Source organism: Vidua chalybeata, chromosome 10 (assembly GCF_026979565.1).
Source record: "Vidua chalybeata isolate OUT-0048 chromosome 10, bVidCha1 merged haplotype, whole genome shotgun sequence".
Lineage (NCBI taxonomy): Eukaryota > Metazoa > Chordata > Aves > Passeriformes > Viduidae > Vidua > Vidua chalybeata.
Window position 1 is genome coordinate 2,777,037 of NC_071539.1, and position 71,324 is coordinate 2,848,360.

General features: G+C 46.3%; 2 protein-coding genes across 6 annotated transcripts; one reads left to right on the forward strand and one right to left on the reverse strand.

The window, feature by feature from the left end:
• Positions 1 to 9,248: 9,248 nt before the first annotated feature.
• Positions 9,249 to 25,284, reverse strand: SLITRK3 (SLIT and NTRK like family member 3). 5 transcript variants are annotated; one of them, XR_008432572.1, is made up of 3 exons: positions 18,821 to 22,102; positions 15,343 to 15,365; positions 9,249 to 11,604 (listed from the first exon to the last, which is right to left on the reverse strand). XR_008432572.1 is itself a non-coding variant. In XM_053951647.1 (2 exons), exon 2 carries the CDS (start codon positions 21,861 to 21,863, stop codon positions 19,029 to 19,031), a length of 2,835 nt encoding a protein of 944 aa, XP_053807622.1. In that variant the 5' UTR covers positions 21,864 to 21,881; positions 25,121 to 25,284; the 3' UTR covers positions 15,919 to 19,028. The 5 variants fall into 5 exon arrangements, 3 of the variants coding, with proteins under 3 accessions (XP_053807622.1, XP_053807621.1, XP_053807620.1); XR_008432571.1 differs by lacking the exon at positions 15,343 to 15,365; XM_053951647.1 differs by lacking the exons at positions 9,249 to 11,604; positions 15,343 to 15,365 and adding an exon at positions 25,121 to 25,284 and having other exon boundaries at positions 15,919 to 21,881.
• Positions 22,145 to 57,094, forward strand: LOC128792973 (translation initiation factor IF-2-like). Its single transcript, XM_053951896.1, has 3 exons — positions 22,145 to 22,489; positions 24,446 to 24,771; positions 56,778 to 57,094. The coding sequence occupies exons 1-3, from the start codon at positions 22,145 to 22,147 to the stop codon at positions 56,962 to 56,964; spliced, it is 858 nt and encodes a 285-aa protein (XP_053807871.1). The 3' UTR covers positions 56,965 to 57,094.
• Positions 57,095 to 71,324: the final 14,230 nt, after the last annotated feature.

The window sequence follows — 71,324 nt, forward strand, 5'->3', positions numbered from 1 at the left end:
TTCAAAATAAACCACATTATCCATAATCCCCTCTGGCCTAATTCCATTCCGAGTTTACTGATGATGCAAACTGACATTCCCAGTAACTGAGGACTAAGTTTAGCCTCCAAGCATGCATGTAGCACTCGGCTCGAGCAGTGTTCCCTGCAGACACGGATCTGCCCTGACTCACAGGGATGGAATCTGCTCGCTCCCGGATGGGCAGCAGCTTCCACCACGCTGGGGCAAAGCAGATCCTCCATGGCAGCACCCCCAGGCCATGGGGCACATCCCTGTGTCCATCCTTGTCCCCAAACCCTGGGGCACATTCCCTGTGTCCATCCTTGTCCCCAAACCCTGGGGCACATCCCTATGTCCATCCCTGTCCCCAGACCCTGGGGCACATCCCTGTGTCCATCCCTGTCCCCAAACCCTGGGTCACATCCCTGAGTCCATCCTTGTCCCCAAACCCTGGGGCACATCCCTGTGTCCAGCCTTGGAGCACATCCCTGTGTCCATCCTTGTCCCCAAACCCTGGGGCACATTCCCATGTCCATCCTTGTCCCCAAACCCTGGGGCACATTCCCATGTCCATCCTTGTCCCCAGACCCTGGGGCACATCCCTGTGTCCATCCTTGTCCCCAGACCCTGGGGCACATCCCTGTGTCCAGCCTTGTCCCCAGACCCTGGGGCACATTCCCATGTCCATCCTTGTCCCCAGACCCTGGGGCACATTCCCATGTCCATCCTTGTCCCCAAACCCTGGTCACATCCCTGTGTCCATCCTTGTCCCCAGACCCTGGGGCACATTCCCATGTCCATCCTTGTCCCCAGACCCTGGGGCACATCCCTGTGTCCATCCTTGTCCCCAGACCCTGGGGCACATTCCCATGTCCATCCTTGCCCCCAGGTCATGGGGCACATTCCCATGTCCATCCTTGTCCCCGGACCCTGGGGCACATTCCCATGTCCATCCTTGTCCCCAGACCCTGGGGCACATTCCCATGTCCATCCTTGTCCCCAGACCCTGGGGCACATTCCCATGTCCATCCTTGTCCCCAGACCCTGGGGCACATTCCCATGTCCATCCTTGTCCCCGGACCCTGGGGCACATTCCCATGTCCATCCTTGTCCCCGGACCCTGGGGCACATTCCCATGTCCATCCTTGCCCCCAGGTCATGGGGCACATCCCTGTGTCCATCCTTGTCCCCAGGCCATGGGGCACATCCCTGTGTCCATCCTTGTCCCCAGGCCATGGGGCACATCCCTGTGTCCATCCTTGGAGCACATCCCTGTGTCCATCCTTGTCCCCAAACCCTGGGTCACATCCCTGTGTCCATCCTTGGAGCACATCCCTGTGTCCATCCTTGGAGCACATCCCTGTGTCCATCCTTGTCCCCAGGCCATGGGGCACATCCCTGTGTCCATCCTTGTCCCCATGCCTTGGCTCCGCAGGTGTCTGTACTGGCCCAGCCCTTCACTTTAACAATAAAAACCTGCACAGATTAATCCCATAGGATGGGAAAAGGTGGGAAAGCTGATGCAGAAATATTGGCCCAAATAAAACCTGCACCTGAGGTGGGAGGAAATATTTTCACCTTGGTTTAATTTTAGGCTGGAATTTTTCATGTCTGTCCATTTCACCCCAACACAATGCAAACCCCTAAAGATAGGCAAAAAATTAGATCCAGAACATTGTTCCCTGTTAATTTCCCAGTCCAGCTGGTTTGAATAGAAACCCCCATCCTCTTTCTCACCACCTTCACTGGGGGACATTTCCCTGCATTTCTGCAGAGCCACCATGGCCCTGCTGCCACCAGTCCCTGCTCAGGCTTGTCCCTCTCTGCTCCCCACTGCTGTTCCTGCTCTTTGGCAGCACTCAGGATTCCTGGATCTTGGGGACCAGTGTGTCCCCTTTAGAGAAAATGGGACTAATTCCCAGCTTTCACATTATGCTTTCCTTACATTAATTGGTGCTTTCTTGTGCTAATAGATAAGGAGAGGGAGACATGCAAAAACTACAGAGTTTTCCCAACTGGCTGGTGCAGAGTGAGACCTGGAGCTCCAAAATTCCAGTAACTCGCCCCAGAGGTCAAGCAGCTCTGCTGTCTTTTGTTTTCCTTCTTGCAAAACATCTTTATTCCTATTTGCAGACTAAAAGTGACGAGTTATTGACTGCAAAAAAGCCAGTGGCTGGAATAGTAAATAAATCTTGCCTGCCACAGTGCTGCCTCCGCAGTGAGAAACTCGAGCTGACACGTCTCTCATTACTCTGTGTTGTTTCCTGTATAATTTATGACTCTCCATTGCATGTGTTTGGAGTTGTAAATGTGATCTGCAGCTGCAGCTGACATCAGGCATGCAAAGGACAGCTCCCAATAATGCTGTTAGTCCTTTATGGGCAGAGTTACAGTAAATAACACTTAATGTGAAATATGTAGAGCCATAACAAACATGACAGTGGCTAAGGTTGCCCCTGCTGAGGATGCTGAGATTGCTTGCAAGGAAGGGAAGGAGCTGCATCAAGGACAGGGCCCACAGGTTCTCTGCAGACTCCTCCCTCCTTGTTGCTGAGGTAAAACACTACAAGAAACATGTTTTAATACTTCTGTTACAACAAATTCTAAGAGCTCTGTCTGGATAAAAGAATATCTGGTCTTCTGTCCAGTCAGTCAGCTCCAGGTGATCCAAGGAAATTGATCCCATGGAACGTGGATGTTTCTCATGCACTGCTAAGTATGAACTCAATGTCTCCATCCACGGCAATATTTCACCAGATTTTGAGACTGGCCCCACCATCCTCCCTGTCTGCCTAAAGCCAAACAGGAGCACTAAAAACAGCCTGACTTTTTCTGTTGTGGATGGAATTCTGTGGGGCAGCAGCCACTGTAGGTTTCTGAACTGGAGAAACCACTGTAGAAACAGCTTTGTTATTTCCCTTCTTGTATTGCTGACTGTGATCAATTTTCACTCTTAAAGCAGAACTAAAAGGCTGCTTTTTAATGTCAGGAAACCATTGTAGGTAAATTCTGCTTTAAATTACACTCACCTGATCCTATAGAAACTCAAGGGCTGATCTTGCAGTTTCTCATATTAGGAAGAAATTCTTTATTCAGAGGATGGTGAGGCCCTGGCAGAGTTTCCTAGGAAATGTATTGGCTATCAGCTGCATGGCTCCACAGTTTGGGACTTCCTGAATATTGGAGTTTCCTTTCTTCCTTACAAAGAAGGTGAATTGGAAACCAGCCCGAAACACAAGCAGCTGGAAAGTTTCAGGATCAAATATCAATTCATCTCCAGAAGTTCATCTCCCTGTTTGGGCTCTCTCCAGCCAGCTCACCACAGCACTGGGAAACTTGAAATACACAGAGCATCTTAATTTTAAGTTTTTCTCCTGATCTGATTAAGCTGTGAAAAGAAACGGGCAAATGTAAAGAGATCCACCCACTCCAGGCACATTAATTACAGGGACTGAAAGTCAGCCAATAATGAAGGTAAGACAGAGATTCAGTGCATTAACAACTGAACAATGGCCATTGTTCTCTCGTTTACCCACAGCTGCAGGTGTGTACAGCACAGCCTTTGTTTTCCCGGGGGCTAATTTGAGTGTTCTGACATTGCCAGTGAGAATTCCTTTATCCGTGAACATCGTGCTGCCAGCCCTGTCCTAGGCACACACAGAGCTTCAGCCTCTCTGCACATTTTTTGTTTCACGCACAAATAAACAGATGAAAACCTGTTTGTTTGCCCTCCTTCAAGGACCATCGGGTTATTCAGGACAAGAGTTGTGGCACAAAAGCGAAAATAAATATAAATTAGGCCATTGAGACCGTCCTCCTTCTTATACTGCAGTGACATTTTTCTGTGTAAATAAAATAGGATGTGTAAAAGGGTCAAACTTCAGAGAAACATCTTATTTCTGGTGGTAACCAGTCAAGGGCCTGCCCATACACAGCTGAATGCTGCAGGGCCAGCTAAAGACACACATTTGGCCTCTTTCCCATTCTCTCCATAATTAATAATTCAATTTTACAGTTACTTCATTAATTTGATTATACATAGAACAGCTTTTGGGCGTGGTGTTGCCTGTGCCTAAAAACAAAAAGTAATTGCCATTTTTCTCTGGGTTCTCCTGTTCTCAGTTATTCATCTGCTACAAATATTACTTTTAGTAATGACAAGGTGGCAGCAACAAAGATCATGAACTCAGTCATAGTTTGTGTTTGGATTAATGTAATACCAGAAGTGAGAAAATTATTGGATACTAATTCCAAAGGATTAGGCATTTCCAAGCCCCTGTTGATTACACCCACATTTCTGGCAGTGGAAACCCAGGTTTTTTTTTTAATTTTAAGACCTTTGCCACCAATACTTTAATTATTCTTCCCTTCAATACTTCATTCCTCTGTTTATCCTTAATATCAGAGAATCCCAGGATGGTTTGGGTTGGAAGGGACCATAAAGCTCATCCAGTGCCACCCCTGCCATGGCAGGGACACCTTCCACTGTCCCAGGCTGCTCCAAGCCCTGTCCAGCCTGGCCTTGGACACTTCCAGGGATACAACATTTATTTATCCCTTAAAACAATCAATTACTGAAGTTTAAGATATGCAATATCTTTTAGAAAACATTTTCGAGCCCAAAAGCAAAACCTTTGTGTGCTTGAGAAGGTTTTTTTCCCACAGTACCATTTTTTCCTTACAGACAAAACTGACACAAACCAAAGCACAGAAAAGTTTGGTAATAAAAGAGGAAAAAAAAAAATTGCTCTTTCTATGAGTAGAAAGTTTCGTTAAAAACATACTTTCTTCTAAATTAGTATTATTTTCAGAAAGCTTCTCTAGGCTTCAAAAGAGAGTTTCCTTCAGATGAAAAATGTGGGGTTTTTCTTAAGATGAAAACAACGTTGAAAAGGTTTTGTTTGAAGTTACATTCAAGGAGTTGCATTTTTTTCAGCTACCAAATATTCATACAAAAAGTCAGCCCGAGGATTTTGTTTTCCAATTAAAAGCAGACGTTTTTCAATGGAGAATTTTTGAAGATGAAAAATCTTCAAGAACTTAATCCCAGCCTTAAATGTTCAGAACTTAATCCTAACACATCTCTATCCAGATTTGTCACTGATTTGTTACCATAGTGCACTATTTTGGCATGCTAATAGTTATTTTGATATTAATAATGTAATTTCTTGTCTGTTTAATTTTTACTTAATTATTAAAATCCTTCCTATAGAAAGAAATGCCAGTAACAAACTTTCCCCTTTTTCATCAGTCTGCAAAGTTCCATTAAATAGAGGATCTGGACATTGAATAACACACATTATACTCATAATATTTTTATGAGAAAAGAAATTTTCACTGTCCTCCCCATGGAGACATGAAGTTTAATTCCAGCTCAAGTCTAATTAATTTTAAATATCTTGGTGTTTAGGTACAACACAATCCCCCAGAGCTGCAGGTAGGATAAGTGGGTGGGAGAGGCCTCTTCCTGGGAATGCTTTGCTCTCCTCCAGACACAAATCTCTTAGGATCCCTTTCCTTTCCCATTTTCTACTTTGGGAACAAATTGTATCTCATCAAAGTTGGATGAGTCTGCACTGAAAAGATTCCCAGGGGGAGAAGGAGGAAAATATTTTTTCAGAGGAAAAATTGGCAGTTTTGTCTTATACTCCAGACAAGACCTTGGTGGTCAATACCTGCTGATTTATTAATAAAATGTGTTATATAGAGCTTTATCCTTATTATTACTCTGAAACATCTTTATTTGGTTTAAGAAGGATTTGGTAAAGGGATATTTCCTTAAAGATTTCTTTTTCCAGCACACAAGGCCAGGAGAAGCTTTTAGGTGGGTGTAGAAGCTCGTGCAGAGGTTGAACAGGAGCCTGAAAAACCCCTTGTGAATGAACAGCCTGTCCAGGGGCCTGGGGACACTTGTGCCACCAAAGGCCATCCCACAGCAGTGACTTCTTTACATTCCCACGGGTGAAAGGCAGAAAAATGCCTCTGGCAGAGTGAAGCAGCCCAAGAACTTTGCTGGCTGAAGCTCACGTGAGCTGAGAAGTTGGGCAGATTCATCTTAACTATTTCAAGAAATTCTAATGGCTGTTTGGAAAGCTCCAGCTGCAGGTACCAAACACCTCGTGTCACCTGAGCAGCACAGGGCCAGCAGCACTGCTGTGCTGGGAGCAGTGGGGCCCTGAGGATTTACACCAGGAGCAGTGGGGCCCTGAGGATTTACACCAGGAGCAGTGGGGCTCTGAGGATTTACACCAGGAGCAGTGGGGCTCTGAGGATTTACACCAGGAGCAGTGGGGCCCTGAGGATTTACACCAGGAGCAGTGAGGCTCTGAGGATTTACACCAGGAGCAGTGGGGCTCTGAGGATTTACACCAGGAGCAGTGGGGCTCTGAGGATTTACACCAGGAGCAGTGGGGCTCTGAGGATTTACACCAGGAGCAGTGGGGCTCTGAGGATTTACACCAGGAGCAGTGGGGCCCTGAGGATTTACACCAGGAGCAGTGAGGCTCTGAGGATTTACACCAGGAGCAGTGGGCTCTGAGGATTTACACCAGGAGCAGTGGGGCTCTGAGGATTTACACCAGGAGCAGTGGGGCTCTGAGGATTTACACCAGGAGCAGTGGGGTTCTGAGGATTTACACCAGGAGCAGTGGGGCCCTGAGGATTTACACCAGGAGCAGTGGGCTCTGAAGATTTACACCAGGAGCAGTGAGGCTCAGAGGATTTACACCAGGAGCAATGGAGCTCTGAGGATTTACACCAGGAGCAGTGGGGCTCTGAGGATTTACACCAGGAGCAGTGGGGCTCAGAGGATTTACACCAGGAGCAGTGGGGCTCTGGGGATTTACACCAGGAGCAGTGGGGCTCTGAGGATTTACACCAGGAGCAGTGGGGCTCAGAGGATTTACACCAGGAGCAGTGGGGCTCAGAGGATTTACACCAGGAGCAGTGGGGCTCTGAGGATTTACACCAGGAGCAGTGGGGCTCTGGGGATTTACACCAGGAGCAATGGGGCTCTGAGGATTTACACCAGGAGCAGTGGGGCCCTGAGGATTTACACCAGGAGCAGTGGGGCCCTGAGGATTTACACCAGGAGCAGTGAGGCTCAGAGGATTTGCACCAGGAGCAGTGGGGTTCTGGGGATTTACACCAGGAGCAGTGGGGCCCTGAGGATTTACACCAGGAGCAGTGGGGCTCTGGGGATTTACACCAGGAGCAGTGGGGCTCTGAGGATTTACACCAGGAGCAGTGGGGCTCTGAGGATTTACACCAGGAGCAGTGGGGCCCTGAGGATTTACACCAGGAGCAGTGAGGCTCTGAGGATTTACACCAGGAGCAGTGGGGCTCTGAGGATTTACACCAGGAGCAGTGGGGCTCTGAGGATTTACACCAGGAGCAGTGGGGCTCTGAGGATTTACACCAGGAGCAGTGGGGTTCTGAGGATTTACACCAGGAGCAGTGGGGCCCTGAGGATTTACACCAGGAGCAGTGGGGCTCTGAAGATTTACACCAGGAGCAGTGAGGCTCAGAGGATTTACACCAGGAGCAATGGAGCTCTGAGGATTTACACCAGGAGCAGTGGGGCTCTGAGGATTTACACCAGGAGCAGTGGGGCTCAGAGGATTTACACCAGGAGCAGTGGGGCTCTGGGGATTTACACCAGGAGCAGTGGGGCTCTGAGGATTTACACCAGGAGCAGTGGGGCTCAGAGGATTTACACCAGGAGCAGTGGGGCTCAGAGGATTTACACCAGGAGCAGTGGGGCTCTGAGGATTTACACCAGGAGCAGTGGGCTCTGGGGATTTACACCAGGAGCAGTGGGGCTCTGAGGATTTACACCAGGCACTGCAGGCTTTGGTCACAGCATTTCTTCATCTGTCCATCTCTAGCATCCACTCGGTTTGTAACTCCCATCCTAAAATCCACTGTTCCTTTCCCAAATATAAAGTGGCATGGGAAATTCAACCTTCCAGAGGCAGGGTGGGTTTGTTGTTTCTTTCGAGCAGCAGTGCTCAGGTTCATTTTAGATGAAATTCATCCTGCAAAGAGGAGATTGCTGCAGAGTGCGAGGAGATTTGCAAAGCTCATCGCTCCCCTGCTGCCTTCAGCCTGTGGGTTGCTGTGTGAACGGCTGCTCCCCTGAGGACATGGACATCCAGGCATCTTCTTTAACAGTGACATCACAAAAACTTCTTTCCCCAAGTCTCCAGACTCTGAGCAAAGCAGCAGCTCTCTGAGCTTTGTGGTTCACCCTGCTCAAAAAAAAGAAATTAGCCATTGGAGGATGATATTCCTGCATGTGCCCCAGGGACGCTGCACTCAAGTGCTTAGTCTGACATTAGGCCTGCATGAGTTAATTAAAAAATAATAATTTTTTCTTCTCCTCTTCTGCTTGTCTCCAAATATTTTCAGGCAAATATGCTGAAATCACAAAACTAGCAAAGGGATTGCTTTAACTAGGAGATAGGGGTATGAATTCAGCATATTTTCTGCATAGAAATATGACATTTGTATGGAAATGACCCATTTTCTTGAACAGGCAGCTATACATCACAGAAGTTTCACTGTAACATTTATGCAAAAGAGATTGGGAAGCACTTTTCCATAAAGTGCTGATTTCTCCCAGATGAAATAATAAGGCAAAGCACAATCCAGAAGCTCAGGAGAAACATTTCACTCAATGTCATATGTTCTGGGTGTTTGTTTTGATTTCCACGATGATTTCATGTTTGTCTGTCTTCTCCCTGAAGGAAGTGCAGGGCTTAGGAAGGAATAATCCATTCTCCCTTTTTTCTTTCTTAATCACATCCCAGCTTCCAAACGATGGCAGAAGGGCAGCAGGACATTTCCATCCTGCTCCAAGGACCAGGACAGCCTGGCAATGGTCAGGGTGGAGGCACAAGGAGGTTTCTCTGCAGGATCAGACAAGGGTTCTGCCACAGGGAGCCAAAATCCCCGTGACAAATCCACGCTCCCATGACCTACATCTCTTGGAATATTTGCACAATGCATGTGGCAATTCAGCAATCAGGCAGCACTCCTGGGCACAAGGAATGCTGAGGGATCAGTACTTTGCAGCTTTTCCTTTCAAATGCAGCGTTTTATGGCCTGGTATTCCCGGGGCTGAGCCACTTCTGGCTCTGCTCAGGGCCAAACTCAGAGTAAGGATCAGCAACACAAAATCAAAACCAACACCAACTCCAACACATCCATAGAAAGGTGCCATAACCATAGAATACATAACTAGCAAATCATTTTTGGGCTGCTTTTATTACAAAATTACAATTTGAATTAATAGTTGCACAACTACAAGATTGTTTTTTATGCCAGTGCTGAATGAAACGCTCTGACCTCGTTCAACCCCACCGAAGTCAAGTGCAAAATTCACCCTGATATGAATGGGAAATTCTTTGAGCTTATCATGAATTAAGGTACAGCTTGTTCTGATGATGAATTGAAATTATTTAAAATCAATTAGAACAGAAAAGACACATCCCAAACTAGATGTTCACTGAGCTCAGATTCTTGATTTACAGCCCAACATCCTGACCCTAAATGGAAATCCATACATCACTGAGGCAACATAATCAAACTTCAGATAACTTACTTTAGAGCAGGAATTTTTTTTTTTCCCTGTTCAAGCCAGTTGCTGGGAAATTAACAGCAACCAGAGTAATTAGCAGTGCAGGTATTTCACCATCAGAGTTCTGAGAACATAGCAGAGGTTTCCAGTGCACACTCAACAACCCCTTTCCTTTGCCTATAAAACCAGCCCTGAGACATTTTGGCCACCACTTTATTTCACAAATGTGGAACGGCTCTGGAGCAACTCATGATTTACTGGAAGTCCTCTGGAAGAGTAAAAACCTTCCAGGCTTGTGCTCAGCCACTAAGCACCGCTCCTTTCAAAGCAGAAAAGAAAATTTAAGTCATTTGTGCCAATATGACATTAATGGAAGCAGCTTCTTTTTGGGGGAGTGTTACAGAAAAGGTCACGCCGTGGAAATGTGATTTCCCCTAGTTGCATGACTATTTATATAGAGAAATAGAAATTCATATAAATGTATACATTTCTATAGATACACATTTTGTACACTGTAGGCATATACATACATACATACATATATACACAGGGTGTTATATACACATCCAGATTTGTATGTACATATATATAAATATATATACACACGCAAAGCACACACAGCTTGCTTTGGAGCCAGCTAGAGTTATAAATTCTCCCTCCCCCACAGAGACAAGATGATCCCAGCTGCCTCTGCTCAACACCCCACGGTTGTCTCTCCAGCCCGAATTAAATATAATCCTCATTATTCTGCCTCTCTGGTGCCTGAGAAACTTGGCAACCTCTCTGGGTGACTCGAGATGCAGCAGTTCCTCCTGCCTTGCCTCTCCTAACCTATTCTAGGAGATGCAATATGCTGCTAAGATTAAGTGTCCAAAATGCTAATATGTCTGAGCAGTGCCTCCACTGACCTACATCGGGAATGTAGGTCGGAAAGGAGCTATTTTTAACCAAAATGCCCATATTTTAATTACAGTCCAAAGCAAGCCACATTCCTGAATCTCCCAGAAGTTGGCAAAAGATTGAATTTTACACTTCAATAGTGTAATTATAGGTACATACTTAGATATACACACAGTATACACAGCACATACTCAGCGTTTCCGTGACACACGAGGCACTCGCTCCTGCTTGGGGCTGACAGCAACTAATTTTAGGAACGTCTCCTCCTTCTCCCTGATGCGTACCTGTTAGAGATCCTTCTTATCAGGGCTTTGTGCTCAGACTCTGGTTGGCTCGGAGGGGCTGGCAAAGGCCTGTGGCACCACCACGGCCAACCTGGCGAGGCTGCCAGCAAGCTGAGGGCACTCCAGGCGGGGCAGAGGGAAGCCTCGAGGTGCAATACACCACTCTACAGAAAAACCCAACAGAGAGAACTGTGTTTTCAGTTGGTCTCCGCTCCAGGCACAAACACAGGGGTCAGGGTGTGTCCTCAGCCCAAGGAGGATCTGTGCATGCAGGCAGGTAAAAGCAATTCTGGGAAAGCCAGCGACCTGCGGGCTGGTGAGAGCTTGGGCTAAAGGCAGGAAAAATAGGGTCTGGGAGCTATTTGTTACCTGCTCTAAAACAAGGGTGTGCAACAAGAATTTCATGTAGTTATTGGTTGTCTCAAAGCCAGCGAGAGGCACTTGACTTTCAGGTGCCATTCTCACTGTCAGCCTTGCCAAAATTCCCACTTGTCCCAGCTTAACCATTGCCATTCCTTCCATCAGCCTCCCTGGCTGCAGTGTCACAGCCCCCCACTGCTCACAGGAGGAATGCATATATATATTTATCTACAAAAACTGGATCCATCCACAATTTTTCACTGGTTTAAAACTGAAGGGGACAATTAAGCACGGACTGAACAATTACTCTCTGCCTTAATCGGTGCCTTGACTCCTCCTCAGGACCCCTCAGGGCTGTGACTTGCCCTTTTTTTGAAGAAAACACTGACATCAACTGGATCTAAAAAAGACTTTTTACTTGCCATATTTCTTTGCTTGCCAATACTATCCACTTTCCAAAGCAGCCAGGTTTTTGGGTCACTGCAAGAAAACATAACAGAAGTGATGCCACAGGAAATGTCTCTCTGATTAAGAAGAATGCATTTAGCTACAGATTTATTCCAGCAGTGCTTTGGGGACAACTGATTGGTCCTGTCCTTGCAGGGCATTTTAACAGCACCAGAGAAACCCGGATGTGCTCCCTAAAAAAGACAGACAAACTTAACTGACCAGCACCCATTACCAATGCCTAATTTTTGTAATGCTCATTTTTCACCAAAGCAACACAATGTGAATTTTCTCAGTGCTCCCAGCACACGTCGGGCCGGTGCCTCCAGTGGTGCAAGAGCCCAAGGACTGGATTTGTCAGGTGGAGCAGCTTGGCTGGTCCCATCCAACCCTGAAATCTCACTAGTGGGGATTTCCAGCATCTCCCTTTGAGTCAGGCCGTGCTGGGCCCTCCCAGGGCACAGCAGAGTGAAGAGATTTCAGCTCTGAGCAGCAATTCCTATGCTCTTTGGAGCAGAGCTCCTTCACTCTCCAAAGAAAAGAAGCACAAGAATTGAAGTCCTCTTATGAGACTTTTCACACTGCAATGTTTCCCTCTCTCTGGTCATACCAGTAATAAAATCAAACTGAACAATCACAGAACAAAAAAAAAAAAAAAAAAAAAAAAAAAAAAACAAACCAAAACCAAAGCAAACAAACAAACAAAAAAAACCACAATCCAAAACATCAATTAGCTTTGATTTGCAAAGCCAAAGCCTCCAAAGTTCAAAGACAGATTTGGTTCAAGGGTTATTTAGATAATGGACATTATATATATATTTAAACACATAAAATAATTTAGAGACCAAGTACAAAAGCAAAGGTTTATGTATCCTTCTATAAACCTCAGTTTAGGATAGTTACTGTTGGGACTGACTTAGTTTTAAACAAGTACAGCCTGAAAAAATGATCAACAAATACATTCCTGTAGTTCTTTAAGGTATAATCCACCTGCTGTCTCTGGAACAGCAAAGGAAAGCAAGAAAAAAATGCATAAACCCCTCATAAACAGTATATTAATGCCACTGTAACATTTGGGGAATGCCATTAACTTCAGATAATGTCCCTGTAGGACAAAAAGGCCCAATCTTTTCTTCAGCTTTTTTTGGTTTTGGTTGTTTGGTTGGTTTTCAGAGTAACTGTCACAGGAGTCCCTCCTCAGGAATGGTGCTGGGTGTCACCACCACCAGCAGGGATGGCAGTGCCACCAGAAGCAGCAGCGCAAATGAAGTCTTTCCCATTCCAAAAGTGATTTATCACAATTCAGGAATTCCTGCTTGGAATCATTCAAGCCCTACTGCAAAATCTGATCACTGCAGAGAGCCTCCCTCCCTGGCACCATGCTCCAAGGACAAGCCAAATTGCTGTGCCACATGCCATGGGCAGGATATTCCTCCACAGGCAGTGGCATTTGTTGGAATTCCCAGTACAGAGAGAGTCAGTCCTTGGCCATCCTGAAAAACCTCTTCAGGATTCACAGAATGCATAGGATATTCTTGAGAGATTTAGAAAAATCTAGTGGAAAAATAAAGACGTTAGGAAAAGTAAATGGACATTAAAGATTCAGGACATAGTACATAGGACTTGGCCATGAATATTTCATATTTGCTCTGCCCTCTGCTAGTATCTGTTCTTCTATTTAAGGCACCCTAAAGCTGAGTACTGCATGTCCACACCTCTAAATAATGCCTAAGAATAACCCCACACTTCAGATCCACACCCTTACCATTCAGAAATATCAGGATTGATGCACCACCCACCCTACAGAGACCACCCAGCATGAATGTGGGACAGAGCATTCCTACAGCTCTGCTCTTTGAGCCTTTTCCTCTCATCTTCCCACAAAAATGATCCATCCATGACACTATCCTGAGAAACACCACAATACTGACCAATTTACCAGAGAAAATGCCACCACAGGGAAGTGTTTCCAAATCCACAGGGATCAAAAAATAACCTACAAGTGTCACCCCAGCAGCCTCCTGGGGAACTCTGTGCTTCGCTCTCTGAGCAAAGTCAATGCTTTCATAGAAATCCACCAAACTGCCCCAACAACCTGAACAAAAATGAGATAATGACAGAATTTTACAACTGGGAAACTGTAAGGAACAAGGAAAAGACATTTTAAAGGAGGTCTAGGAAACACAGTTGTCAGTGCCTGTCAATCACAGGAACACAAATGCCCTGGGTTGGAAGGGAACTTCATATTCTTGCTCTCAAAGAAAAAGATAATGCTAATAAAGTATTTCCAAATAATTTGCAATTGTTACATTAGTAATCTTGGCTAGTTGGTCACCAATGACATTAGAGCTAAACAAATTTGTCTTTCAAATCAAAAGCCTTAAAGATTGTTTGGTTAATTTGTGAGTGAGGTCAATCAGAGGATTACAGAATTGATGGCAAACCCATTTTCTCTGTACCTTTACTCATTTTATTCTGAAACAGTCCCATGGAGTACTTGTCTCAAAATACTTGAATCCACTTAATAGATGTTGTAATTTTCTGAGATCGGATTTTGCTCTTCATTCAAGTCTGTTGACTAAAACTGTGCATAATGTGGTGTTTCAACACTGGCTTCCAAGGGAGCAGAATTGGGCCTCCACTCATTCCCACTCAAGGGTTCTTTCCAAGCACATTCCAATTCTTCCACTGCCCAATCAAAACAGAAATATTTCAAGAACTGGAAAAAATATTTCCATTCACGTCAGAATTAAAAAATAGGAATTTTTGTACAAAGAGCTGTTGTGAGCTACATCCTGGGTCGATTTGCATTTCTTCCATGGAGAAAACCTGTGTCGTACTGTGTACAGCATAAATACATAATTGTGTACACACAAATACATACATACATAAATTCACCGAGAACCTCAGCTACAGATTGAAAACCAAGCCTTGGAAAAACTCATAAAATAGGAATATGCAGCACACAGCAGCCTGATTTCCCAGTGTCCATAAATCCACGTTGTAAAATCAAGTGCCTTTGGGTGAATGGCAATCCTGGAACAAGTTCACCCTGGAGTGGCTGGAGTGCTGCCAGGAGTCACACCCGTGGTAAAGTAATGTCCTGAGCAATGAACTCCCACTCTTAGGGCCAAATTCTACATGCTGTTCTTCACGTGAACTTTTCTGTTAAACCTCAACCCGAAGCATCGCATCTTCTTCGTGTGCAGTGGGTACTTGAAGCAAGTGGAAGCAGCACAGAGATCACCAAGTGCTGCTGGCACACCCAAGTGCTTCAGAAGAACAGCCTCACATTTTGGAGAGACCTTTCCCTCCTGGCGCTCTCAAAGTTCTCACAGAGAACACAAGTTGGACAAACCCGCATATTTCTGGCTTAAAACCAAATCAGCTGTGCTGCCACACTCAAAGGTGGCTTTGTCTGGAAAGGTCTCTGACAAAATCTGGAGCTGCCACAGCTTAACTCATGTTCACTGAATCTCCTAAGAAATGAGCTTCTCACTCTCCAATAACACTCTAATCACAGCAGTAGGCAACAGGCTTTCCAAAATTCAGATTATCACTCATACCATAACATTTGACATCTTTCTATCACTGTTGAGACACTCAAGAGATCCATGAAGCCATTTCCAAACAAATTTTTTAACCTAGGGTACAACGTGATAGTGACATCAATGACAACATCCAGAAAATACAAAAAGCACCAATAATTGAGCACCAGGATCATCCTTTCCATTTCCCTGTGTGCAGTTGTTGGCTGGGACTGGGGCTTACCTGGCCTTGCTGTTCTTTTCCACCTGTAGGAAGAATTTCAATGGTCAGTGAGGGAATAAACCAAACACTTGCTGAAGGTTTTGCTACCACAGGCTGAGCTGCTCAGGCTGACACCAGGTACTTGTACAACCATGAAATCAGCTAAAAAAAAAATATTTATTTCACATAGCATCCCATCAAACAGCTCTAATGCAACTGCAGATCATTTGACTTTATTTGATTCTTTCCCAGTCGCATTAATGCTACCAATGCTACTGCTGATAAAGACAGAATTATCACTAATACTCCCTATTAATTAGGGGGAACCTGGGTTGGAGCATGCAAAGTGTCACCCAGTGCAGGTCAGAGAGGATGGATCCACCTTTTTTCCCTCCAGTGGGAAAGGAATGTTGCTACCCACTCAGCCTCAGCTCAACACAATGAAAAAGCAAAATAAAAGTAATCAAAACACCCTTTAGACATCACACTTGGACATCGTCAACACTTCCAGAGCAAATCATCCCCAAATCATCTCAGTTCACAAGGGAAAGGAAGTTTCCTACACAAGGGAAAAAAAAAAAAAAAAAAAACTCAACATAAGCCAAAAATTATCTCTTTTAATACAAAATTCCATTCTCATAGAACAAATTTATTTCCACTGAATAAATAGATCTCCTCACCGTCCACTGGCGAGATTACTGCCTATAATAAGGATGAAATTCTCTTGCCTTTCTGCAGTTTAATTAAAATATAAACATTATTTGCAACCGGCTTTACTCTATTTGGATACAAGTATGAACACTTGGGGCTTTGAGGACATTGCCAAATGTATACAGCACCACTCTCACTGGGGGTTGTACTTTAACCTGATTTATACAGCTCCACGCATCACTTGCATGTAGGCTTATCAATGTAATTATTACAATTATGATAAGAATGATCTGGCCTTTGCACTCGCATGTTTAATACTCTTAGCACGTGCATGCTCTTCCACTATCTATTAAAAACTCAACGAAACAAACAAATGAGCAAACCCCAACGGGTCAGAGCTGAAGGCAGCAGTGAGGAAACACAATCTCAACTCAACAGAGGAAATTGCAATGTGTAATATTTTTACTGATGGCATGGAGGGTGATGCCAGATTTACAGAGGTCCATCTCCAGACACACACGGCTGCTACCAAGGCTGGGGAAACGACACTCCGAGAGAAAAAGCTCACCATGAGCACCCTGCCCGGAGCTGCAAATAGCGACATTGTGGGGAGAACAAGTATTTCTGGGTTTATCTCTGTTAAAACACATTGTGCGAAAAGGAAAGAGGGCAGGTGGTGGGGAGGGTGACCTTGGCAATGTGACACTTTGCCAGGAGGTGACAGAGCCCGGTCCCCTCGGGACAGCGGCAGGAGCGCTCCCAGCAGCACCTTTGGGGGAATAACCTCAATTCGCCTGGAGAAACCACCCTGACGGCTGTTCAGACAAATGATGCTGACGGACACGTTGGGTATTTGTGCACAAGCCCCTCTCTCTGAAGGCCCTCAGGGCAGCGCCCGGGCCACGCGGGCGCCCGGCTCTGGGCGCTGCCCTTGGCGGCCCCGCCCGCCCCGGGATAAGGCGCCCGCGGGTACATTCGGCGGGGCGGACGGGGACAGGGAGCGGCTCCAGGCCGGGATCGGGTCCGGGATGGAATCCAGGATCGGGTCCGGGATCAATCCCGGGGTCAATCCCGGGCTCGAGCCCCGGCGCTCCGGCCCCGCTGCCGCCTCAGCGCTGGGGCTGTGGCGCCACCTGGCGGCCGCGAGGGGCCGCGCTCCGCGCCCGGCCCGGGACCCGCGGGGACACAAGAGCGGCGGGGACAGCGCGGGGACAGAGGGACAGCGCCGGGACAGGGGGACAACGTCGAGACAGGGGGACAGCGCCGGGACAGGGGGACACCTCGGGGACAGGGCGACAGCGCCGGGACAGGGGGACAGCGCCGGGACAGGGGCACAGCGCCGGGGACAAGACACCAACGCGGACAAGATACCAACCGGGACCCGCCCGGGCAGGGAAATCCCATGGTCTTTGGTCTCCCTCCCGTTGCAGCGGGAGGGGGAGAAGGGCGGCTTTGCTTTCCCAGATCGCATCCCCCATTCCAAACTGGAAATGCGGTTTAAATCCCCGCTCCGGGAGGGTGGGAGCTCTCTAAGTGCTCACCCCGCTGCCAGCACCGGCAACATCCCTGCGATGCCTCCCGGTGCCTCCAGCAGGCCGGGAACCAGCGCTCCGGAGGGATGCGCTCCCAATTTTCCCGATATTTTTAACTGTCAGGACAGTGCGGCAGGGATACAGATCGCAAATCGGATTTGTGACAGTCTCGGGTGGTATCTTGGCAAGAGACGCTGTACAGGGTTTTTCCTCTGTTAACATCACAGTGCATTGAACTGTTATTAATAAAATAGCGTTCAAGGTTATGGGGGAGGAAGGAAATCTCTGTGGAGGAAGCTGAAGTTTCAGGTTCAAGCTTTGTATTCCTATATATATATATATATTTGGGGGTGTATATATATATATATATATATATGCAATTTTTTTCAAAACGTTTTATTAGGAAAGCTATACCAGACGCATCACTGTACAATGATTTAACATTACCTTTACAATTTATATTCACTTGAAATTACAGAATAAATATATGCACATCGTTGTACCTTTGTGTGTGTGTGTGCATGTGTGCGTGTATGGGTGGATGAGAGAAAACATTAAAAGTGCTTCCTACAAAGCTGTTAGTGAGAGGTGCCCATTAGCTTTTGGTTTTTTTTTTTCCTTTTTTTTTTTTTTTCCCTCTGCATATTTGCATGTCGCTTTTATTAGGAAAGTGCGGATGTCCTCCAAAAAACCATGGCGTCATGATGAAGTGTCACTGAGCATCCCCTAGGTGTGTGCGCCACGTGGTGACATCCTTTGGGCTGCTCGGCTCCGGGTGGCCTCCCCCAGCCCCCGGGACTGCCCCCGGGATTCCCCCCGCGGCCCCCGAGCCCCCCTGGAGGGGCTGGGCTGGCGAGGGGTGCGCGGAGGGTGAGGGTGAGGAGTGTGCGTGCGAGGGAGGGAGGGAGACAAGAGTGAGACATTCGAGCAAGACCCTCCCCTCCCTTCCCTCTTGCAGTTTCCAGGCATGCAGCAAACTGCGCTCGTTTGCTTCTTTGCATTATTCTTTTTTTTCTCTTTTAAATAAATGTACAGAATCTGTGCCATGATGGGCAAGAAGAAAGCAGGCCAGAAAATGCCATCTTCCCTCCCCCTCCCCTCCAAGGGAAAATATCAAGGAAGTTTACTGCCAACGGAAAAAAAGAAAAAAGGAAAAAGAAAAGTGCCAACGAACAAAACAAACAACAAGAATAAAGAAAATAAAAGAAAAGGGAAAAGAAAAAAAGAGAGAAATAGACACACATAGAATTTACTTAATCAGGATCAGTACAAAGATCCCCGATAATAATAATAATAATAATATAATAATAATATACCTTTAGACATGGCACAGTCAAAGTCTCAGTTTCAGTATAAAAAAATAATGATTGATTAACATCTGCTGGCAAAAGTCTGCGAAGGCACTTCGTCGATTACTGATCTGAGAAGGGCCCTGCCCCGCAGCGCGCACATCTGGCGGGGCAGAGCGCACAGCTGTATCCTCGGCTCGCGGGCGGCGGGGCCGGGCGGGCGGCGGGGCGGCGGTCAGAACCGGTACGTGGTCTTCTCCAGGACTTCGAGGTAATCCGGCTTGGTTTGGAGTTTGGCCCTTAACTCGAGGTATTCGCTTGTGGGGGTTTGGTGGTCCGGGAAGCCCTTGCCGGCCGCGAAGAGCAGCGTCTCCTTCAGCCTGGCGTCCTGCTGCAGGTCCGGGTATTGCATGCCGGGGGGGTGGACGTGCAGTTCCTTCAGCTTGGGCACGGTGCCGTACAGGCAGTCCACGAACCCCACGGCGCAGGGCGGCGGGCGGTCGCGGTCCCGCGGGGCTCCCCCCGCCGCCGCCGCCGCCGCCCCGAGCGCGCCCGCCGCCAGCCCTCCGCCCGCGGGGTGCTGGGGGTGCACGGCCACGATGGTGTTGAGCTGCGAGCTGGACACGGCCAGGCTCCACTCCTGCTCCTTCTCCAGCAAGGTGCGGTAGCTGCTGCCCGGCTCCGGCGCGGCGGCGGGGGCGGCGGGGTGGGCGAAGCCGCGCTCGCCGCCGCCCCGCAGCAGCTCGGCCGCCTCGCCGCCGCCGCCGCCCGCCGCCTCTTCCTCCTCCCGCGGCTTGTAGATGGGGTTGTTGCACATCTGGGTCACCGGGTGCGGGATGTAGTCGTAGACGTGGCCCGCCGGGGGCGCCTTCTCCGGGGACCGCTCCCCGGGGCCCCCCCCGCCGCCGCCCCCGCCGCCGCCGCCGCCGCCGCCCTCGGGGAAGAGCCGCGGGCAGCGCAGCGGCACCGCGCCCAGGTCCGCCGCCTCCGCCCGCGGGCCGCGGAACGGCAGCTTCCGCCGGCGGCGGCGCAGCACGAAGGCGAAGAGCCCGGCGGCCACCAGCACGGCGGAGAAGAAGAGGACGAGGAGGCTGAGGATGAGCACGGAGAGCGGCACGGCCGCGGCCGCGGCGGCCGGGGGCAGCTCGTAGGCGGCCGCGCCGGTGGCGGCCGGCGGCGGCGGGGCGGCGGCGGGGGGCGAGGCGGCGGCGGCGGCGGGGCGCAGGGCGGCGGGGCACAGCGCGGCCAGCTCCAGCGAGCGCAGGTCGCGGCGGGCCAGCGGCTCGGGGCTGGCGCACAGCACCTCGCCCACCACGCTGACGGAGCTGAGCGCCTCCAGCCACTGCTTCAGCGGCACCAGCTCGCAGGTGCAGTCCCAGGGGTTGAGCTTCAGGTCGATCTGCACGATGGCGTGCAGGTGCTCCAGCACCCCGGCCACCGGCAGCGCCAGGAAGTGGTTGTTGCGCAGGTTGAGGCGCGCCAGGGAGGTGCCGGCGAAGGCGTCGGTGGGCAGCGTGCGGAGCAGGTTGTCGTTGAGGAAGAGGAGCTTCAGGTTGGGCATGAGGCTGAAGGCCGCCGGCTGGATTTCCCTGATCAGGTTGTACTCGAAGTACAGGTAATGCAAACTCTGCAGGCCCCGGAACATGCCCGGGGTGAGCCGCTCGATGTCGTTCCCGTTCAGGTACAGGCTCTTGAGGTTCGGCAGGTTGATGAACGCCCCGTCCTGCACGTAGGAGATCCGGTTGTTCCCCAGGTGTAAGAGATCCAAGGAGGAAAAATTCCAGAAATCGGAGCGGTAGATTTTCTGGATCAAATTCCCGCTCAGGTACAGCTTTTTGGCGTTCAAGGGCCTGGGCAGGAGCTCGGAGATGTTGTGGAATCCCCGCTCCTTGCAGTTGACCGTCAGGCCCAGGTCGTTGATGTGCAAACTGCAAGAGCAGCCGGTGGGGCAGATGATGGGGATGGGGGGCCGGGTCTGGTAGGCAGCCACGGGCGGTTGGTTGGGCCCGGGGTACAGGCCACGGGGGGTCGGGGGAGGCCGGGGCGCCCTGGGCTGCTTGGTGGGCTTGGGCTGCTTGTTGGACGTTTTGTACTCAACAGAGGAAGCGGTGAAATGGAAGGAGGACAGCATGGAGGAAGGCTTCGTAGGCCACGCGTTCTCCTTGCTGGAGGACAGCTGAGGGATGCCCAGGCTGGCTTCCACCTCGGAGTCGGACAGCATGGGGCAGAGCTTACTTCTCTTGATTTCCCGCAGGTCCTTCCCGTGGAAGTGGAAGGGGGTCTCGCAGGTGATGTCCCCCACCAGAGCGGTGTAGGGGATGCGCTCCAGCCAACTCTTGAGCTGCACAATCTCGCACGTACAGTTCCACGGGTTCTCCTCCAGCTGGATCTCCATCAGGCTCCTGCCAATGTGGTCCAACATCCCGCGGTACGAAAGGACTTTGAGGCGGTTCCCCCGCAAGTCCAAGTGGGTTAAGGACACAGACTTAAATAAATTGGTGGGAAGCATGGGGATAAGATTGTCATTTAGGATAAGGACCCTCAATTTACTTAGGTTTCGAAATGCCCCGCTTTCAATCCGTTTAATGACATTGTAATCTGCCTGCAGATATTCCAGACTTTCCAAACCCAGGAAAGTGTCGTTCCTGAAAATGTCCAATTTGTTTTCGTGCAAATACAACCTCTTCAGAACTCGGAGCCCGTTAAAAGCCCCGGTCTGAATGTCCTGCAGTGCATTGTTCCCAAGGTTAATAGATACAGCATTGTTCAAGTGAAGAAAACTGTTGGTGTACAATTTCCTCATGGAATTCCTCTGCAGATAAAGTTTAAAAGGTCTCGACCACGACTCTGTTATCTGACTAATATTTATAAATCCCTTGTTGTCACAATGTATATGGAAAAGGCTTTCCTTCACTTCACAGTAACATGGATCAAAGCAAGGCTCATCCAGTTCCTCCGAGTCCTCTATCAAGGGAATAGGTGTAGTCCATGCTAGAGCAATTGTGCTTAGAAGAATTATCCACAACATCCTTCCTTTATGGAGCGTCTCTGCCGTGGAAGGTTTCATCATTTGTTGATGTTTACCAAACTGCAACGGGAAGAGAAACACAGATTTCAGCATTTCTGCCCTGCCCCTCTCCTTTTCCTAAGCCCCTACCTGCTGGACTCATGTCGGGCTCCTGGAAAGTTCAGCAGTTGTTGGGCAGACGTTCCCAACCAACTCCAGGGGTGTCGGCTGGGCGAGCCTTGCCCTGATTTATACTTGAGAGATGTTAGAGGGCTCCATCACGCGATAGCAGCCTGCCTTGCTCCCCTCCCCGTGGTAAATGCCACCTATAAAGAGGACAGCACATGCAGCCCCACACGGCACCACGAGCACACCGAACGTGTTGCGTCTCTCCACGCTTCCCAGGCTTCGGAACTGCCCGGATCTCATCCCCGGGTGCAATTTTAGCCCAGGAGCCATCACAGCCCGCCTCGACTCCGGGGGGGGGGGGGGGGAAACACACCGAGTGTGGGCACATTTCTCCAGTGTCGCACCACATCCTTCATCCATGCAAACTCCCCAAAGTTATTGAACCTCCACCCTCAGATCTCCCTCCCTCCCGGCTCGATAGATTCCACACGCGAGTTCCAGGGAATGTGCGAGCTTTGCTGATGTCCCCGGCAGAACGGTTCCCCTCAGAAATCCCCACAGTATCTTCACTGGAGTAAATGGTTAACGACCCTGATTGGGAAGGAAATCTTCCCCTCGCAAATGCGCCGGTGAATTAATGCAACTGGTATATTATCAGATAAATACACACCACATATTAGTCATTTTAGCTGATTAAAGCATTTAGAGATGATTAATCTTTCTAAAGCACATGCCCATGCGATCAGCAGATCTAAAGGGAAGTGACAGCTGAAGAGGCACCTAGGATTGAAACGCTCAGCCTGCCTTGGATTAGGGCATTTTGTGCCCCCAGGACCAAGCAGGAGACCCGGTTTAAAAGCTGAAAGTGGAATAAAAAAAAATACCTTGACACTTACCAGCCGATAAATTCTCTATCCTACTATACACGATTCCGAATGAAGACACCATTCTTCTCCAATCAGATGAAAATAATACTGCCCTAATGAGATGCAGCTCCTTCAACATATGGTTTCACCCTTCCTTTCACCAGATATTTCAAATGTATGGGCACAGGGAAACGCTAAGGATGGGAATAATAGCAGTGGTGATGCAGCCTTCCTTGAATCCCTGAAATGCCCATTAGAATGATTCGGAGCGATCATTGCTTTTAGTCTCAATCTCCCAATAAAAAGGTCCTTCCTCGTGTAAGGACTAGAAAAAATTGCCCCCCATCCGTAAACTTAAGAGCAGAAAGATGCATTTAGGGGAGAGAAATGCCAGAGGAACAGAAATCCTTAGGATCAACTTGCAAATGAAACCCTCCCCTGTGGGAAAGAGGAGATGGTTGAAAGCACGAAAAGAGAAATACCCTCTGCAATTAAAACCAGCATCTAATTGGGGAGAAGGGAGAGAGACGACAGCTATATTGCATTATCAATCTCTCTGTCTCCTTTGCAAAATATTAGCCACTTAAGTTCTTTCTCTTCTGCAAGGGCTGTAATAAAAATAAAAAAATAAATAAAGAGGATTATTATATCTTCTTTTTGGAAGAGGGGGGTGTCTTTGACCCTAGGCGGAAACAAAAGGATCCAGAAAGGTTGTACTTACCGGTTTGCAGGAGAGATTTTAGCACATCGTTACCAAAAAAAAAAAGAAAAAAAAAAAAAAAAAAAGAAAAAGGCAAAAGAAAGGAAGGGGGGAAAAAAAAAGAAAGCTCGAGTTTAAAGATTGCTGGTTTGTCTCTGCCTCTCCCTCTCTGTGGCTCTCTCTCCCTCTCTCTCTACTCCTGCTGAAGCTGAGGCAAAAGGAAAAAAAAAAGAGGAAAAAAAAAAAAAGGAGAGAGGGAAAAAAAAAAAAAAAAAAGAAGCAAGCCTGAAACGTGCTGGGAATGCAATGAGCCCCTCAATGATCCTTTTTAGGATGCAGAGCTGCTGTTTGGCACACTCAATGGAGGAGGGAGGAGAGGGGCTGCTGCAGGCTCCAGCGCCGCCGCCGCCTTCTCCGGGCAGCAGCGGCAGCGCGGAGCGGGCGCCGGGGCGCGGCGGCGGAGCGCGGGTGCGCTGCGTGCGCGGGTGTGCGCGGGGTGCGGGGCGCTGCGGGGCCGTGCGCGTGTGTGTGAGTGTGTGTGCGTGTGCGTGTGTGCGTGTGTGTGTGTGTCTGTGTGTGTGTGTGCGCTGCCGCTCCTGCCCTGGATCAGGCTCCTCCACGTCATGAAAATCAGCTTCAAGAAGGGGAACAAACGGAGGGGGCGCGCTCGGCTCCAGGTCGGGGGCGCGCATTTGGGAAGCCCTGACTACACAGTTTTTTTTTTCCCTTGCCTTTTTTTTTTCTCCTATCCTTTTTTTTTCTCCTTCTTTTTTTTTTAAAGGGGCTGGTTGGCGGAGAGGAAGGGAAGTGGGAAACGGGCAGAGATGGGGGAGGAAAAAACCTGAGAAGAATCAGAGAGGGGAAAAAAAGACGCCGGGATAGGGCAGAATTTGCACCCACCCCGCACTCCCCTTTCCAAAAAAAAAAAAAAAAAAAAAAAAAAAAAAAAGGAGGGAAAAAAACGGAACAAAAAGCCCAAGTCTGGAGAAAATCAAAGCTGCTCTGACTGCGAGTGCCAGCCGAGGGCTGCGGCGGGGAGCAGCCCGGAGGTCCCGCTCCGGCCGCCCCGCTGCCCCCGCATCCACCGCCTCCTCCGCTCCGCGCTGCCCGCCCGTCCCGGGGCCGCTCCCGCCCCGAGCCTCGCCGGGATCCCGCAGCTTCCCGCAGAGCCAAACACCTCGGGGAGACACCCGGCACCTCCCGCATCCTCCCGGCGTGTGCGCGGAGGCGGAGGGGCCGCGCCCGCGGTGCCCGCCCGCCCCGGGAGCCGCCGCAGGTAACGGGGCTGCGCGGGGCGCGGAGGATCCGCGGAGTGGGGCGCAGCGGGTGAAAGTTGGTGGGTGAGATGCGCAGGGGGGCTCGGGGGGCTGCGGGCTCTGGGCCAGCCGGGAGGGAAGGGCTGCGGGCAGGGCAGGAGGGGAGCCCCGCGCTGCTTCCGCATCCCCGCTGTCCGCACCCGCGCACACCCCTGCGCATCCCTGCGCGCACACCGCGCCCGCCCGGCCCCGCGCACGCATCTGCGCGGATCTCCGCGTAACTCCCGGGGCATCCCGCACCCCCCGCTCCGCGCGGAACGCGGATCCCCCTCCCGCACCCCGCGGTGGCTCGGCCGGCAGAGACTTAACTGGAACCGCGGCTCGGGAGCGAAAAGTTCAGGGGCAGAGCCGCGGGTGCGGGCGGGAGGTGCCGGGGGCTCCGCGGGGTCCCGCCGCCCCGGGGCCGCTCTGCGCGGGCAGGGGCGCAGCCTCCGCGCCCGCGGACACGCACCATCTTCCCCCGGCTGCCGAGCTCTCCTCCACCGGTGCAATATGGACGCACCGCTCCCTCCTAATTAAATTGCTGCATCATTCATTTTCTGACGCGGGAGCGACATGGGGTACGGCAGGCTCCGTGCACTGACACCCCCCGTTCGGAACGGGGGGGAGGCGGGGAAAAAGGGCCAAAGGGGCAATCACAACAGTTTGTTCTTGCAACAAGCTCGCACGGCGGGTTTGGCAGCAACTCAGGAAAGCGACCTAAAGGAGCAAACCCCGCTGGGTTTGGGGGGCAGCCCCCCTTCCCCATGGATGCCGCCCGTGGAGCAGGGTCGGGGTGCGCGGGGGGAGGGAGCCTTGACCTTGCAACTTTCCCAAATGCCCCCGAATATCGCTCGTTTTCCTTGCCAGGGCTCCGGCCGTCGGGTTGTGCAGAGGGGCTGGCAGAGGGCAGGGATGGCCCTGGAATGCGGACCAGGGAGCGCTGCGGGGATGGACGGACGGACATCCCGCCGCGTTCCCCCGCAGGCAGGCCCCGCCCCGGGACACACGGACACCCCTGTGCCCCCTGCCCGGCTGTGACACGGGACAGCCCCGCGGGATGCGCCGGGGGAGGAGGAGGAGGAGGGAGGGGACGGCCCCGCACCTCCCTTTCCATCCTTTATGCCCCCGCAGTTTCGCAGAGAGCTGAGGAGACTCAAATCCACACAGAGAGGCGGCTCTCCCAGGGTTTGTCCAGGCCATGTCCCCTTGTCCCCTCAGCCAGAAGTCACCTCGGGCCATCCCCTGCATCTCCCTCCAGCCACAGCAGCTCCCGGCCCTCGGTGTGAGTGTGACTGGCAGCAGCTCCGGGGAAGGGTACGGCTGATGTAACCAAGATTAGGACGTCACTCGGTTATTAATGATAATTATGATTATTGGCAAGCGAGCTATCTCCTTGCCAAAGCCCATGCTGGAGCTGTGGGGATGCTGTCAGCAGGGTGGGAGCTGGCAGGTGCCCTTTGGCTGCCTCTTGCCAGCCTCAGCTGTCATCACTGAAATGCTCCTTTCCCCTCTTATTATGAGAATAAAGGAGGGAGACCAAACTTAGAGGTGGATGCTTGGGCAGTTATTGTACCTTGCAGAAATATCCTTACAGGGCTCTGTTTCCACCAGAGGAGAGCGTTCCCCTGCTGCAGTCACTGCTCAGCAGGCACGGAGTGCTCCAGGCAGCCTGCAGTGGGAACCATCCCCTTCCCTCCCCTGCCCTTCCCAGCACAAGTGGCAGTGGTGGAGAGAAAAGAGGGAGTTTTCTCCCAAAGCTCGCCCTGACTGTCCAGAATGAAATATTCGGAGCTTTAATAGTCTCTGTGTCTCCAGCAATCCATGGCAAGGGCAAAAGCAATAAATAGTGCAAGGGGGAGGGAAACCCTGCTGTAATTATTGCAAATGGGAGCTGCTCCCGGGCTCGCTGGGTTCGTTAAGGTCGGGAGTGGTTTGGGGGTGCTGGGTCCGAGTGTTGGGAGGGTTGGAACACAGCTCCAGCTGCATTTCTGCCCAAAAGCCCTGGCCACCCTGCTGGGCAGTCAGGCATGGCCTCCAGCTGCCAGCTCTGGGGCAGGAGAAGCTGTGGGAGCCCTCCCATGGGTGGCAGGGGAGCAGGGAGATCCCAGCGGGGTGTGCTGCTCCCTGGTGGGATCGTTGATCCCTGCTGGGATCTCCTGCGTGGCAGAGCTGCCAGCCCAGCGCTCCAGGAGCAGGCCCAGGGCTCAGAAGGAATATCCCATGGCTCTCCCTGCCATGTTCCTCACTGGAACGTGGAAATCCTGGAATTTAGGGAAGGCCAGGGCTGTGCAGAACACAGAGCTGAGCTCTCCAGCACGCAGAGAGTGGGCCTGGGCAGAAACACTCCCAGCTGCACAAGCTGCAAGAGGCTCATGGCATTAGACTGGGCTCAAAGCTCAGCTTAACCTCCTTCCCTGCCCTGATAACCCCTCTCCTTGTCCCCATGAGATTTCTATACTCCATGGTGTCTTCATATTCAATATTGAGGTTCCCCTCTCCCTTTTATTTTTAGAGAGCCTTTAAAATATTCTATATTAGAAGTTATTTAAGAAGAAGAAATGTTATTGTTTTTGAAAATGTTGATAGAGGGCAGTCAAATTGAGAGTCTTCTCTGTGCAGCACTTAGTGAAGCAGTTCATGAGGCTTCACTTTTTTTATTCCCTCCCTGTTCCTTAACTAATTTAACAAACACAGACAGAGAAACAGAATCATCAGCTGGAATTTACCTCTAGCCCTTCTCTGGAAGAGACTGTTTCTGTTAAATCTCTGTCACATTGTCCCAGGGGTGTTTTAGGGACCACGACCTCTCTTGCTGTTGTATCAACAGCTCAGCCTCACTACAAGGAGTCCCAAATTGGACGCAGGGGGGGTTGTCCTGTCCCCCTCAAGCCAGAGCTTTCCCTGACTGCTGCAGGGTCCTGTTTGCACTGGGAGAGCTCAGCCCAAGGCTCAGGTGCTGCTGAGGTCCCTTCATCCCGTTCTGGCTGCTCTGCTGAAGGCTGGATCCTGTTTTCCATACCCTGCTGGCATTTGCCACGCCACATATAAAGTACAGGCAGGATTATTTGAGCTGCATAAGCATTGCTGAGTGCACATGAAATGGAGGAAGTGTAAGAATTTTAAGCTGGGCTTTTCCAGCTGGAATCCTTCAGGCTGGAGTAGCTTAAGTCAAACTGATGCTCCTGGCCACAATTTTTTTCTTAGCCTCCTCATTATCAGTTATTTATTAAGGCATAACTGTTGATTTTTTTTTTTTTCAGGACAGTTGTGCTATTTTCTGATGAAGTTAAGAAATAACAATGCACCACATGATATTAACATGGATTATTTCTAATATAAAAGTGTCCTCAGCTACTTGAAACTCAATGGGACACTGGAGCAGCACAGAAAGCCCAGCCATGGCCTCATTAGTAAGTTATTTGTAATTGGTTTACACTCATAGGATTTATTTTTTTTCCAGGAGAGAAATTTTGCCCAGCAATTGATGATCTGTGTAAATATTAAAAGGAAAGGAGGGAAGAACTATATAGACAGCAAATACCAGCAAATTGTGAGTGCAGCATTTTTAATGGATAGCTATTAAAAATAAAAGAGAAAAGTAGGCAAAATAAAAGGGAGGTTTTATTGGACAAAATTGACAGTTGTTATCCTCAATGATTCCTGACATTTCAAGATCAGTTTTTTATCTAATGTTTCAACAGCCTTGGGTATTTCCTTCTAGTGAACCACACTCAGCTGTAGCTTTTTTCTCCCTTTAAAACCACATTTTTTTTTTTTTTCTAAATGTGTGGATATTTATTATAGCCAGTGTCAAAAAAAACTCCACACTCCACTTATATATGAGCTTCTCCTCAGCCTTTCCTGGGATGACTCCGAGCCCTGGGTGGGCACACACAGCTTCCTCTGGCAGCAGCTGGAATTTCATGCATGGATCCAAGGCAAAATAACGCCCCCAGGGTGATGTGTTCCCACCTAAAGTGAGAGTCCTGAGCCTCCCTCCAGCCCTGAGAGGGCTCCTCCAGCCCTTCCCAGCCCTCAGAGAGGCAGTTCTGCAGCCACATCCCAGAATCATGGAGCCACTTAGCTTGGAAAAGATCTCTAGGATCACCGAGTCCAACCATTAACCCAGCACTAAACCACGTCCCTAATGGACATCAAGGTGTTTTTAAATCAGCTCCAGGAATGGTGGTGCCACCACTTCTCTGAGCAGCCTCTTCCAGTGCTTGACAACCCTTTTGGTGAAGAATTTTTCCATAACACTCAATCTAAACCTCTCCTGGCACAATGAAAAGCTGTTCTTGTTCTATCACCTGGTGGGAGAGGAGTCTGACCTCCTGACTGTCCACAACCTCCTTTCCTCCATCACGACAACGTGCTGCAGCCTTTTCAACCCTTTTTATTCAGTAGAGAGGCTTCTTGTCACCTGGCAGCCAAAGTGGAGGTTTTAATGTCCTAAATGAGGCTGAACATGGACCACAGAGAGGAAGAGCATGGGCTTGGAACTGTGTTTTCTGAATCTCTCCATCCATTGCCCACAGACCCTGGTGGCAGGACACACCTTCAGATGGCAACTTCATTGTTCCCATTAGAAAAATCCTAGACAATGCAGAAAACCTGTTTGAATTCTTGTTGGGAAATAATGGTTGTGGGGTTTTTTTGACACTTCCACACTCTGCATGTGGACATTTTCTATTGCAATTTCTTCTTTGGCTTCCTTTCCTTTTCACCTTGTGAGCTAATCTTCCATACATCCCAATTCCTGGATTTTGCCTGGGTACACAAAAATGGAGATTAACCTCCAGTATGTGCTGTAAGCAACAGCCTGGATTTTCAGGGCATCTGGATTTAGAGTTGCCAGAATTAGAAACACGAGCCAGACGAGATCATGCTAGGGCAATTCCCCAGGACTGGGCCATAAAGCCAATCAATTTAAAATGCAATAGAAAGCACCGAATTCTGGGTGAAGGAAGGCACTTACTGCTCATTTGGAAAGAAAAGCTCATATTCTAAATTGCTTTTCAGATCAGACCTGAGCCTACTTTTAGTGATGTCAGTGGTGCCACTTCCGTTCAGTCCAGTGCTGCCAGAATTTTCTGTTTACTGCTGTTACTTCTCCACTTCCCCCTCTCCTCCTTTTCCCAAGATCCCTGGCAGCACCACTCCTTGCGTGGTTCAACAGGAAGGTCCAGGATGGTCAGAGGGATGGAGCAGCTCCGCTGGGAGGAAAGGCTGGCAGAGCTGGGATTGTTCACCTGGAGAGGAGAAGCTTTGTGGTGAGCTCGTGGTGCCCTGGAGGAGCTGCAGGAAACATGGAGAGAGACTTTGGAGAAGGGATGGAGGGACAGGACACAGGGAATGTGTCACACTATGAAATAACTCACAGAAACAGGCTATGTAAATAGGGAGGAAAAAGAACCAAAAAAAGCAAACTTTATTTTCTGACTCCAGTATATATACAATAGCAAAAGTGACAGTGGATTGGAGGATGGAATTGCCACCTCTCCAACCACACTGGTCAAACCAACAGTCCATCAATTCTCTCCTCCCACAAAGAAGAATGCAAAACAATCATTGTTTATATGAACAGTGTGGGAAAATTCAGTAGAAATATGTAAATATCAGAAGGCATAAGAAACTTTTAGAAGAACTTTAAAACTCTCAAAAGACCAGGGTGACAGGAATGGCTTCCCACTGACCCAGAGCAGGGATTGATGGGATATTGGGAGGAATTCCTGGCTGTGAGGGTGGTGAGGCTCTGGCACAGTTTCCCAGAGCAGCTGTGGCTGCCCCTGGGTCCCTGGAAGTGCCCAAGGCCAGGCTGGACAGGGCTTGCAGCACCTGGGACACTGAAGGTGTCCTGCCCATGGCAGGGGTTGCATTGGATGGGCTTTCAGGTCCCTTCCAATCCAAACCAGTCTGTGATTCCAGGATTCCTCTTTGAGGACAGTTAGGACATGGAGACAGAGGCAGTGAGATGAAGTCATTTTAATCTCATGGAAAAAGGAGTTCACCAGCCATGGAGGGGATGGTGGCAGTGATGTCTGCTCTGCTCTTGCAACTCTTGCCCCAGTTTTGTTTTTGCTCCCAATGACAGAAGGTGACCTTTCATCCAAAATGGGCTCAGCTGGGAAGTTCAAGATGAGCTGACTCACTCCCATTTCACTTATCCCTAATGGAAGTTGTGGACTAATGCACCTCTAAAAATGGCCAAAGAGGTTTAGGGCCTGAACTTGTGGCTCTCTCCTAACACCAAACACTGCAGTACTTGGGTTTCCAGTGCGTGGTGCATTAACTCATTAGCAGGCACTTAGGATATAATTTTTCTTCTGCTAAAATTATGAAATGGTGAGAGCCAGAACGAGCTGAGGTACCTGAGTGTCCTCCTCAGCCTCCAGCTCTAAGTGACCTCTGGAAAAGAACTGCTCTCCCTCTTTCCCACCAGCCAGGAAACCTTCTGGAAATTTCTATCAGAAATCAAATATTGTGGCTACTTTACGCGCAGGAGTTCCCTTATTCCTTCTCTGATATAATTTTGTTGAAGAGGAAAATCGCTGGTTTTCTTTTTCAAATTCCAAGGTTTTTGGCAATTTTACAAAAGACCAAATTCCTTTCAGCAGGAACTTTGGGAACTACCATTTTTGGTCACTGCATCCAGGGAGTCATTACATGTGGATGTACAAAGAGAACCAGAGGTCTAGGAAGCCAGACTCACCCAGGAAAGAATAAATTAGGGTAGTTCTGAATGGAAGAGTGGAAGGAAAATGACAATACTTTTGAATTATAAAAGATTATGTTGAAAAATAAAGGGAACACTTTGCTCTTGACAAATAACATCAGAGAGAGAACAAGAAATTGGTCTTAATTTGGAACTTAGAAAGATTGATACCAAATATATTTGATGGAGAGGATGGCAGAGACTGGCTAAGGAGGTCACAACCCCACCATCCTCTGGCTGTTCATGTTGAGGGACAAATTGTTTGTGACCATATACTACACTCCTTAAAATAAATATATTGTCAATAAACAGAGGAGGAAAATTCATTAAAAAGCAGATTTGGAACCAGATTCCAATAGAAACAATGACATAAAAAATGTAACATGAAAGGATTGAAACTTTCTAGATCAACATGGCTAAGTAATGTTCAGGCCATTTCATATCCAGGCCCTGAATTCATGGAATTGGCTAAAATCATCTTCTTGAAAGTATATACATGGATATATGGATACACAAATACCCACATGCCTGCACACATGCATTCTTGGATCATTTGTGCACATCTTCAGGTTTTCAAGGCTCTTGTGTTTAGGGTTTTTATTTTCCATTCATTTTCTCTCTTTCTGCACCATCCATCTCTCTCTGGCTGGTTGGATAGCTGGGAAATGCCAGCTCCTTGGGAAGTCACCTTCCAGAACTTTGGGGGGAAAAAAATCTCAAATAATCAGATTTACAACAAGCTCGGAGCATTGGGATTCCTGAATAGAGATAAAATCTTAGGCATGAGGGTAATGCTGGAATGTAAAATCCGTAACAATTTCCTCCCCACTTTCACAGTATCAAATGTTTGCAGTTCCAGGGAGTGTGAGCGAGGCTCCCTTTTAGCTGTTGATTTAACTGGGCTTAAAATCCAATGAATAAATTGTCCAGAGTTCATCAGCTTGTGGGGTGCTCAGTGCCCACACACCAAATAATAAGCTCCACATCCCACTGTGAGCAGTTTATGGCCAGAAGACTGCAGGAACACGGCGGTGGAACTGTCAAAATAAAACATGTAATGGGCTCATAAATGAAATGAACGGATATTGGTTTACAATCAAGCCCATAAATATGTGTCACACCTGTCTCTGGGTGGTCAGCAGCAATCAGGCTGCTGAATTCTGAGCATATTTTTGAGCTGGTGCTGTCTGATTTGTCCTTCCCTCCTTGCTGAGCGATACCAAGGGGTGAAGTGAAAGGCTGAAGTGAAACGGTGCCACTGCAGCCAAGGTGATGTTAAATGTTTCAAGCTAAATATCCAACAAATCCAGGATAATTCGAGGCTAATTGTGTTTTATTGTGTTCACCATTTTAGGAAAAAAAAAATCAATGAAAATAGGTTTACAGCAGCTGTTTTCACCTCCCAGCAAGAGTCTGCACTTTCCCACTGAGGTTACTCTGAAGGTGGAAATAGTCTAACATAAGGATTAATAACAACAACAACAACAACAACAACAATAATAATAACCACCATAATCATAATCATCATAATAACAATAAACAACAACAACAACAATAATAAATAACAATTATTATTATTATTATTATTACTATTACTATTACTATTACTATTATTTATACTATGGGAATGCCAAGGATTCCCTCTATGCAGAGTACTGGAGGAACAAAAACTTTACACTCAAAAGCTTCCAGCCAGTGACCAGAGTGAGTGAATCTACCTGTGATTGTTCCTCTTCATACCTACAACTCCAAATCAGGGCCTAATAAATTCAGCTCAATTCTCAGCATCGCTCTCCTAAAGGTTACTAATTTGAAAAGGCCATTTTCATTATTCTTCTGAAAAAGCCATAGAGGCAGATCCAATATTTGATGCTTGATATTTGCCCCAAATAATCCCCTAACTGATTTTAGGGTTGTGCCCCAGCTGCTAAACCAGGTCCTTGCTTCAGCAACTTCTTCGGGACTTTAGGTGGGATTTAGTGCAAAATCTTCTTTCTTGCTTATTTAATATTTAAAGATAGCATTGTTAAATTGTGAAATTGTGCTGTTTAAAACACAATCTTTTATTTTGCCATTTAAGCAGTCAGGAGAATCCATTTTTGGGGGAGAATCCATTTTTGGGGGAGAATCCATTCCTGATGGAGCCATTTGGGCCCAGCCTTATGTGAAAGACGTTGAAGAATCCCTCAAAGCTGAACGATTTTCCAGCTTAAATACACAAGGGAGATGTGAAACTCTGGAACTCCCTGCCAGGGCTCCAGTCCCACCTCTCCTTGCTCTTCTGCATCCTGAGAACCCTGTAGAAGTTAAAGTTTTCAGGTTGCCAGAGGAACCCCAGGATTGCCCAGGCAGAGACTGATTCCTTCATTTTAAATATATGACTAAAACACATTGTATTGTTGAGCTGGATCAAAAAAGAAAAAAAAAAGCAGCAGAATGGCAAAACTGCTGCAGACCTGTGAGAAGAGAGGCATTTTCTGATTTTTTGGTGTGCAGTGCAGATGCAGAGAGCACCATTTCTTTCCCTCCATTTGCATATCTGTAAATGACTGCAAGGCAGGGTAGGAGGAGGCCAGCTGGATTCAATTACAGAGAAAGGTAAAAAATCTTTGGCTTCCGAATTTCATTTTGCAGTTTTGAGCAGGGTCACATTCTGAATTTCTTTCCAGACTTTAGAAAGAGGAGTGAAGTTCTCGGCGGCGCATCCCAAGCGGAGAAGCGCACGGTGATCGGAATCATAAATTCTATTTTTACACGAATAATTAGTGTTTTGTCTCGTGCAGCCTTCCCAGTGAGCCACAGCAAGCCCATTTGAGGGCATTAGAGCTGCTTAGGGGGATTTCAGGGGACACTAATCTGCAGGACTCTTGCTGACAACCCAAAGGTGGTGTCACGTGAGAGCCTCATCAGGGCAAACCCACCCTGAGCCCTTCTGCAGCAGCCCGGAGCACAGAGCTCCCCGGCCTGGGATTCCTCAGGATGCTGGATTTACTGAGGTCAGAGCTGGATTTTTGGCGTGCCAGAATTATTTCTATTATTTTGAGAAGGAATTGAGGCTCCGGGTTAGTGACAGAGCTGCCTGCCAGCCCGGGATGAGATGCAAATCTCTTGCTCTGTGTGATTTTCACCTACTTAATGATAATAATGATAATAATAATGATAACAACAACACTCATCAGCATCACCACCGCCAAGAACAACAACTACAACAACAATAATTACAATAACAACAATGCTACCTTTCACTAGCTCCTTATAAGCCTTGATCATTATTTTATGTATCTTAAGCAATTTTTTTTTCTTTGCTTCATACTTCCTCCTGGCAGTGCCATCATTTCTGCCATCCATGCACATACAGCAAGGCAAGGGTGGTCAAACTGGGACACAAACCTAGAGGAGTAGGTGGACAGTAAATAATTATTAATTCTTTCCAGCCATTTGTACCTTAGAGAGGTCTCCAGTTTGTTGTCACTCTGAATTATTGGCCTTTGCTGATCAGCACAATCCTAGGAGTTACTCACAGACAGATCTTTTGTACTTGGTGCAACATGAAATTGAACTAAACCTTCCCTCTGCCTGCGTTCCTTTATTTCTCACAAGCCTTTAGCACAGCAGAGGATTTCCCAGGTACCCAGGTGCTGCTCAAATGCCCTAAAGTTGGAGGAGGATAAAGGCAGAGCCAACTAAGTGGAGCAGAGAATCCTCTGGGTTAGGATGACAGACAGGTTAAGATGACAGACATTGTTCCCCCTCCTACTTAGTCAGCTATATATTTTTTTTTTTTCAGTGGATTTTCTCCCTTTTGGAGTCTCTCTGTACCCTGCAGTGTCAGGGAAATGTGTTAACAAAGCTCAGCCACCCAGGGAAGGGCATGGTCTTCAATTTGTGCACGGGGAGGGGAGCAGAGAGGGATATTTGGAGTTTACAGACAGAGGTAGGAATTTGAGGGAGAGTTGGAAAGTCTCGAGTGTCTGGCAGTGGTGCCAGGGATGGAGGCTCCTTCCACGCCCAGCCTGTGGCACAGGTGCTCCCAGCAGCAAAAGCCAGAATCGCTGGAACTTTGGGAATGGTGAGGGGTTTGAGCTCCTCATCCAGCCCCAGGGAAGTGTGCTGGTGGTTATTTCAGTCCCAGCCTCATCTCACATTAGCACTTTTGGGAGGAACGCCTGGCGGGGTGGGGATGATCAGTCCCGGGAAGGGAGGCGGGAGGTGTGTGCATCTCCAGCCTGTCTGCAGGAAATCAGAGCAGGTTTGGGAGTTACTGTGATTCTCACAGGACTGGGGAAGGTTCCCACCTCCTCCAGCCTCTCTTGTGTAACCCTGAGGACTGGATTAGAGCCCTGGCTGCTTGGCTTGAAGGGTGGTTTCAGTCTAAGGCTCCTGGAAGCCCATTTGTTCCCACCAAAATACCATTTGTTCCTACTTTCTCCCATGCAGGGAGGGACAAAGTAGTCCCTCAAAGGATCCTTGGCTAATTTTAGCAATCCAAGGGTAACTTGCCCCATTTATTGCAGGTGGAAGGTGCAAAAAAGCCTTTCTGCACCAAGACCTTTTTTCTCTGTTTGTGCCAGTACGAGTGAGGCAAGAGCCTGACTTTAACAGAACAGATAAAAATAAACCCAGCCATGGACAAAGCCAATTATGTTCTCCATTGCCTAGGGATGGGCAGCCTAATTTGCAGCTGACAGCGATTTGATGGACTGAACCATCCTTTTTCTGATCCAGCATTTGAAGTAATTTTTATTGTAAACCAATCATTACCATGCAGGACGCTCCGTACCGCCGGTGTCACCGTGACAGATTCCCACAGCAGTGCTGCTGCTCGGGGTTTTTCCTCCCATCCCTCACTGCCCTGGCACGTTCTGGGAGGTGCTGGCCGTGGCACACCACGGCCCTGTCCCCAGCAGGGGCCCTGGGCACAGCAGCTGATGGGTTGGGTCAGAGGGGCAGTGCCAAACACATCCCCAGCGCTGGGGGCATGCTTCCAATCTCCTCGCTGTCGTTTTGGCAGGGCTGCTAAATTTAGTCCTCCAGTTCAGAATATGCAGACAGCACGTTAGGCTGGGAGCTTAGCAGTGAACATTTCCTCCATCTTCATCCACAATGGCCTCTGGTTTTGCTCTCTTTTGTGGTTTATAGGTCATAAAATGATTTCCCCCTCCCTGAGGACATTGTACTGGTTTGTGTCTGGCATCTGTGCAATCCAGTAAGTCCTAAGCTGTCGTGTAGCATCCTTCTGTTTCCTGCTTGGGCACAGGGGCACAGCTCCTGCCCAGCATTGTTGGACAGTCGTTAGAACCAGCTGGAATTTGTTTCCACCAGAGCTCCAGCAATTTCTCTTTGCAGCAGCCCCAGAGCTGCTGGAATTTACTTGTCTGCACCAGAAAAACTTCCCCATGGAAAGTGTGGGGTGCAGAGGTACAGGGAAATTTGGAGAGGATACGTGGAGGGTGAAGATCTGCTGCTTTTGCAGAGGTGGTGTGATCTACGTCCCCTTTCCAGGTCCATGAGGGCTCACTAGAGACCCAGGAGGTTCCATCTACATTTCCCTCTATTTGTAGCTGTGAAATCTGCAATTTCTTCCTTTCCACTGTAGTGTTCAGTGAAGACTGATTAACAAATGATAGACACCCACTGTTGCTAACAGGAGCAATAAAACCCTATAATTTTCATTAGAGAGGTCACCGAGACTTTCCTCTAATCCTGCAGAGTTTCAGCAACACCTCCACTCCTGCGAAGCCCTGAGGTAAAGGAAGGTTGTTGAGGCTGTGCCATTGAGCACAGAGATGGTGAGACAGGCCAGGGGCAGGGTAACTCGTGCACCTCAGCTTCTGCTCCTTCCACTCACGTGTGCCAGGGTACCTGTGTGCTGAAAAGCTGTGAGGAGCAAACTCTCTATTTCCCACTGATGCTTTTTGCCTCATAATTTACACTGATTACATGTTTGTATTGGCCAAACACAGATATATGACTTTTATTAGATAAAATAAAATCAAAGGGAGGATGGAGAAATATGTTTAATCATTTCAGAATACTTTAAAGGTGGTTATTTCAGAAGCAAATCTAAGCAGGGTGTGTCCTGGCAGGGAGACTTCTGGCAACATCAAGACACAGGGATGCTCTGCCACAGAGGGGACCCCGTGCCTGGTGTTCCAAGGTCCTGCAAGCTCAAGGTCTACCCCTGCAGGGACTCAGGTGTGGCTCCTGCCCTTTGTTTTGGGGTGGGATTTGGTCACACAGGTGCTGGAGAGGTGAAGGATCCGCACTGAGCATTGGGAAGGGCTCAGGGTGGGGTTGGCAGATCTCAGGTGGCTGTGGCCAGGTGGGGTTGGGCTCTTTCTCCAGGCAGCACTGACAGAACCAGAGGACACAGCCTTAAGCTGTGCCAAAGGAAATACAGGTTGGCCCCTCAGTTTGGAAAGGACATTGAGATGCTTGAGCACATCCAGAGGAGGCAACGAGGCTGGAGAGGGGCTGGGAACACAAACCCTGTGAGGAAGCACTGAGGCAGCTGGGGGTGCTCAGCCTGGAGAAAAGGAGACTCAGGGGTGACCTCAGCACTCTCTGCAGCTCCTGAAAGGTGGCTGTGGGCAGCTGGGGTTGGGCTCTGTCTCCAAGAACTGACAGAACCAGAGGTCAGTCTCAAGCTGTGCCAAGGGAAATACAGGTTGGATATTAGGAAAAAAGTTTCTCATGGAAAGAGTGATAAAGTTCTGGAATGGCTGCCCGGGGAGGTGGTGGAGTCACCATCCCTGGAGGTGTTTAACAAAGTCTGGGTGCCAGGGTTGAGTTGAGGTGTTGGGGCTGGGTTGGACTCGATGATCTTGAAGGTCTCTTCCCACCCAGTGATTCTGGGAATTCTGGGAATTTTGTGTCTGCATGATCCCACGGGAAGGGCAGAGAGGCTGGAACATGCAGGACATACAGCTGGGATGGGTCTGCAGCAGCCACCAGAGTTTCTGGGATCCCTGCACGGATCTGGGTTGAGAACTGTGCCCTCATCGAGCGGCGCCGCTGGGAAGCGCTGAGAGCAGCCCAGTTTCCTGAACAACCCTGCGAAAGGAAACAGATTGCCTGGGGCAAGACATTTAGAGGGGCCTACACTTCTCTTTGTGCTTTTAAAGCTGTTCTCGCTGTGGGTGGAACGCTGCCTCCCCAGGATGGAGTCGGGCAGCGCTGTGCGCTGAGCACACGTGCCGGCAGCTGGAAGCGCTGCTCGGAGTCCTCCTCCCGGGGGGAATTCGGGGCATCAGGAAGATCAGTGAGCATCCAGATATTGCTGCTTGTCTGCCCGGTGTCACACAGTCCCAGAATGGCTTGGCTTGGAAGGGGCCTTAAAGCTCATCTAATTCCAGCCCCCGGGCACGGGTAATAAATGATTCCATTGCTGGGTACTTGCCACTTCTCAGCTTCTTTTTCCTGCCTCTGTCGAGGTCGGGATTGAGGCGCTAGAGACGGTATTCCATGTCCTATATGACAAGTCGTGAATTCTACAGCATTCTACTAACAAGCTACAAAGTGGCTAACTCTCTTTCCAAGGCTAAACTAGCTAAGTGTCGTAGGCTGATAAGGAAGTGAGTTTCTTGGGACTAACTTGACACTAACTAACTAACTCACTAACTAACTAACTAACTAACTAACTAACTAACTAACTAACTAACTATTTTTCTTTTAAGGCTGAACTACCTAATGAAGAAATGACACCTAAATTATTTTCACTTTTCACCCAATAGCTGATCACTCGAAGTCCACAATGTGGACTTTTCTGTCCAATTACAAAACAACACCCGAACCCACGAAGAAGAAGGACCAGCCTCCACCCTAAAACCTCCATCTTGCTCTGTATCTATTGCTATATTCTAAAACCCCAAACTCTTTAAGTTTTTCACCCTGTGACACCACGCACTTCCACTCAAACTCCACATCCATAATCCCAGTGCTATCAATCAATTTTGGAAGCCTTCTCCACGGCCCCAGGTGGAGGTGACCTCCTCTCTTGGGGGATCAGAGTCTGTCAGCACAGAAAGTCTAAAACTCTCAGCATCCAGAACTCCAACAGGTACTGGCACAGCTCTGTGCAGAGGGGATTCCCAATCTCAGGAAATATCACAGAATCATGGCATAGCATCAGAGAATGAATGACCATCCAATCATCCACTTTCCACCATCCCAGGGTGCTCCAAGCCCCCTCCCCCTGGCCTTGGACATTTCCAGCCACAGCCATAGCCCAATACCCTCATACAGCTGTTTACAGCAGTTAAATACATTTCTAGAAATGTAGATTATGGCCAAGGGTTGCCAAAATTGAGGTTTCTGAGCTCCAAACCCACAGGGTTTGCAGTTTCTGTGCACGTTTCCCAGTGATTTCCATAGGCCTGGTCCTCCCACCTGTTTAAAATAAGCCTTAAGACTATTCACCTTGCAGCAATCTATGTTTAGACACTTATTTTTAAGATTTTCATTTCAGTTTTAATGTATTCCCTTTTTCTGGAAATCAAAAGAAAGCTTGCTAGGAAAATAATTTAAATTTCCATTTCCCCTCCCCCCCACATTTTTCCATGTTGATTACTCACAGGTATCTCTTATTCTTCTGCAAGTTCTCTGAGTCATGGATCCTTCCCTAACCACCACTGCCATGCACACCCAGCACAGGCCCCAGAGCAGAACAAAAGGATTTTTCAATCAAATTACATTTTCAAATAAATTTTCAAACCCTAATTTATCTTTTCATTAGGTAAACAGCTGAGACAATAAGCAAGAGTCTTGTGGCAGCCAATTCCTGCAAATAGTCACTCATTCTAGTTCAGTTCTTTGCTACATGAAAAACCAATGTGTTGATTTTTAAGTATCCTCAAGAAATTTGATCTCATTTTAATTGGAGGAAAAATTGGTCAATAATTGTTATTGTATGATCAGTTTGCCTTAAAGTTTGTCTTCTGTATAGATTTTAATATATCTATATAGCTTAAACCGGTTTTCTGAAAGGGGAAAATAACATTATAACTCATTTTGGGGATTATAAACGGAGTAATTCTCTTGAAACTGGTCTTTAATACAGCTAATAGCTCTTGGCTTCACCTCGAGATGCTTAACAAGCCCATCATTAACTGTGGCTAATGAAAAATTAATTAAACTTTTTATAACCTAACACCAGATGACAAATCATTATAAATCATGCCCTCGGTTGTTCATGTCACTAAAGCCAATAAATGAGTTGGGAAGTTCACATGTATGTATAAAGCTGTAAACAAATATGCAATGAATCGTGCTGGTTGTCAATAATTATTGTTATCAGTCACTTTTAAAATTTCTATTTAAGATTCCCAGAATTGTCACCAAGGTATGACCCTGCATGTAATTTTTGGAAGACTTAATAAGAAACCTTAACATTGCACATGGTCAGAGACTTCTGGAATCTGCACCAGGATGATCCACACCAGCCTGGAAGGGAATTAGCAAAACTGGGGAGATTTAGAAGGAGGAGGGCAGAATTATTGCAAAGCCTGGCAGGACATCATTTAGGAATAAAACCCTATTGCACTGGATTTGAAAATTTTACAATAAAACCAGGGAACTATTGTTTTTTCTTTCTGTTTGGAATTTGCCTGAGTGACTCAAGGAAGGAACAGCAGCAAGAGCAATTAATTGTGTCTGCAAACCAGTTTAAATGCCTCAGATGTGCAGGATTAACGGGGGAAAACGCTGAGCACTCCAAGAGCCTTTCACAGGACAGGTCAGAATCCATTTGTAAACCCAGTGGCTATTTCCAGGAGAGCAGGATTAGCTCACAACCCCCCAAAACCTGCCCATCCATGACTCACATCAGCTGGAGCTCCTGAGGGGAAGCAGTGCCAGGGTTGACCCCAGCCCTTCAGAGCAGAGCAGCCGAATTTTCCCGTGTGGAATTAGGGCAGCCCAGGTGGGCTGAGCTGGGTGAGGAGCGGCACTGTGGGTGCTCCAGGAGCAGGAGGGAGGTGTGGAGGGGCAGCTCAGGAGCTCCTGCCCAGCTCCAGGCCCCATCCATCAGCTCCCAGCTCTTCCCTTTCAGGGCTGCACACGCAGAACCTTTTGTAGGATGAGAGGAGAGGCTTTCCTTTGAAGTAACTCCTGCTCTGGGCGTGCTGTGCTCCCTGTCCTTTATCCAGCTGCTCTTTCAGCGCTGTCCAACCCACACCTGCTCCTCCTCAGGGTCACAGGACCCGACCTTGTCTCTGTGGTTCCTTTGTTCTCCTTGCCTTCCCCTCCCATCAGCTCTGCGTGTCCCCTCCGGGCTGTGCCCGGCCCCGGTTCCACTCCTGGCTCAGCTTGAGCATCCCCACAGATCTATAAATACCCCTGGGCAAGGCAGAGCTCAGCAGCACATCCACACCCCGTGGAATTGCCTTCCTCGTGTCCCCTTTGTCCCACTTTTGGGGTGCACTTGTGCTTGGGGACAAAAGCCCTTCTCGGTGAACCTATGAAAGCCCCCAAAGTTGCTGATGTACTCAAAAAATTACTGCAGCCCAACACAAACATATTTTCTGCCTCTCCCTCTTGCTTGCAAAAGCCCAAATTGATTTATTTTCAAACTCAAGCATCAGTTTGCCAAGTGCAGGAATATGTAATGCAGCAATTATGGGCATTCCCCAAAAGCTGCTTTTATGTATTTATGAAGAAAGCTCCCATGGGTAACACTTCATCTCAAATATTTGACTTGGAAATGCTTTTATTTTTCCAAGTTCTTTTCAGATGTCTCTTCTGAAAGCTGATGTGGTATTTTTCATCTCCTGTAACATTTCTTTGAAAGGCCACATTCTGTAGCCATGGTTTTGCCATACAGGACTTTTAGGCAGAGAACAAACTTTAATGGTGACATGAGAAGTTATTTTACAAAAGAGATCACAGCACCACTTTTTTTTTTCCTCCAAAAATCACATTTAAACTGATTTTTTTTTTTTTTTGGATCATCTGTAATTCAGACACACCGAAAATGTAATTAATTTCCATCACAAAGTTTCAGTTCTGATGCAGAATATGGTCCCGGGGATATAATCCAGAAATTGCTTCCAGCATGTGAAATGTGCAATTATAAAAAGGAAATATTTAACTCCCACTATGCTCTTGGGATCACAATGTCAATTAAAGATCTCAAAAAAATTAATTGTTTCATCAACTGGAAACACCTGAGGAGGGTCCATGGCCAAGGTGCTCTGCCAGGGCTCCCCGGGGTGCAGAGCTGGCTTTAGGAGGAATCTGGGGATGATATTTATAAGACATGGAGGCTGGGATCTGCTTTAGGATCAAAATATTGAGCATAAAATGAATAATCATCCAGTTATGACAACAATAAATGACAGTGACACTCGATGGGAATGTCAGTGGAAAATCAGAGTGTCCTGCATGTGAGAGCTTCACCAAGGGCTGCTCAGGGGCTCTCACCTGCAACAATTGAGCTCAGGGGTAAATTTGCCCCAAGAATTGAGCTCAGGGGTAAATTTACCTCAAGAATTGCCCTCAGGGTACAAAAGAAGGGCTGTCCCTGTGCTCACTGTACCACAGGAGGCGTCACTGCTGCCTGGTTGTGTCTCTGAGAAGGAAAAAAAAGAAGATTTCTTTGTGACTCTCCACTACCTTTAATATTGCTTCAAGTGCCTGGGACAATCCTGAGGACGCCCCTGAAAAGAAATGAAAATAAAAATGGAATTTCTCTTCCTTCTGAGCCTTTCCACAGAGCCTGAGCTGCTCAGGCTGGCTGGGGCCATAATTCACGGGCATTTCCAGCAGGAGATGTAGGAACTCTCATTTTCTCTGGCAGATTTCTTCTGGAGCCAGCATTACCAAGCCATTAGATCAGATGGCACCATGGGAAGTTTCAGAGGGAGAAAAGCCGGAGCAGGGATGCTGCAGAGCTGGAATGTTCTGTCCTCAGTGAAGGGCCTTCACTCCCAGGGATCTTGTGAAAGGCACCAGCTCAATAATTTGGATTTGACAAGCCCTAACAGCAGCCACTGCCTGATGAAGGTCAATAATTTGGATTTTAATACCTAGCAGCATTCTCTGCCTGGATGCTTGATCACAGTGTGATCGTTTCCTGTCAGCCCCTTGCTCCGCAGCAGGATCTGTGGGGTTGCATTCCTCAGGCTGAAACGGAGATATTTGTATTTACTGAAACCACGCACCTTTGTATTTATCTCTGCATTTGTCCACTTCACTCCCTTTCCAAGGCAGGATTTCCACTGACTAACACCATGGGAAATTCAGGATGAGCCAGAGCCGGTGCCAGTTAAAAGCAGAGCTGAAAATTCACCTGCTTCAGTTCCAGTGCTCTTTTATGGAAATCAGGGCTCTAACCAGGAACCTTTTGTTGTCACTTTGTGAGAGGTGGTGTGGCAGGATAAATTGAAGCATTAATTGCAAACCCACCAGTGGGATCTCGGCATATGGATATGATGTGTGGGAACGCATGGGAAGTTGAAGGAATGGGATGTGCAGAGGCTGCCACAGTGAAAAAATATTGAATATGAAAGGTGAGAACAGAGGAATTGAAAAGAAAATGATTTTTAAAGAAAAGACAACTGTCATCTGCAATAAAAAAAAAAAAAAAGGGGAAATACCAATTAGAATTAAATGCTGGATATTCCAAATTATTCCAAACACTAGTTACAGAAAGGTGCCATAAATTCAATGTCATTGTATTCTGTAAAACGTGGGGATTTTATGGGCTTCCTATCCCTAACTCCTGGTATTTAACATGAGCCCCAACAGGAGCAGTGGCAGGAAAAGGACAACAGGGAAGGGATGAGCCAGAGGGGCTTCAGATGCTGGTCTTGCCCCTTGGGAGCTCAGATCCTCAAATTCTCCTTGTTAATTTGGATTTATTTAACACTTTCAAATGGATTGTGATGAAGTAATACAAATAGAAGGAGTTTATGAAAATTCTTGGCAGAAATACTAAAATATTGGCTTTTCCAACAGAGCAGAGGGGGAGAAATCACTGTTGGATCTTGTGCAGCTCTGGCAGCAACTTTGATGGTGATGTAACCTTAAAAAAGCACTGAATAGGGCTGTCAAATAACCTGAGCAGCAATGTATATATATAAAAATATATCTGAAGTGTTACATAAAGGAGGAATTTTAATATATTACAAAAACTGGTAACATGATGGCAAGAAATCTGTTAATTAGCATGTCTGCCATACATCTTTTTGAACAGTCACCTTAAGAAGAACTGAAGACAGCGTTAGCAATGATTGATACAAAATAATTAGCTTGTTTTCAGGGCTTAAATAGTCATTACTTTCCTGTGAAGTCCCTAATTAAGCTAATCCTAGTTTATAATACATTAGCAACAACTATTTATGTAGAAGCTACTTCTTAGGGGCTAAAAATAACATCCAAGTTTTGAAATGCTCAAAATGATCTGTGAAATTGTAGAGCTCGGGACAGGAACAATACAGACTGCAAAAAATTATGTAAGAGCTTGATTTATTCCTCACTGCCCACATGAAATTCGCTCACCTGAAGGCTGCAGATACAACTGTTTAAAGGCTTGCATGAAACAATTTTCTCTTTTCTACTCTCAAAGCCCATGACAGGCTGTTACCACGATTTTCTCAGGAGGTCCTGTTGCAGCACTGCCCAATTATTTCCTAAAAAGTGTAAAGATTTTTCTCCCTGACTCACAGTGTAAGAGATGAAGGAGTGATTTGCAGTTTGATGTTCCACTTCAATCAAAGGTAAAGAACTGATAAAATGAAGTTGACACAAAACAAAGCACAAAAGTCTGCGCTGTTGGACAAAATGGGCTTTGACCTTCATCCACATACAAAAAAAATGGAACTCTAAAAAGGTAGAAAAAGATACAAAATGAGGAAGATCCATATCTTGTAGTTGCTGGTTTTTCCCAAGTGGACAGAATTATGGCTTTCCTTGACTTTTTGCCTTGCTTGATCATCTACCTGTGTCAGTTGGAGGCAATGTTTAGGTACAAAGCCCTCAAGTCATGCAGGAAGGAAATTACCTGATGAAATTATCTGAGGTGGGAAAATCCAGACTGATATGGAAGGCAAAGGACTCCCCTCCTGGCCAAAAGGAATGATTTAATGGAAAAAATTAAACAGTCAACGAATCCTATAAAAGATCAACATGAAGCAGGAACCCTGGATCTCCCCATGGCTTGGATTTCCAAGGAAGGAATTTCAATTTCTATCTGAAGACAGAGCTGAACTTCTCACTTAAATAATTTGTAGAAGCTTTTTTATCAGCTTAGGCTCAAAACCTGAGTGGGGTAACCACAGTGAGAAAGAAAGTGCCTGAGATCCACCTGAAGTGCCCTCAGCTATGAACCACAGGGCTCCCTCCACCTGGCTTCCCACTGAAATGTGTGCTGGCTGCATCACATCATGGAATATCCTCTCTGTTCCCCCTGTTCTCGCCTGTACAGGATCAATAATTCGTCCACTTCTCTTCCATGGGCTGTTTCATACGTTGTAAGAGGTAAAATATACACAGTGTGTGTAAGGGAGGCAGATTTCCTCCAGGAGATATTTGCAGAGCTGTGAAGCCCAGGAGCAGGGTAAGGCAGAGTGCAGGGACGTGTCTCCCTCAGGTGTGACAAGCAAATCCTTTTCAGGCCCACTTTTAATTTTTTTTTCTGCATGAGATGTGCAAAAAAAACCACTCCATAAACAATTTGCTGAGGCAAATATCAGCGAGTCCCTGATTTCAACCCACACAAAACAGAAAACAAATTTGCCACAAAGAATTTGTGACAAAGTCCTGCAAAAATGTGATCTTGTGTTCAGAGCAGAGGCAACATGTACACAAATTACCTCCCTTTTTTTGTTTTTTGCCTCTGAATTGAGAGTACAAATTCCTGCTTCTGTCCCCAAGTGAGATTTTGGTAGCACTGCCCAAGGCAGTGTGTCCAAGCCTCCACTGTCACCCTGCTGAAGGCTAGGACAGGCCCTTTAAATTCAGAAATCCTTAATGCACACATGTACAGGCTCAGACTGATTTTTACATGAGCGCCTTCAAGTTGGAAAAGATTAAGTGGAATTAAACATGGATGCCTTTTTAACAGAGCCCTCTCCCAGAAGAGATCCCTTTTTTCAGCACTCACTCCAAAGACTCCTTTAGCAGTGCTAGATTTGACTGCAAATGACAAGCTGTACACAGGAACCAGACATTTTTGTCCCTATCATCACTTATTAACTGTTGTTATTGTCGCTGACAACGTCGTGATAATAACAGGGATCCTCTCAACAGCTGGCTTGAAGCTGTAGGAGTTTCTGACACTCAGAAGTGTCTCAGCAGAAGTGACAGGTGAAGGCATGCTCAGAAGCAATTTATCCTGGGAAGAGAATATGAAAGCCATCCGAGCTGCCTGAGACCTTGGGGGGTCTTTGCTAGCCCTCAGGATTTGTTGTAGAGGTTGAAAAGCAGCAGCATTTTCTTTTTTATAAGGTAGCACCTGTAAATCACTCCCCAGCGCCGGCATGCTGCAGCTCATCCAGGAAAATCACTCACAGGGAATCCTGGTGTTGCAGTGAACATGGTGAGGGCAGCTGTGGATGAGTGGGGAAAACAGGAAAAGCAGCTGTTGGCTGATTCAGCATGGAGGGGATGTGCTGAGAGGTTGATTTCCTTCAGCTCTTGGGAGGTGTGAGGCTCTTCTGAGAGGGGCTTGGCTGCTGAAAGTGCCTGCTCTCCAGGCCTGGAGAGTGGATAATGCCTTCAGCTTCCCAGATTTTTGTGTCATGGGGATCTGAGCCTTTCTGGCACCACCTCACCCACAGTGCAAAGAGCTGGACCCTGTGTCCTCATCCACGTGCACTTCTCCAAACTCTGGTCCACCACAGATGTACCAGCCAAAGCCTGAGGATCCCTCACCACCTGCAGCTCAGATTTTGATGGGATTCTCAAAGGGATCAAAGCTGTGATGAGCTGAAAATTATGGATGTAGGCTGAAATCATCCTGAATCCAGTAAACCTGCACCCACAGGACTTCAAACAAAGAATTTAAAAAGACAAGTTCTTGACAGAAGTCCAGCCCCACATGAGTTTCTCACAGATGGGTGGGAAGACAGCACAGCCTGAGCAGCCCTGAGTTGTGCCCGTGCCCTGCTGGGTTGGGAGGGACCCCAGCAAGGCTTGGAATGCCAAGATGTGGCCAAAGGAATTTTTTGTTGGGTGGTTTGCAGCTCATCGTTCAGGAGGTGTCTCAGTCACGTGTTGGGGCTCATGGGGTGGTGCTGTGCAGAGCCAGGAGTTGGATTTGGTGATCCTTGTGTGCCCCTGACAATCCAGAGAATTATGAACCTATGAAATGTTGAGAGCTCCCTTGTCAAGGGAAATAGAGTTTGGATATTAGGAAAAAGTTTTTTCCAGAAAGAGTGATAAAGTTCTGGAATGGCTGCCCGTGGAGGTGGTGCAGTCACCATCCCTGGAGGTCTTTAACAAAGCCTGGATGTGGCACTGGGTGCCAGGGCTGAGTTGAGGGGTTGGGGCTGGGTTGGACTCGATGATCTTGAAGGTCTCTTCCAACCCAGCGATTCTGTGAGTCTGTGAATTCTGTGAAGGCCACCAAGTCCACCCTGGGGTGCCCAATGTCCTGATTATCCATCACTGGCCTCCCAGGCTGGCACTGCCCCTGCTCCACCAGCTGCAGGAAATCTTCCCTGCTGATCAAGGAAACAAATCTTTGCACCTTCTCCAGCCGTAAACGAACGATTCTGAGTGATCAAAATAAAATGGCTTAGGCAATGTGTTTTCTGAAGTTGGAAGAGGCAGGTTGCAGCTGTGACAAACCAAAGGCAGGGGGAGCATTATTAGCCAGGCTGTGTCTCCCAGGATTAGAGGTAGGAGATCTAATATATAGAAGGACCCAAGGGTGAGATTATCTCGGGATAATATACCCTGTAGGTTTTGAAACTGCAGCCAAAGCAATCAAACCTGTTACCATAGCATTCGTTTTAATGCACAGATAAATTTGTAGCTCTTGTTTATATAGCTCATCCTCTGGAGGCACTGATATGATTCCCTTTAAAACTCCACTTAATGAGAAAATAATAGAGCATTGTGGATATAAGAAACATTTTTTCCCACTGTCGCTGTCATCATCTTTTATACAGTCAGACTGATCTTTGAAAGTATAAGTTGGATTTATTTTATGTACCACAAAACCTTTAAAAATCTTTCTTTAAACTGAGCTTTCCGATTCCGGCCTAAAGCCAGAAATACTCACTGTCTAAACATATTTATAAATCAGTATATCACCCGTAAATCTTACCTTATCCCTAATAGGAAATTTAAAATTGTAACTCTTGAAGCTTCACCTTGGCAACACACATTCTTATTTTATTGCCTTTCCTGGACAGAAAGCGCTGATGAGATGGAGAATGTGGCCAGGGAAAAGGGATTGCATCTCCCTGGCTGGGTGCAGTGAGCTGTGTAACGAAGCCATGTGTGTTTACTTTCCTTTGGATACAGCACTGCAACAAATCTCCAGCCTTTTTCAAGGTTTTTTCCAAGTTTCTTTTTACCCCATAAGTTGTCCTTCAATCATTCTGGACCAGCTGAGGAGCTCCATTCTCATGGAATGTCCTCCAGTGCAAGGACAAGGTGTTGCCAATGTTGACATCAGCAGGTCTGGTGTGAGCTGGTACCAAGCTGGTAATTCACTTTGTCTGGGAAGGATTGGTGGTCTGTACATAATTTACATTATCTAGCATTTATTATTCATACCTATAAACAAACACCTATGTGGATTGGGCCTTCAGACATCTCAAACTTCCTAAGATTTAATAACAACAGAAGTAATGTAATTTGCTGGCACTGACGTTTTATCCTTGGCCTCACTTGAAGATTGTGGGAGTTTTGATTTGAGCAGGAAAACTCCGAGGCTGCTGTTGGCTGCGCCTCTGCTGAGAGGCAAAACTCATATTGTTTGTTACTCCATAGTTTTTGTTGCTGCTGCCTCTGGTTTTTCTTAATCTCACCTGAATTTGGGACTGCTCCTGCTCTCCTTTAACTCAGGAGAAGTGTGGCCATGCCAAATCACACCTGGACTTCCCTGCACCTCTGGGTTGCTCCTGTCCTGGGGACACTTTGCTTTGTTTGGAGAGGCAGAAGGATGAGAGAGAAGAGAGAAGAGAAGAATGTAATAATAAGAACAATCTTGTGGGTCATGACCAAGTTAAATTTCATCTCCCTGGGCTTCTACAGAAGCTGGTGCCTGGTTCATGAAGAAGAGCTTCATTTTGCTCTCCCCGGACATGCAGGTTGAGGTGGTGAGATATCCCAGGATTTTTGAAGCCTCGTTTCCACACAGCCCAATGCCCACAATCCTGCTGTTAAAATGGAAATGTAATTATTGACTCGGAAAAACGCTGTGCTGGGAAGTCACTAATGAAGTCAGCCCCAAATGAGGGAATTGGAGAGGGTTGTATGCTACAGCCACTAAGAAATATCATCTCAGTTGCCAGCAGTGGCAGGGGAAGGAGTGCAAGGCTTTGGCTCAGGGTTTGTGGCTGAGCACAGCAACACAAAGCGACCGAGCTGAATTCGGATTTCAGGAATTGAGGATACAGGTTGATCTTATTAAAAGCCAGGACTGGGGATTTAATAAAGGCCAGACTTAATTCTGCTGTTCCTTAGGCTCTGGACAACTCAGCAGAGTGGGAGATTCATCCTCCAGCTCGCCCACCTCTGTCACAAACCTCTCCTTCTCATCCCAGTTTTCCTTCGTGCTGTGCAGCTGACACAGTTGGAGTCAGACTCATCCTGTCCCGCTGGGATCTGAGCAGGAAAACCAGTCCAGTTTTCCTTCTGACAGATTTACTTTAAATAACTTTATGTTTCTAATTGCTTTGGGACATGAAACATGTATGGAAAGATCTCGAGGGATTGGATTAAATAGATTTAATTATGACTCTGGCCTCTACGGAGAAGCATTTCTTGAGGAACATTAACAAATATACTCTTGTTTTTTTAACCCCACTTGGTGTGTGGAAATTTTCTATATCTGAAAAAGAGAAATTAATTTAAATTTAATGATGGTGTCTCATTAATTCTGCACACCTGCTGTGATCTACCATGTATAAATGGAGGTATCACAGTGCAGGAATTAGGGATCTGATCCATACTCCTTGCAAATAACCCAGGCAGATGGAAAGGCCAAGGATTCAGTGAGGTTGGTTTAGGATGCCCCCACACCTCTGGGCAGATGTAAAATTGTTCTCCACTCTGTGTTTCCAACATCAGACACCAAACAGCTGCATTTCTGTTCCTTCCCTGGGGACTATTTCAGTTTAGCTGATTGTGCTGCTGGGAAAAAATTCTTAATATTCAATCCCATTTCCCTTCTAATCCCATTTATCCTACTTGCAGCCCCAAAAAGGATCCTTCCCCTCCTTGGGGTGTTTGCCCCAGGAAATTTTAGACCATTCTTGATGTTGTCTTATAATTATAGCTCAGCTGATCTCCACGTGTTCCATATGTGCCAGCAGACAGGGAAAGCATCCTGAATGAATCCATTCAACTCTGAATCATTTTCCTGAGCTCTCACCAGCTCCATTTCACTGAACTTGGGGTTTGATTTGTGAAATAGAAATCCCCAACTGCTGCTGCAGGATGGATATTCCACTGAACAGAGAGAAGGGATTATGTAGCAATGATATCAACAATAATAATTACAATAATAATGATAAATGAAAAGAATAGCAATAATATCATAATCATAATCTCGTTTTTTTTTTCTTGCCAGGGAAATATTCAATTTTATTCTCAGGTTTACTCGAATGAATTTTAGCTGGAGTTGGGGTTGTCAGAGCCTGAGCCCACGTCCAGTGAAGACTTCCAGCTTATTTTAATGCACATGAGCAGATTGGGATTTGAAACCTCAGGTCTTCAGTTTTCAAGATCCTGACTGACACAGATCAATGGATTTTATTCCAGAAACTCAGCTGGGACAGTTAATGCCCATTAAGTTGGAGACAGTGGGGTCCAGGCAAGTGCCAAAGTGCTCTTCTGAACTGGATATTATTAAAAAAAAAAAAAAAAAAGAATTTGTGGCTTGGTCGAAATGTCTGAAAGCACAGTATTTTAACTATTTGATGAGACAGGCCAATGAGATAAGAAGGGGAGATAACTGAATGCATAATTTACACATTTGTTGAATGACTACTCCAATATTTTTCACGCTTTCCAGTCAAGTGGACCTTTATTTCCTGTGTAATTTGTATAAGACCCCCATCCCCTTCCAGTAAAATAAACTCCCCTCCAATCTGTGACCATAATTCCCAATTCTGTGGTGCAGTTGGGTGTGTTTGGGAAGGTTGCTGCTGGGACTTTGGGGGATTGTGGCATAAGTGGAATGGGGGAGTAGGAGTTGGACTTTTTATTTTATTTTGGCAGATAATAAGATTTTAAATGCCTTGTGTCTTCTAATTGCCTTTCACGACCCTTTGGAGCTGCAATCAACTGGTTGACAAAAGCAGCACTGAAAAAATCAAATTGTGACTTCTCAGAATTAAATTCCTCAAGGCTTTTCTCAAAGATAGGGCATTTTTGCATTTTTTACTTTGGAAAAATATTACTGGAGGGACAAAACAATCACATCAGTGATTTGGTCATTCAGGGTAAATCATGGTTGTTTTGCTCATTTTGATCCAGAACAGTCACTCCTTACAGTTTTAGAAATGCTGTCCATTCACAGCTTAATTATCTCAGATAACCTTCAGAGCTTTGCAGAATATATGATTTTCTCAAGAATCCAGTGGTATTAGAATTTATCTCCCAGTAGGAAATTGTCATTTTAAGTGCAGAGATACAAATAACAATCATTTTTTTTTTCTTTTGAAGATAACTTATCTAATACTATAATGCCAATATTAAATAAATCTGGGGATGGAACAAGGGGCTACATAAATAATTCACTTTAGCTATTAATGAAATACCTGTGCTAATACTCATGGATTTATTGCACACCAACCATACACACATCAAATCCACCCTGCTGAAGACAAACAAAGCAAAGGGGTTTTAAAGGAAGAATTGAAATAATGTGGAAACACACAGCTGACTTTTATAAATACACGAGCAAATACATGTTGATTGCTACTCCATGCTGATAAATGCAGCCTATTGAAAACTGGGAGAAGGGAAAATGTCTGCTAAACATTACAGTGTGGCTGAATACTAACCAGGAAAGAGATTTCAACTTCATTGTTGGGAATTCCCCAAAGCTTTTGCTTTTGCTGGTGCTTCAATAGGCGGCTGTGGCACGCGTAGGACAAACAGAACTCTGTGCAAAAAAAAAATAAACCCTCCCAAAGGAGCTGGAATTGCAGAGTGACAGATCCCTGGGATAAAGCTATTCCTGGGGTAAATAAATTGATAGGATTGCTGATGGAATTGTTCTCATTAGAACAAGCTGATTGAAGCGAGTTAAAATATCTGGAAAGCTTTTCTAGGGTTTTTTTTCTGTTTCATTTTAGTCCCTTTGTTTAGTGAGAAGCAAAAACCTCTTTTTAAGAGTTCTTATGTGCAAAAAGGAGTGAGCCAAACAAATCTTCCCCTCGAGGAGGAAATCCAGCACTCCAAAAGGGGCACCTTCCACTACCCCAGGTTGCTCCAGCCTGGCCTTGGGCACTTCCAGGGATCAAAGAGCAGCCACAGCTTCTCTGGAAATTCTATTCCACCCTCCCAGGGAGGAATTCCTTCCAAATATCCCCTAACCCTACCCTCTGTCAATAGGAAATCATTGCCCCTTGTCCTGTCCCTCCAGGCCCTTGCCCAAAATCTCTCTTGAAACCCTTTTAGGTACAGTTTTATAAATATATGATATATATATAGAGTTTCATTTCTGGGAATACACATTGCAACCTCACAAACATAATATCATTTAGCTGCATGGTTGTTTTTTTTTTTTTTTTTTTTTTAATTTTATATGAAGATTAGTAAATGCAAACTGAATGAGTGTTTAAATTAAGTGAGAAAGTGTTCCTTTAGTGAAAACCCTTTTCAAGTGTCTCGGCTGCTAGATCCAAAACTGAGAATAACACCTACAAACACACCAAAAATGAGGGAGCAGCAGTGTGGAAATGAGTATATTCTAATGGGAAAATTATAAGAAATGCAGCTGTGCTTGCTGTCCCTACTGATCCCAACCTTCCAATTCCTCCAAACTGAATTGTAAAATAATGACGTCCTTTTCTGTTTTCTCCCAAGATACACAGTTAACCCCTGATATAAAAAGACATAAAGGATACATATATTTGAAAAGAACTATTATTAAAATAGAGAAAGCCTCAAATCAAAGCGTCTCCATCATTTCCAGCTCATATTTGAACCCAGATCTAAATTCTCTGCCTGGGTTGGTCTCTGTCTAATCCTTTTGTTTATAACCTGATTTTCAGGGGGAAAAATCAGACTATGGCTTTAACAGGAACATTTGGCTGGTGCAGCGAGCACACATACTGAAATAATCTGAAACAGCCTGTCTGCTTTAGCTTTTTTAAGCTCCTGATTAATTTTTTTTTTTTGCCTGGTGATTTCAAATGGCAGCGTAGTAAGAACAGCAGACAGGCCTGGGAGAGGCCCATCACTGTTACCAGCAGTGGGTGCCAGGCTGTTAAACAGAGCAGAGCCCCCGAGCTTGTAACCAAGAGGAGAAATGTTAATGACTTTAATTGAAGTTTCCCAGGTCTCCAGGAGTGCCGTGGCTTTGCTAAGGTCACTGGTGGCAGGGCAGGGCAGGGGCCTCACGCCTCTGGGTGTCCCAGCCCCACTGAAGGCGGCACTTGGGCACGGTGTCAGCCTGGGGGACATCACCATTCCCTCCTGGAACAGAGGCTGGGCAGAGTTAAAGGAATAAAGCAGGGATTTATTAAAAGGCCTTTACAGGATGCACCTTGCAAGAGCCCAGCCGTGGCTCCACCCAAGATGGACCCAAGATGGACCCCGAGTCACGAGTTTTCACACTTTCATAAGTTTTGGTCTGTCGCCCTGATTTTTTAAGATTTTCTAAAGCCACCTGAGTTTACATTCTTGTAGAGAACTTTCTCACACAACTTTCTGTAAACAACCTATTGTTTTGCATTCCTTCATAGAGGTGGGGAAATTTGATGTACAGGTAGTTTGTCCAGTGTCGTTGGAGAGGTGGCACGTTCACCCTCCAATCCACTGGCACCTTTTGAAAACTATAAATGTTGGAGTCAGAGGAAATAAATTAGTCTCTTTTGACCAAGGCTGTGGTGCGTTGTTTTTCCTTGTGTGCTCTGGTGACATCTTGGTCCATTTCCATATTGGAGTCCATTGTCCAATTCCAGCTCCAGGTTGTGCAGTCCCATTCTCCCAGTTTGGTCTCCTCCATTCCCTGCTGTTTGCACTTTTTGGGCTGAGGCTCTCACAGTGTCCATGGTTCTGGGGCTGGAAAAGGATTTTTTTTTGTGCCTGAGCTGTGAGGAGAACTGCTTATATTTTATATGGAGTTGAGAGTCACACACTAAGGCAGTGCAGAATCTGGAAAACATGAAAGCTAAACTGGAGGCTTCAGCAGGAGCTGTATATTTGGGGAGCAGCAGCTGTGTGGATGGGCCAGCTCGGGCTCTGCTCTCCCTGGACTGCAGGGCTGTGTTTTTGTCTCTTTGGTTTACCAGGGACCAGTTGTGACCCGATTGCAGATGGCAGCTGGTGCCACCCAGTGTCTCTGTCCTCTGGTGCCCTGAAGATATGCAAATGAGGAAGAAATGCAAGGGACAGCTCCTTTGTATAAAAACCACTATGTTATGCATAATATATAACCACCTTTTCTTCCAGACTGCTGTTGGTTTGCTTTTTCTGACGTGCCCTCTTTCTCTCCTGCATCTCCTGCCACCAGGTCAAAAATAAAACTAAGGGGACAGGAAAAAAAAAAAAAAAAAAAAACAACAACCAAAAAAAACTGTCAACAAAGAATTATTCTTGACTTTCAAGAGAAACCAGGATATTTATGGATTTACTCTATTCCCTGTGATAACAAGTTTCTGGGATGGTAATACACTGTCAAATATTTTTCAAGGTTAACAGTTTAGGGACACAATTATGTTGCAAGTTGTCGGCAAGATTAATTAAGGGTATTTCAGAGATATGGGAGAAAAATTGTTCCAGCAGCTATTAGAGGGTGAGTAATCCCAACTCGAAGAGTAGTTCCCCTTCAGTTCAGTCCTCCTCAGAGAAAATATTCCCATGTTTAAGGCGTACTCAGAAGCAGATAAAATGTGCATGTTTGGGCTGAGAAGAGCAGTGATGGGGAAGCAATTCTAGACACAACCCACACAGTCTGACAGCCAGAGCTGGGATGGCCCCACAAAGGTTATTTTAAAATAGTTTTAAATAAATATTTCACTGGGCCAGAAAACACCAAAAATGTCCCACAGGCAAAGGTAGAGGTGAGAGCCAGGCTCAGCAGAGCTCCCCTCAACATCAACAACCTCTGGGAGGGCAGTTACCCATCACTGATAGAAAAAATTATTGGACCAGGTAATAAAACATCAGGGACTGTTTGTGAAAATAATTGCAAGGTCCAGAGAACTGTGAATATGAGAGATTTTAAATAAAAGAGAAAAAAAAACCATCAGCAGCCCAGCACTTTAATCAAAGCACTGCAAACAATACACATATCTACCCATCTATTTATAATCTGATATTATTTTTAATCCCTTTTTTTAAATCCCAGTCACTAATGAGGGATAATGCTGGATTGAGGAGGGCCAAAGAGATTTATTGATACCAACTCAGAGCCGTGGCTGTAAATCAGGACAGTGAAGAAGTATGCCACTGCTGGCTTATGTTCTCTTCCTGCAAAAGGACAGGGATGAATGAACAAGTGTCTGAATGAATGACTGAATAGATGAATGAATGAAAGAATGAATGCATCATCAAATAAATACATTAAAATACATTGCCAGCTCGCAGGGCTCACATAGCGCGGGAGCTCTTCGGGGCCTTTGTACAAAGAGAGGCAACGGCGGCCTTGATTTATTAGAAATTAAAACCTGCTTTGCCCAGTCCCTCCGAGTGTTTAATTTTTACTGAAGGTCAAAAGGTGCTCTGCATTTGGAGAAAATGCATCCCAGTGTAGCTCCTGTTTCTGATGAGGAGTACCGAGCTCCCGCTGCCTGCCGGGGCTGCCCGCGCTCAGGGAGAGACCCCGGGGTCCCCAGGGCCACCACAGGGTGACACAGCAGCACAGTCCCCGTGGGAGGACACGTTTGCTACAATAATCAGCCTTTTTCTCCCTCCTTGCAGGGCTCAAGGCCCTCTCCTCCTTGCTGGCCAGAAGCCCAGCCCGCGTTTCATGGAATCGTGGAATTACGGAATCAGGGAATTTTTTTATATTAGCAAAGACTCATCAAGAAGTCCGGCCAGTCCACCCAGCACTGCCAAGGCCACCACTGAACCCTGTCCTGAAATGCCACTTCTACACATCTTTTAAATCCTTCCAGGGATGGTGATTCCACCAGTGCTGGGGCTGGACAACACTTTTCCTGAAGAAATTTTTCCCAATATCCAGCCCCTCTCTTCTGGTGCAATCTGGGGCCATTTCCATTTGGCCTATCAAAGGGCAAGATTTGTGATGCCCCTCTGAAATTTAATTCTAATTAAATTTAGAATTTTGCCTGCCATGCAGCAAGGTGACATCTTGTCCTGGGCAAGGGGTGGGAAGAACAGGTGAATCCTGACAGGGACCCAGCGACAGTTGTGGCTTTTCCATCACAAGTGCCAGGTACACCAAGAACATTCCAAATCTCTCTGCCAGCTCCAGTGTGCAGAAACCATTTCTGGAGCTTCATGGGACCAGTTTTATTCCCTTTGAGAAGACTGGGGTGATCCAAATTTAATTATTTTGGGTTTTTTTTTCTGAAATCCATGTCTGTTTTGAACTTTGCACTTGTGTTTGATTCCCTTTCCCTCTTCTCTAACGAGGTCCTGGAGGATGAAGCTCTTCTAGCTTGAGATGAAGGTCCTCCAAATGAGAAGTACAGAGCCATGGCTGCCAATTTAATTAGCTCTCATGCATTCGCATGCAGATGGAAGGATTTTTGGAAGGAGAGAATCTATTCAAGATGAATAAATTACTTCAGTTTTAAAATAACTAAACCAGCAGTTTTATTCCCCACTGCTAATATTTCTGTCAGTCAGGTCAAGGATAATGAAGCAGAATTCTAGAAAGGGTCACCCAAACCTTGGCTTTTTTTTTAAATTGCAAATGTTCCCATTCATAAAACCTACATCTGCAAGTACAAAATCAACAGTTAAATGTTTGCCTTTTCTGTGTCTGTATTTCTCCAAGGAGAGAAGATTTTTACCCAGATTTCACTTATAACATTCTGCTGAAGTTTCTGAAGGAAGAACAAGTCTCCTAAACTTTGTTCCTGTTATTATTTTTACCTGTGGGTAAATATGTTCTTTGCTGTTAATAGAGTCAGTGTCTTCCTTCCATAATAAGAACTTTTTCCATGTGTCTCCATCATGGTTTAGAGTAGTTCCTTTTCTCCCAATTTTTGTAAGTTCATTTTTAACTTCTGTTATAAAGAAAAACCATGAAAACCCAACCCTATAAGGCAACATGGCTTATGGAATAAAAGAAAATTACCAAAGTATTATGGAAGATATTAGAGATATACAAAGAGCAAAGTGCAATGTAGCAGAACCCAGGTTATCTCTTTTAGGAAACCACTCGCAGCAGATGAAATAACTGCTAAAAGCAGGTGTTTATTCCAAAAGCTGCAGCAATGTTGCTCTGCCATGTCACATGAAACCATCCCGGCTGCATCACGCGATGTTACACCACATCGTATGGCGGGGAACCCAGCGGGACTAACAGGATGTGACAGACAACATTTAGCAAAAATATTCACTTATTTGACTCAGATCCTTGCCATCAGCTCGAATCAGGGAGCGTGGTCACAAATGAGGCTGACAGATGGATCTGAATTCACCGAGGAACAGCATCCAGCACGAATCTGAAAGTTTCCTGTTCTGCACCTGGTCCTCGTCCTGCCGACGGTTTTGCTGTGCCCAGCTCCTCTTTCTCAGCATTTCCTCCCTGCTGTGACTAGTGAGACGGGTTGGTTGTCATTTATTTTGACATAACTCGTGACTTTCACATGAGGGATTAATCACATACTTGGTACAGAAGTGCTGTCAACTGGCAGCTGATGGAATTGCTGTAAAGAGTTTTTATATGAGCGGAATTGTGAACTACATGAGAAGGTGTTTGGACTCTGCATTTATGCTTAGAGAGGGACTATTTTAGGAAGCAATAGGTTTATCTCTGAAGACACCTCTATTTTGCAGTGTCACAAAGTCTTTTTGATGGACTTGAAAATATGGGACTTTGTTATTGCTCTTGAGGGAGATGTTTTATGGTAATACTTTAAAAAAAAAGGTTTAGGAAATAAGTGCATGTTCATGGAGACAAAAAAATCAAAGCCAGGCAGCTGAGGTGTAGAACTTGCCATAGATGGATTTTTATAAATATCAGTCCTGACCTGGATGGCAATTTCCAACCCATAGGCCAGGACTTGGACAGCTGCAGAACTGTGTGTTTGGGCACAATTTGTCCTGGCAGAAATTAGGATGAGAGATCCTCATTCCAGGTAAAGAGGGTTTCAGGGGTGCTGGTGAAGGTAGTCCAGGAAAATCTGGCTGCTGAAGTGTGAACAAATTTACATGTGGATCTGAAGCTTCTCCTCCTTATGAGGAACAAGACAACCAATAGTTTGCAGGATTCTGAAAAGAAACCTATCTATAGATGCCAGAAAAAAAGTTTGTATTGTGTCAGCAGTTCATAGAATCCATGGTCTTTTGTCCTCCCAGCCTTCCAGAGGGAACTTTTAAGACTCTTCTCATTCAGGCATTCATGGTTCAGTCTCCCATCAGCAGTTCACAACCTTTGTGCAGATGCATTTTATGGGGATGGCAGTAAATGCCAGCAGTAATGCTGATGATGGAAGGTGCACCTGGGGAATACACGGGCTCGTTTCACAGCTGAAATGTCCCCAGCCTCCTGTGTGGTGGTCTCAGCACTCTGCCCAAAGGATGCTGAGGTAAAAAAAGGTATTATAGAATCATGGAATATCCTGAGTTGGATGGGACTCAGAAGGATCATCCAGTGCAGCTCCTGGCCCTGCACAGACACCCCAACAATCCCACCCTGGGTATCCCTGAGAGCGTGGCCCAAACCCTCCTGGAGCTCTGGCAGCCTCGGGGCTGTGCCCATTCCCTGGGGAGCCTGGGCAGTGCCCAGCACCCTCTGGGAGGAGAACTTTTCCCTAAAATCCAACCTATGGATAATGCAACCTACGCAGAGTCAATATGGAAAATTCACCCCGTGCAAAGGAGGAGAAAGGAACAACACTGCCCATCTGTTTCCTTTGGTATGTGCCATCTTAGCTGGTACTAGAAGCATGTAGTATATCTGAGGAATTAATTCCTCATGGCTCTGGGGAAATTTGGGAAGCAGACCTGCTTTGCATGCCCCCCAAACACCCCTGGGTGAGCCCCCTGCTGTCGCTGGGTTTGTGCTGACACTGTTCACTCTCCCCAGGAAGTCTCAGGAGCCTCCTGGCCTCCTCAGGGAAGTCTCCTGGGGATGTGGGGATGGCTGGGATGGTGCCTCAGCAATCTCAGCTCCTGCTGCCGTGTCCATGAGCCGGGCGTGGGCTGCTGGCCCCGCAGGGATGCAGCGGAGCCCCGGGAGGGGAAGCCCTGGCTTGGAGAGATCCCCTGGAATGCAGAGTGGGATGGCAGCGTGGGAGGCTTGCCCAGCAGCCCAGGGGAGCTGGGATGAATAAATCCTTATCCAGAGGGGAAGTACCAGCTCTGGGTGAAACAAACCCAATGCCCAAAGGGCCCAGGCCCACCCTGGGGAGCTGCTGAGCATCGAGGAGCCCCCACCTGCTGCTGGCTCTGCAGCACTGGCACATCCCTGCTGCTCAGTCTGGAGGGGAGCCTTTACCAGACATTCCATGGAGTGCCAGAACATGTGAGAAAATGCTGCTCCTTGCTCCTGGTCACAGGAGTCTCTCCAGCAGTTTTTAAGAAAAGGTTTCTGCCCATGTCCCGAGGCATTCTGCCTTTGGAGTCTGCCTGACTTTGGAATTTGGTGTTCCAAGTGTTTTGTAGAAGAGATCCTTTGAGCAAGCGTGCTATTCACTTCTTACTTGATGAAAAATAATAAAAAAGCAATGAAACAATTAATATGGATGTTGCTTAACAGTTTTAAGAGGTTTATTTAAAAATTTTCTGATGCTTTCCCCCCCCCAAGTTAGGAATAAGACAGATATAACTGAGCATGCTATTCTGAAGCTTCAAATTGCACTGTGAAGAGAATTGAAGGAAACACATTTCTTTGATTTGAATATTTTTCTCATTAACAGGACGTTGAGAATAAAGCAGAAATATTTGATGCACAGAGCCTGTGGCAGTATCAAGTTAACACTGGCGTGCTCCCGCATTTTACCTCATGTTTACTAATCACTCCAAAAATAAAGGTCACATCTTTCATCACAGAATGGAAACTTTTTGACAGCAAACAATTGGATTTTCAGCACTCTGTTTGAAGTGGATTTCAGTGTGGAGAGTGGGAGCCCAAGGCAGTGGGATGAGGTAACTGAGCAGAGCTGTGCTCTCGAGGTGTTGGGTACTACAAACTCTGAATAAGGGCTCTCTCAGCTGTATCAGGGAATTGTGCTGTTCTAAAGCAGGGGTATCTGAGTTGAAATTGTCTGGAGAAGAGAATAAATAAGGTTTGGGTAGGTGTTGGAGTGCAGTTTTGGCTCCCAGAACAATGTCAGGGGTGAGACACTGCTGCATGTCTGGGTCAGGATGCTGCAGGACAAGTCAGCCTGAAGGGTAGGAGAGCCACAGTTACCTGCAGAGTGTTAAACCACATTCCTCCTCTGAAGACTCTCTGTTTTATCTCCTCTGTGCCTCCACCATGGCCTTCTAGCTCTATTCTTCTGTTTTTTTTTTTAAAGATCTCTGTTTTGACAAATTGAATTTACTTGGCAGCTGGAAAAAACCACACTTTTTTCCCAGGTAGAAAATACAGCTTGGTAGTTTCTCAAGCAAAATATTACCCATGTAATTTCTTCTGTTTCTCTCTCCTTCCCATTGCTTCTGCTCCAAGCAGAGAAGCAGCCCTGAAGTCCTTTTTGGCTGGGTGAGGGAATTTCTGCCTCCCTGGGAGCAGCTCCCACCCATCCCTGGGTGCAGACGGGAGCTGAACCAGGGGCTGTGAGTGGATGTGACCAGAGCACTGTGCTCAGAACTCCTCTTCACCCTCCCCTAGGCTCTGCTGCCACTGACCCTTGAGACAATGAAGTGAAATCAGAGGAGTGACCAGGAAATATCACTGGCTCTGCTCTTCCTTCCCCTCCACTGGTTGCACAGACTCAGGCTCTTCCAAGGAGTCTCCCAGGTGGTGACACCGTGAGGACACAACCTTACCCCTGGCCAGGCTTTACACCTGGCTCCTGGAGAAATCACTGCTACGAAAAGATGCACAGGTTGCCTGCAGCTCTGGCACATATTGCATGGCATGGCACACACCTAAGTGAGATTCATTTGAGTTCTGGGCATCATTAGCACAATAAAAACTGAGATTTTTTTTTTTTTTAGTTCAGACCTACAGGCCATTGCAGAGAAGAGTAATCATAAGACAGAAACGAGTTCCCTAGTTAAAAATTAATTCCCTAGACTAAAAATATAATCAAACGATGTCTACAGTATTTTATGAAGAGCTGGGAGGATAATAAAATTTAAAGCAGTGCAACATTTGCATTTTGTTCATTTCTATCCATATTTTTCCGTAGACTGCCTTTCTGTGTTCTTGTTAATCATATGCACTGCTACAGTCCTGGCATTTTAAGATCACTGTTCACATCAAGATTGAAAGGAAACTAATTACAATCACATTTCAGGGTGGTTGTTCAAAGCTCGTTTGGCATCAGCTACAGCACGGGAGCCTTGACCTTTATTTGTAAGCATGAAAATAAGGTAAAGATGAAAGATTGGTTTTCCTGCAGCTTGTACTCAGGGATCAGGAGGCCCTCTGGAGAGGCAGAGGTGTGGGAAGCCTCTCTTCTCTCCTCCTCTCCCATGCTGGCAGCAGAGGCCAGTAGTGCTATGCAGAAGCTCTGCTCCACTGCAGCGAGAGGTGAACAAAAGCTCCACGGTATTTTTCAGCTCTCCCTCCAGCTGGAAAAACATGGATAGAACCAACAGACCCGAGGAGTCTTTTTGACCCCCGTGCAGAGCTTTGCAGGGATTTGTTTGCAGTGCCTGGTGCTGCACTCTGTGCTCGGGTGGTCGAGGCATTGGCACGTGCCAGCTCCAAGCAGTGCCACAGTCTCTCCTGCCGCTCATTCCACGGCTTAACAACACTCACAGTACTCAGGTAGGAGCACTGGGGCAGAATAAGGTCCCTCAAACTTTAGGGAGTGCAGGTAATCCTAAGGCAATCCTTGACTGCACTCATTGGGAATACACTGAGAGTGTGCTGGATGGCAGATTTATCCAGTAGGTTTCAGCTTGTGTGTCCCTGAATTTTCCAAACTGCTGTTTTAATAAGTCTGTGCTATGCTGAGAGCGAGCTGAAGGCTGGTTACACAAAGGGGTTTCACCCAGGAGCTGCTGATGGGGGGCTGTCCCCAAATTTCAGGGCCACTGCCCGGTATTCAAAGCCATGGTGAGTGCTGACCCCCAAAGGATCTCCTGAGCTTCCACCCGGCCTGGATTATCACAGCTCTTCCTGGAAAGAGTTCATTGAGGAGAAGTTCCCCAGCCCTGGAGAGAAACAATCCCATTCCTCTCCCACAGTCTGTTTGCCCTGCACAATCACTCGTGCGCCCGGCCCCGTGTCCAGGCAATCTCTACTGGAGCCCTGAGGTCCAGTGGGTTTTTTGGAGGATCCACCAGGTAATTTGTATCTCTTGGCTGGAAAAGTTCTATTTGGGGCACCAAGAAGTGAGAGAAGGGAAACTCATCTCACACCCAGCTCCCAGCCTCCCTCAGCCTGCTGCAGGCAGAGGATCACCTGGGCCATGCTAAGGACACAGAACTTGCATGCTGCTGGGACTCTGGATGCTGCTCAAACCAAGCAGCAAAGATGATTTTGCAACACTTTTTGTGATGTATTCTCCTTCTCTCTACATTCTTCAAAGCACAAATTTACCCAGACAAATATTTACAGAAACTGAAGGAAAAAAATAGACTGGTGCTATAGACACTGCAGCAGAGAACTTCTAATTACAATCCACAAAGTATTTATGAATAAATTTATCTATTATTTGTCTAGTTCGAGCACTGCGTACACTTTGCCTTGTACCATTACATGCTGAAGGAAACAATATGCGGCATGAAAATGAAAACAATTTGACTTAATTATTTACACCATTACCGCCACTTTGAATTAGGCCTTCCATTTCTTCAGGATTTTGTAAAATTTAACCGGCAATTAAGCTTGCTTAATTAATTTTATTTATCTACTACTACAATGAGATCAAAACAAAAAACCTACCGGAATGCAAAGTACAGGCTGAGTCCCCTAATTGTAAATGTTGCTTTTAAGCCTTTATGATAAAAATGTTGTATTTTGTACCATTTCATTTCAAGCGTATCTGGCCATGCTCCAGTACTATTTAAGTGTAAACAGGAAAAGCCTTGGAGGACGAGTAATCACACTTAAATGACACAAAGATCATTATAATGATGTTCCAAAAACATGGCAAAATTAGATATTGCAGAACTGTTTTCTTCTCTGAAGTGTTCCACCAGATGGTGAAGAGTGCTGAAACTGTAGATCCGAGAGAGGGGAAGAAAAACATCCCCACACTTCCCTCACTTGTCTCAAGTGGCACCTCACACCTTGGCTCCATCAAACCTCCAAGCTCAAGATGACACCGAGGTGTTTGAGTGCTGAATCACAGCCTGGGAAAGCCCTGCTTTGTTCCAGTAAAGTTGTCAGCCGCATTTTTTTTGCTCCGAGGACGAACGAGCGCGTCAGCAGAAGCGATGGTGGTAATTTGTGAAACTCTTAATGAGATATTTTCAGAGCTCATAAAGAGGAAGAGCCATGTCTTTGAATTGCTGCACAATGAGTGCATTTTGACACAGGAAAAGAGTTGGGCTTCTATCAGAAATGGCATTGCATCAGTGGGGATGTGTCAGGGAGCATTTAAAGGGGTCTAACAAGGGTTATGTAAATGGGGTTTATATTAATAGGGAGATGTCTGTGTGTGTTGCTGCTCTGCGAAATGGCCACAAGTGAGGTGAGTCTGCATCTTTATCACTATTGGTCTTCCTTTCCAAAAGACTTGACAAAGTTACTTTCCACAGGACCTGCTACATCTTCAGATGTCATTAGATTTTTGGGTTTTTTGTTAGAAAAATCTAAGAAATATCTAGAAAATTGGAATTACTCATTAAAGGAACATCTAATTTCGTTACTTAAATATTGGTCAGGGGATTCTACTTTTAGGAGTATTGGTGAACCTCATGTACCTGCTGTCTGTCCGTCCATCCATCCATCCATCCATCCATCATCCATCCCTCAATCCATCCATCATCCATCCATCATCCATCATCCATCCATCCATCCATCATCCATCCATCCATCCCCTCGGAAAATCCTGACATGTCCTGGGAGACAGCAAAGTCACAGTGGGGACAAGGGCTGTGCTCTGGAGATTTGGGCTGGGATGCACTGAACAAAGGAGAAGAGGGTAGAAAAGTATTTCTAAACCTTCCACCTTCCCGAAATGTTTAGTATAAATGTATTTCCAAGCCTTCTACCTTCCTGAAATATTCGGTTTCTTAACATTTCCTCAGGAACACACATGACAAACCCAGATCCACAGGAAAACTTGTCCTTTTTCGCTGAAAGATCCTGAAATGGAAGGTGACTTCATTCCCAACTGGCAGTCATTCTAATTCCATGCTGAGCAAGGGAACAGCCTCTTATTCACTGTGTTACAAATATTTTTGAACGGAATGTTCACAGAAGAAAGGTCCAAAGAAAGGTCCAAAGAATGGCCCACATGCTGCATTTGCTGAACTTCCATTATGCAGAGTTAGCAATAAAAATAATGCAAAAATCTCCCCCCTTTCCATCTATCCCCATTCGAAGGACATTTGGAAATGGGGCTTGCAAACGGGAGAGGGTGAACACAATATCAGCAATCCTGTTTATCCGTTTGCATCCAGCTCATCTGCTTAAGTGAGAAGCCTGTGCATGGTTGGTTTTCAATGGCCTGTGTTAAATGAAGGGCTGATTTCACCCCCCTGCCTCGAGGACAGAGGACCATTTGCTGAGCAGCCACTGTAGGTGACATTAAATGTCATCCCAACCATCCCTCTCAGGTGGCATCGGATGGAAAGTATCCCATAACCTTAAAAATTAGCTCTGAACCCATGGGAGCTTGCACTGATCCCACGTTGTTCTCAAGCTAAATAACTTGGGAGAACGGGCTCTCAGGGACACTGTGCCTCAGTTTTGCCTCTGCAAAATAGCAACACAAGGATTTTGGGAAAACATTGTATTTTCACTTGACGTGGATTATTCTCTTTTTAGAAGGGCTCTTCTAGTAATGCCGAACCTTCCAAAAACTTGATTTACCAAAAAAAAAAAGCACTTTACAATAATTAGTAACCTCTCTGTCTTGAGGAAAGCAAAGGTTTTATTCTACTGTCTGAGCCTAATTATGTTTTCAGAGCCGTGTCATGGAGGCTCAGATGAAATTCTTGCTTTGTGTGCAAGAAAGTCACACCACATTTGCATTTGTTTGACAGAAGCCCTGATCTCATCCAATATGGAGTGCATGAATCTGGCAGTGCTCCCGTTGGACATCTATTTTATATTCTGCCTAAATTCCAGGCAAAATATCATTCCTTGCACTTAAATGCTGATACCTTTGAGGGAGGGAATAAAGCCTGGTCTGTCCAAATGAAATCCCCTGTGGGGCTGTGCATCAGAGCTCCGTCTCCACCAGCCAGCAGAGGCTGCTCTGATGTTAATGATTCATTATTAAATCATCCATTATTTTCAGTAATAAAACACATGGAGGAAATCAAACCCAAATATTGAAAAGATGAAATGATCTACGAGCCAGAATGCCATGGAATGTGCTATGTGGGAGTAGGTTAGAAAGCAGCAGCCCCTAGCTCAAGTCTTCTGGACAACCTGCTGCCCACTGGATTTTCCAGTTCTGGGATGTGTCCAGGTGGGCTCCAGGAACAGCAGAGCACATCCTCCTTCTGATGAGATGGTAAGAACTGGGATTACTCTTCTAGCATATAAATTCTGTCACGCTGGCCCTTAAAACCCAGGGTTTGTTTAACGAGAGCTGTGGATTTCAACTGGATACTTGAAATAAAACGATTGTCTGCCCTAACTTAGCAAACAGGATTTTTTTTTTTCCCAGTTATTAATTTTCTTAAATGTAAAGTGACATCAGAAATGAAAACAGTTTATTGCTTGCCAGGAGCAAAGCCAGCCTAATTTAAGAAATCCAGAATTAAAGCTTTTGAAGCATATCGGGGCATGTTTATAAAACAATTATCATTGCAAACGTTCTCTCTGCTCAATGCAGCCTCATCGGGCCACCTCCAAAGACTGAAACTTCATCACCAGTTGTCCCCACCCCGAAATGTTTCATCAATTGCATAAAATCAGGTCATCCTTTGATTGCAGCTTCCCTCTGCCAGGGAACCCAGGCGTTGAATCCCAAACCAAACCCACCTGGAACATATTCGATGCTGAAAAAAATTAACTCAGTGTTTAAAATTAAGTAGTAGGCTCATTATTAATAACTCACAGCAGACAAAGGAGTGCAGTGACCTCTCCAACAGAGCATTTAAATCTTTGCACAACATGCTCTGCTTGTGCTAAGCTGGTTTCACAAACAACAGCTGTGGAGTTCGTTAACATATGAATCCCCTTGAGGTAATTTGGAAGAGCCAAATGTGCTAAACTAAACACCTCATTAAAACAGTACTTTAAAAAACAAAACAAACCAAAAAACCCAACCCCAACCAAACCCCAAACTAATTGCACATTCCATGTCCACATGTGGAGATTCTATTATGTGGAAATCATTCAGCTTCGTGGCTGGAAATAGTGGGGGTTAAAATCGGTAATATGGGCTTTTCTCTGCTAAGATGCACTTGAGACTAAAGTGCCTTTGAAGTGTGCCTGTCACAAAGAAGCAATTAACTGAGGACAATAATGTTTTCTTTTCCTCCCGGTTACTGAGCACAGGGCACAAGTTTGTACTCAAACATATAGGACTCCATTTCTCTTGGGTCTGGGGAGAGAATGGACATAACCACAGGGACTCTCACTTGGATGGGGCAAGGCAGAATCACATCAAGCGCTCCTGGGGTCACTGTGCTCCCCCAGGAAGGCCTTGCAAGAGATTTGCAGAGAAATCCTCCATAAAAACACTGCTGCAAGTCCAGGTGACCACACACGAGAGGTACAGTCCAAAGAGAGTGGGAGGAACACGTCCTGCCCTTGCTCCTGCAGGCTCCAGAGGGCTCAGTGCCCCAGTCAAAATTTGCACCAAGAGCAGCTTCTTTCGGTCCTTCTTGATTTCTCCATGATGCTACTGGGATAATTCTGCTGGTGAAAAGGTTCACAAGCTCCTTGGAGCTGCTCCTCCTGGAAAGCAGCATCTCCTGCCCAGGTAGCGCTGCTCAGTGAAGCACTGGAGCTTGAATATCTCCTGTGATGAGGCTGTTCAAAAAACACACAGTAATCCAGGCCTCTCCTTGGAAAACCACTTTTTCTTCTCTGTCTCCAACTGAATTTGTTGGTGACTTGAGGGAGGGATGTGATGGACACTTGTTTCATGGTCCACAGGGAATTTTACAGCTGCTGCCTGCCCCCCCCCCAAAAAAATGTAAATTAGTCACCCCTCTTTTTTACCCCTGGTTTTCTATATACATTAAGATACTTTTTAAGAGATGTTCCTAGAATTTATTAATTCCTAAATGGGAGTGCAAGTTTTCTGTTAAAAATGTAGATGTATTTTCAGATTTTGATAATGATCTGAAAGGCAAATAACTGGGAATTTTTTTGTGTGCTGGAGTCTTATGAAGCAACAGCACATTTTCCTTCAGGAAACCGTGGTTTCAGGTTCTCCTGAATGACCTCAAATTATAGGATTCTATAGAGCTCTTGGGTTTTTTGGTTTTTTTCCTCAAAAAAAAAAAATCTTATTTTAATGCTCCATCCACATCTATTTTATGTTTCCTTTATCAGGAAAACAGCAACCTAATTAGCAATGATAATTTGGAACTTCCATAAGAAACCTTTCACATGGATAAAAACAACAGAAGTTGACTAACATTGAGGCACTTATGCATGCTCCATAGTTTTTATTTTCCTTTTTAAAGCCTTTATTCCTGAAACTTAGGCAAGGAACTTGGTTTTAGGGAGCTGGGAAAAAAAAAAAAAATCTCATGCTTACAATCTTATTTTTGTTCGCTTTAAAGCATAGCTTTATAACATGTTGGAATTTCCTCAAGGTTTTGTAAATACTCGTCTGAATTCCTCCCAGGTATTAGTATGTCATCCAAAAACCAGAAAATACTATTTATTCTCTGCAGGATTCAATCCATTCGTCTTTGAAATCCTGCAGGTAACTGGCTCCCCCCAGGGTAATCTCGCCTACTTCAATAGGCACGAATGTGTGAGTTCAGTCAGAATTAGTGTGTTTTTAAAACTCGGATTCCTACGGTGCTGCCAGGCTTTGGACAAGCACACTTTGGAAAAGTCTATTCCCTCTGCCAGTTTCTGAGGTAAATCCTGTGCTCTGGGGGTTTTAATGGGCACACAGAGTGCAGCACCTGCCCTGACTTCCACGTGTACAATCAGTCCCACTCTTCCAGCGCCTGTTACTGCTTTGCCACGGTGCCTTTGCCTGTGTTCTGCACAATTATACCTCTAACAAGTGGAAATATTCTTGCTGTTTTTCCTTCAGCACAGTTTTTGGCTTGGTAAATCCAACTTTCACTCCTCCCATTGACGTTATCGTGCTGCTTCTCAACCTGGCTCCAAGTTTTGTCTGATTTTTGTAATTTATCAGCTTTACCAGTGAAGCTATTGGTTGTTTATTGTCGATACATTGATACTGGTTTGTTGAACCTGGATTATACCTTTTCCTAACCTAGACATGAGGCAACTAAGACAAACCTTTTATTCTATTTTCAGTTTTATGAGAAGAGTGAGACAATACAAATGTGATAATTCACACTATCACAATCAAAAGCCGACTATTTCTTAATTACAAAACGCTTTAAATGTTTCTTAGCTTATCAACTTTTTACCACACTATACTGTAAATACCTTAAAACCAATCATCTAAAATTACTCCTCATGAGTCCTATGACAATACATCTTTCATAGTTCTATTTCTCCAAAGTATCTAATCTTATTTACAAAACCATCCTTTAAAACTTTTTTTCTAACTCCATTTCTCTCTCAACAATATCTAGCCTATTCTATAACATTTCTAAGTCGACATTTCTTATCTCAAAGTTTACATACAAATACATACTATGTAAATCTTCTGTCAAACCCTAAAAGCTCGCTACAAATCCATTTCCCACACCTCCAGTGACCCTGCCCTTCCTGGGATTTGTACATCTCGTTTTCTGAGACAAAATCTGGGTGATAACCTTTGGAATGATCCAAGCCATGCCTTCAGCATCCTCACTTCCTCCTGGCCTGTGAACATGCTGTGACCAAAATTATTGATTTTTAAATGCTGCCACATGTGATAGGCTTAAATTGAGCTCAACACCTTCACCAGTGGCAGTTCCTTCTTCCACCCAACACCCAGCAGCTTCTTTCTCAGTTTGGGGAATTATACACAAACAACAAATTGATTTCTGAGAGTCTTTTTCATAGAATTACCATAACAACAAGGACAAGTCACTTAAAGCAAGCCAAAAATGCAGAATTTCTGGACCGGTTCCTTATTTGCAACTTAAATTGTTCTAAGCAGGAATTTGTGGCAGGCACATGATGTTTTGCAGAGGTTTTATAAGGACTTCAGAATCCATCTTGCTGCCTTTGGAAAACCCAAGACTGAGCACTGCAATTGCAGTATAAATCTTTAAACTGTATTCTTACTTAACCAGTAAAAATTCCTTTGCATAGATGTATTTTTGACAGCAGTTGCATAAAATACTGTTCATAATATAGAAGGTTTTGAAATCTTCAACTCTTTTCATGTCTGGAAAGTCTCACAAATGGCTTTTTATCTATGAGCTTATTTTTAAATACTTTAAACAGCATTTTTCAGTGCTTTTTTTTTTTTTTTATGATTTAAAAAAATAACCATCAAACCCCACAAAACAGATTGAGAAGACAGTGGCAACCTAAGGAGGAGTTGCTCCAAAGCTGAAGTTTTCTAATAGAAAGCTCTCATTCTGTATCCTAATACAAACATTGCCACACAGTTGCAAACTTAAATCATCAGCCAAGTGAAAGCAAGAGATTCAGATTATGTCTTTTTTAAAGTTAAACCCTTGCCTAAGTTCCTCGTGCCTCTTTCTGCCTGCAGTCAGTGCCTCCAAAGAGCAGCTCTCTCTCTCCTTTGACAAGAGACAAATTTGGCTCTCAGAGCTGCCCTGCCTTGCTCTGAAAAATGAAATTTCATTGGAGGTGTTTCCATCAGCTCCTGATGGTGTTTAACCATCTTTCTCCCACGCTGGAGCAGAGAGCAATAAAGGAGCAGGTCACCACAAAATGGATTAAGTGCAAACTCACATGTGTCACAC

Coding starts and splice junctions, on each gene's coding strand:
- SLITRK3 (XM_053951647.1), bottom strand. CDS start 21,863: ATGATGAAACCTTCCACGGCAGAGACGCTCCATAAAGGAAGGATGTTG.
- LOC128792973 (XM_053951896.1), top strand. CDS start 22,145: ATGCAGCCCCACACGGCACCACGAGCACACCGAACGTGTTGCGTCTCT. Junction 22,490..24,445: donor TCCCCTCAGAAATCCCCACA/GTATCTTCACTG, acceptor AAAAAAAAAAAG/GAGGGAAAAAAACGGAACAA. Junction 24,772..56,777: donor CGCCCCGGGAGCCGCCGCAG/GTAACGGGGCTG, acceptor CCCTCCTTGCAG/GGCTCAAGGCCCTCTCCTCC.